Source organism: Aphelocoma coerulescens, chromosome 11 (genome assembly GCF_041296385.1).
Source record: "Aphelocoma coerulescens isolate FSJ_1873_10779 chromosome 11, UR_Acoe_1.0, whole genome shotgun sequence".
NCBI lineage: Eukaryota > Metazoa > Chordata > Aves > Passeriformes > Corvidae > Aphelocoma > Aphelocoma coerulescens.
In genome coordinates this window covers 3,019,114-3,090,942 of record NC_091025.1, presented here as the reverse complement: position 1 = coordinate 3,090,942, position 71,829 = coordinate 3,019,114, and the positions used below count along the sequence as shown (strand labels likewise).

Here is a 71,829-nt window from a genome sequence, read left to right as displayed (position 1 = left end):
GTGGGAGATGATGAGGAGAGAAGGGAGGAATGAGCAGCAGGAATAGCTGGGGAAATAAAGAAACAACAGAACCAAAAGACTGTTTTCTTCTTCTGGTGTAAAATATCTCAGTTTTCATCCTAAACTTGATTGCATCCCCACAGCTTTGCTGGGATGGGGTCTGGAACACAGTGTGGTGTCTCCAAGGGGGGTGAAGGCTCCAGCTCCAGAAAACAGCTCCAGGGGTCAAACATTAATCTCTGCAATGTCATCTCTGCAGAGAATCTCTGTAATATTTCTTTTGTGGCTTCTCACTGTTTCTACCTGTTTATCCCCGTGTCAGCTCTGTGGGATGGCTGCTCTGCATGAGGCAGTTTCCTCTCTGCTGGCAGGAGCCTGGCAGGGATTGAGGGCTCCAAAAGGAAGGATGAACTTTGCCTACAAGAGCTGTGGTCCTGCACCTTCAATTCCTGAGCACGGGGAGGTGAAACTCTGATTGCAGCTCCACATCTGGAGTCTGAAACAAATCTTGTATCCTGGGTCCTTACAAAAGATTTGATATTCTCTGGTATCTTAGGGAAAGGGTGAGAACGTGGCACCTGATGTTTGGCTTGGTGCCCACGTGGGTAATCGGATATTTTGCCCATCAAATATTTGCCTCGTGGTTTGTGCTGGACACTTGTCCCAGGACTTGCTCAAAAACCTGGTGGGCTCCTCCCCAGAGCTGGAGCATTTGAGTGGAGGATGCAAAGAAAAAAAAAAAGAAAGTTAAATTATTCTAGAGGTTAGTTTTGACCTGGAAACTGGCAGATTACAGAAAAAGGTCCTCAAAATGCCATCTTTTTGGCATGTGATGGTCAGAAGAGGCTGGAAATTTGGCAGCAGCAGCACCAAGCCATGCAATGGGACTAGGAGGGAAATCCAACTGACTGATCCAAAAGTCCAGGATGCCATTCCCCACCATGGCTGGGATGGGCTAGGAAGCAGTGATAGAAGACTCTGGGAATATGAAAGTTATTTTGCCATGAGCTTTTCTGGGATTTTGCCTCATCCTGGTCCTCCATCTATTTTTAGTCTCCTGAGCAAAGCTTATTTCTGCCTCAGGCATTGTAATGCACTTTCTGCAGCCTGAATGAGTTTATTACACATAGTGTTGTGAGCAGCACTGGCAAGAAGAAAAGAAAGAAGTGGAAAGTTTCCATAATAAATACTTTTTTGAAAAAGAAAACTTTTAGTAATTGTTCATATCCCTTCTCTTCATCACCAGCCTCAGGGATGAGCTTCCAGGCCATACATCCTGCAAAGCAGCAGGTAATGATGAATGTGTACATGGAAAGTTTAATCTTTGAGGTGTTGGATTAAAATTCTGCTTCTCAGGTCAGAAAAAAATGAAGCTTTCTTATGGTCTATTTATCCCACTAGAATTCCATGAATTTTAAATGTCATATTTAAACTCTTTTTTTTTTTTAACTTAGTAGGAGTAATCAATTATTTACTTTAAGCTAGAAGTATGCAGAAAATAAGCACATAGAAATGGAGGCGACATTGAGGAATGGAATGATTCATTGTGGGTTATATAACATCTTTTAATTTTTTTAGAACACTTTTTACTGTTTCCCATTTATAGCAGATATCTGTTATAGCTCTGACCAGTAGTTTCCTGTCCATCACCATTTCTCAGCCAAAATTCGGAGCTCCAATTGTGAGCATGATATTCCATTTACAGAGGGTCTGGAATGCTGTTGTGCAGAAGAGCTCCACTGCTGCTGAGACTGGGATGGTTTTTTTATTGATCAGATGAAAAGTAAAATGATGTGGCCTCAGACCACTCATTTAGTCTGTCCTTTCCCCCCCCAAATTATAAATTAACTCCCCTCTCCCTGAAGGTGGGGACAGCGATGGGTTTCAGGTCTGCTTGTGAATGCTTTTGAAATGAGGATGTAAATAAGGATGAAATATTTATGTAGGCAGAAAATATTCTTGGATTAAACTCTTGTGGAAGAGAGAGGTAGTTCATGGGACCTTTCTTTTTTTTTCCTTGCTGCCACCTCATGGAAACCTGGAGCATCAGCATTGGCGACTTGTTTTTGTTTTCCCTGCCGCAGCACTTTGACATGAGGCCTGTGGAGATCACCACATGCTCTCCCTGTGTTGATAAGAGGACAAGAATAGCACTTTGGTCCTTGGAGAATTAATTTGTTTCCTAAAATCTGCCCTGGTGGTGAAGCTCTCACTTTCCCTTCTGTCCCAGCCTGGGGAACGCCAGAGGTGACCAGGCCTGGAAAGCCACATGTCCCTGTCTGCAGGGGCACTTCCTGACCAGAAACGAGCACTGGGACATCTCTTTCTTTCCACTACCTCTGGAGAACAACAATTTTTTGGGAGTAAACTACGCCTACATGGAAAGTTCCCATTTCCTCCTCAAAATAACAAAAAAAAAAAAAAAAAAAAAAAAAAGTCCCCCAAAATAAGGGTCTTGTCTCCTCTGTTCCACGGCCAGGGCAGGTTCCCGCTTGCGCGATTCCATGGCCCTCGCCTTGGCTGTCTGCCCAAAACTCCCGTCTGTTTTCCAGACAGGAAATATGAATCAAAATAACATGACATAAAAACAGTAATTAGCTTTTGTGTGTGAGGCTGCTAAGGCCTTAATGAGGAACAGGCTTGTAATAAAACTCTTGGCTACTCTCTCCCAAACTCTCTCGCTCGCTCCCCTTTTCAGTTCATCATTAATTTTCTTGCAGGGAGAAGTGAGGAGAGAAGGAGACAGTATCTGTAAAATGATCCTCCCCACCCTTGTTAAATTATCAGGGAGTCTATAAATGTTTTGAAAGTTTTTTCTGTTTGTTTTGGGCTATTTCTGTCCCACCCACAATGCTCATCTTTCCCCGTCATCCTTTGCTGCCTTTCATGGCATCTTGAGAGCTCTGGCTTGAGCAATAGCTGAGGCTTCCATGAAAGTGGGGGATCCTACAGGTCACCTGGGGCTGGCATTCTCTTCCAAGGATATTTTCTGGATAGCTGCTCCATCGAGCAACCCAGGGCAGTTGTGGCCTCTCTGAGCATCTTTGTCCCTTTGAGCAGAGCGAAGGAAGTTGTGGAGCAGCAGGGTCACCACGAGGCCGAGGGAGATGGGCTGGTACCAAGGGTCACCTCATGCAGCAAACTTTGAGCAGAAAACTGTGATCTCACAAGGAAAATATTTAATTTCTGCAGGGAGAAGTTTCAGGTCACAGTAAACTCCTCTCAGACCTGGCATTATGTGGCCTCAGACTGATGTGTGAAGCCAGAGCTGTGCTGCACATGCTGGGAGAGCTCCAAGGTGAGCGGAAGTGTAAACTCCCGGAATTTTCTGCATCAAGTTTGCTCATGTGAGGAGCTGTGTCCCCTTCCAAGACAGATGCATTAGTGACAAGTGATATGATGTCATAGTTCTGCTGGAACTGAGGACCTCCAAATACCCCACTGATCCTATCCCAAAGCATAAACCCTACTTTGACACCACTTTTCCTGATAAAACCAAAAAAAAAATCTCTTTGTGTAGACCCTAATAATTTTCCTGTCCATGTCTCTGCATGTTTTTAGGCTCCCCATTGATTTTCATGAGTTGTAATTTTAAGTCTCTTTGTGCTCAGTGCATTCAGAGCTGGAGAGCAGTGGTGGAAGCCATGGATTGCTATGGGTTTTAGCAATGAACAGTAAAGTTTCTCTAGGATCAGTCATCACCCATGCCCATCACATCCTGCTGGTAGCAGATCTAATGGGTTTCATCAAGCGGGAGGAAGAGGAGAGGTTGTGTCCGTGTTCCAGAGCCTCTGCTCTCATTTCCCATGCCTTTATGGAAAAGACGTGGTAGGAGTGTTTGGAGAGACAATTCACAGTCAGTCTTCCATGGAACCAACCATGGACCCTCCTGGAAAGCTTTCTGATGGGATTTACCTCATGCCAGCACCCAGAAAGTGATGTTTACCAACTAATTAACATCTGTAGGAACACCTTGGCTGCTTATGGGTATTTTTCTGTTGCTTGCTGCTCTAGCTCACAGCTGGCAAAGCCCAGAATTGCTGCTGGAGTCAGGGAAAATAAATTCTGGGAGACCTCAGAACATGCAGCAATTTTTAACTCCAAGTGCTGCTGTCCATGATAACATCAGATTAGAGCTAGCAGGAAAAAAACTTTTCCCTGGCAATTTTTCAATGGAAAATGCCAGCCAGTTGAAATCCAGACTTCCGATCAGAGTATGTTGTTGTCAATGAAGTTTTGCTTCAGTTTTTTTTTTTAAAAGATTTGTTTTGACTAGTTTGAAGTATTGTGTTTGGACCTTGTCGAAGTGAAGTGGCTTGATTTTCTGTCCTAAGTGTCTTTTCATAACAAAAGTGATTTAATTTTATGCTTTGAATAATGTATGTTAAAAAGGAAGGTATTTTGTTCTGATTTGGTTTTATCAGAACAGGCCATTTTATTTCATTCCAAATCATTTTTTAAATGTGGTTGAAGAGAAGATGTGGCTTTCAAAAGTTTTTTCTCCTGATTTGGCACTAAACCAAATTTTGAAATGTCAGAATTTCAAGTGGCCTTCCAGTGAAGTACAACCCATTCCATGGCATAAAGCAAGAAGAAAACCCACATAAAACAATCAAATTGATGTAGACATTTATTACTTGTGAGAGTTGTAAAAGCATCACATGGCTTTCTCATAAAAAGTCATAAACCCTATTTACAGTCCCTGCATTATTATTCTAGTAACTAAAACCAGGGACTCTATGAAGTGCAGGAGTGTTCAGCGAATTCTCTCCCAGCTACGTTGGAAATGCAGAAAATGCTCCCTGTTTTCAGAGCAGGGGGATCGTGTTTTACATGTATTTATTTATTGTGTTTGCCTCTTACACTTAGAGCTTGGCCCCTACCCGAGAGGTCAAAGCTGTAATTACTTGCATTTCATGATAACAAATGCAGAAATTAAATCAGCGAAGTGCCCTCGTGTTTTGGGGAAAACTGGTGGTGTTTAGGTTACGTTTCAGCATTCAAGAGGCTTAAATGCTTTAGTAGGGAAAGCTTAACCCTGTCTACAGTGGAGTACCCAACATTTAGAGCCTCGGGGAGTGTGTGGTTACAGGTGAAATTCATTTGAAATTATCATAAAGACCATAAAAAAAAATTCCACGAGGTTTTGGATCAAGTACAGAAATACAGAGGGGTAAAAAGAGATATTCAGAAAGATTTGTTTGTTCTTCCATGTTCTGAGCTCAGTGAAATCAATGAAAAGGGCTCAGCAGCCAGGAGGGAGTTGGGTTGTCCCGTGAACCAGCACTGTTGCTATTGCAAACACATTGTCTTGGAGTGTTGTCATCCCTGGAATAAAGCACTGGAGCTTTAGAGCGAAGCCAAAGCTTCCCTCAGAATTTCTAATGTGAAGAACCTTTTTATTGCCTGTAAAAATGACACTCCCCTCCTTCTTCAGGGAAAGTCCAAGGCTGCTCCAAAGCAGGATCAGCCAGAGATGTTTGAGGAGAAGGGAAGGGAAGGGAAGGGAAGGGAAGGGAAGGGAAGGGAAGGGAAGGGAAGGGAAGGGAAGGGAAGGGAAGGGAAGGGAAGGGAAGGGAAGGGAAGGGAAGGGAAGGGAAGGGAAGGGAAGGGAAGGGAAGGGAAGGGAAGGGAAGGGAAGGGAAGGGAAGGGAAGGGAAGGGAAGGGAAGGGAAGGGAAGGGAAGGGAAGGGAAGGGAAGGGAAGGGAAGGGAAGGGAAGGGAAGGGAAGGGAAGGGAAGGGAAGGGAAGGGAAGGGAAGGGAAGGGAAGGGAAGGGAAGGGAAGGGAAGGGAAGGGAAGGGAAGGGAAGGGAAGGGAAGGGAAGGGAAGGGAAGGGAAGGGAAGGGAAGGGAAGGGAAGAAGTCCCTCTCCTTGCACTGGCTTTGAACCTACAAAACTTGGACTTTTGGAACATTATCCTCTTGTTACTTAACTGCTGGTGGTTTCTTATTTTCTCTCATTTATTGTCTTTTACAGTTCCAACAAGTTCATCTAAGAGTGTGAGTGAGCTTTGCTGACCAGCAGTGGAGGATCTCTGTGGAAGTCTCTCCCTCATGGGTTTCCCACTGGTGTCACTGCACTGGCTATATCCAGCTAGAGCAGCTTTTTATAACCTTGCCATGGTTATTTTCAACTTCTTGCTTCTATACAGGACCCATACATAAGCCCAGGGCTAAAAATACTTTAATCCAGCCAATTTTTCCCTAACAGATCTGGGAACTTGCATTTGTTGTCTGAGCTCAGCCAGAAACTGATTTCCAGAGTCTGAAACTCAGCTCAGGCCAGTGTCTCAAACAAAGGAAATGTTGGAGGATGGCCCTGGGCAATTTAGAGATCCATCACCACTCTCCCATGGATGTAGTGAAACTACACTACACTGGCTCCCCTAACCTGTGAGTACCTCCAAAAGCAGCCTTCAAAAAACTGATTAAATTGCTTTTCTGGCTGTTAGGAAGGGTTAAAATATCCAAGCCATGCAAAGAAAACACTTGTTTTAAAAAATTATTAAACAAATAGCAGAGTTTCCTTCTCAGAGAGGAGATGCCCCTTGGGCTGCCAGAGGATGTGTGCTGCTTTCCCATCCACTTGGGGAAATTCAAGGATATCTGTGCCATGTCCTCCTGGCCCCTGTGCCTGCCCACAGCATTCCCTGACTCGTGCACGAGCTCAGAAGACACATGGAATTAGTCTTTATGATTCAATTATTCTGCGGTAGAGCTTGGACGTGTGCAATATATTGAAAGCCTTTGGGAGACTATCAAAATTTAATAGGGAAAGTATGGCATTTTTAAAAAAATTTTACTTCCAACCCTTGCTGTCAAATGATTTGTTTGCTATTTTTATAAACACACTGCAGTGCCACTGAGGAGGTACAGGGACAGGAATGAACTGAGCTGGTTTATCCAGTTGCAAACCAGAAGGGTGGATTAACCCCTCCAGTGCCACTCATTGGGATTTCCAGATGTCCAAGGAAAACAGCCAGGTCTGACTGGCAGTGGAAAGCTGCTTTTCCCTGAGGGATAAGAGCAGTGGCTGCACTGCTTTTTATCTCAGATGCCCTGGTTGCTAAGTTTGGGGTTAACTGTCCATATAGATAATATTTTGGAGGTAATTTTTCTGCTGGTTTGGTTCTGCTCTCGCTCTGGGGTTCTTGGATATAATGCTGGATATGGAGGTGTTTCCCTGTTATGCCATTTCTGCCACTGGCACAGTCTTTCCTCCATATTCTTGACCTCCTCTTTGGCTTGCTTCTCTTGGAATTACTCATCCAAGTCTTAATTTCTCCTGGTTCTCCCAGGAATTTTAAGATCAGATATTTAACATCCTTCATCATATGTTTGCCAAGGCCTTGGAGCTTGTGCCTTCCTCTTCCTCCATGGGCTTCCTACCTAAAGGTCGTGGTCAGGCAGTCTCTTCTGGTTCTGGATCAATATCCCAATCTGCCCATTGAACAGTTGTTCCCCAAGCCCAATCTTCTGCTTTTAACCCAGCCCTTCTGAGGCCTTGCTCACCTGCCATGCAATAAAACTCACCTTCTTCTACCTCCTCTCCCTCAGGATCCCATTTCTACCTCTCTTTGCAGCTCCTGTCAGCACCTGCCACCTTGAAGTAGTCTTTAAGCAGCTCTGATTTCAGAGTTCTTGTGCTACCTATTTAGACATTCTGCACTAAATATCTGGCGGGGACAATGTGCAAGCCAGGATTTTATTTCACACTGAGATATCCAGAAATCCACCCCCTCACTGCCTTAGGAATTTTTCCTTTGAAAAAGCACAAGTCCTCCTTTCCTCTCTCTTGATGACTTCTCTTTTATGCTCGGGACAAGTGGTATTCCTCAACCAAACACTCAGCACTTCCTCCTTTTCCCTCTTATTCCATTCAGCTCTCAAGGAATTTGCTACACACTTCCTTTTGGAGGTCCAAAAGCTACACAACACTAATGTAGCGTTGAACTCGTCATGGGTTGGCAGCAGTGAAATGCCTCTCAGTATTCCTTGGGTTTCACTGGCTGCTTCAGCACCACCTGTTCTCCAACCCGCTCCACTTAGACACCACGATTTATTTTTGTACTAATGGCAAAATACACTGAAAAATAAATGGTGTGCTCTTCATCTACAGTTATTTCCTTGAAGAGATGGCCCTGGAAGAGAACTCTGAGTGGATCTTTACCTATGAATCACTGTAAAGAGCCTGCAGCTCCCACTGGTAGTCCCAGTGTGGGAAGAGGAGGAGGGGGGTGTGTTGTACAGAAACCTTGAGGTTTGCATCTGCCTTTGATTCAAGGAAAGGGCAAAAAGAAGCAATATCACTTTACAGAGATGGGAGACGGTTCCAACCCAGGTTACATTTTGTACAATAATGGTTTTGAAAGATGACTCATTCAAGCTTGTCAAATTAGCCATTACATTTGCATAGCTCCTATGGGAGCTTTTTCAGCGAGCACAGAAACACAAAAAACAACTCACACACACAGAAAGAAATGGAAATTCCTTTTATCCTTAGCGCTTCATCTCCCATCAGAGAGGCAAAGGCACAGGTAGTAAAACACATCTCCCAAACACCTTCTTCCTTGGAGCTCATTGAAGACTAGACAACATTTTGGCAAAGTTCATTTCATATCACATGTGTGTAATTAAATAGCAGTTTTCTGACGAAGAAGAAGAAGTTTGGTGAGGACACAGGTGCTGACCGCCCGATCACTCCAACATTTGTCCAATATGCCTGATGCATCCAAGCCATTGCATCCATTCTTGGCGCCGTGGCTCCGGGATCTGCAGTCAATCTCCACGCTCTGCTCCCCAGTGAGCCCCAGCTCTCTGCCAAGGCTGAGGTTGAAGTGTTCAGGGTTTTCTAAAGCCAGATGTCTCTGTAATCCTGGATTCCTGTTAACCTCCTCACTCGAGCGTCCTTGGAATGATGAGAAAGCTTTTCCTGAGAAAGATGACAAGCTGACGAGAATTGGGCCACATGGAAAGCAGACTTGAAGAGGAAGGGGAGGGTGTTTCACTGAGTTCTTTCAGTCAAATCAGAACATTAACATGCAGCTCCAAATCAGTCAGTCCTTTGTACAAATGCCCAAGTTTCTGTCTCAGAAAGATCCTTTTTGGCATCATTCCTGCACCCACTGTGGTGTGAAGATCCCAAGGAGTGCTCACTCACTCACTCTGCATTAAGTTTCCTGGGATGAGATTGGGCTGGATCTGATGCTCTCAGCCATCGGTGCAAAGACTCAGCGTGGCTTTGCTGAAACTCAGCTCCAAGGTAGATGTGATGATTGGCATGGAGGTTCTTCCTCTTGCTGTATTCATGTGCTGGCACATGAGACTTAGCTCTGAAATCCATGTTCCAAACCTGTTTTAATTATCTTCAGTTCCCCTCTCACAGCAACTTGAGTCTCAGAACAAGCAGCGGGCAGAAGAAGCAGATTTTTTTCATCATGTCTTGGCATCTGTCTCTCTTTCTCTCTTGTTCCTAATCTCAATTCTTGTAACTGGGTTGGGTTTGGTTATTTTTTTTCCCCTTCTTTCTTTCATTTCAACCATGACTTGAAAAGATTAAAGCCTGACGTCACTACTTAGCAAAAGGGACCTCTGCCAACAGCGTGTCCTGCAGGATGCAAATGGGGAGGAGAAGTGTGAGATTCAAGGGCTTTGAAACGACGGCATAAATGTGTGGGGATTGCACTGCATTCAGAATTTTTCCTGAAAATACCAGGGGCTGCATTCTCTCTCCCTCACTCCTGTTGGATAATACTTTTGTCCATGAGTAAACCTCAGAAGGACAGCTTGCAAAACAAGGCAGCAGGTGGAGGCTGCCAGGCAGTCAAATCTTGTAACTTTCTTATTTAATGAAAATCTTGCATTCATATTTGTGTGACATGTCACTCATTTTTATGGCTTTTTAGTGTGGCTGCTTTGCTTAACCTAACACAGAACGAGGTTTGACTGGTTTGTGGTAGGAAATCACAAAGAAAATGGACTCTGTAAGGGAAGAACCTGTTCTGGTGGAGCAGAGAGGGGACCAAGTGATGCAGGGCTGAAGGAGACTGAGGTGCCCCAACCAAGGCAGTGGTTGATCCATGTCACAGCCCTACCAAGGACTTGTGTGACCACCGCTTGAAAAAGCTTTTTGGAGGAGTTCTGGCAAGTTTAGTTTGTGCTGTCTGAGATCCCAGTGACCTTTCCAGCATCTCTTGTCTTTCTGCCAGGGCTTGCTCTCCCAGCAGCAAGTGCAACAGGCATTTTAGCACTGGAAGCTGTTGACTCCAGGGCAATGCCTCTGGGTTAGTCCTTGGTGCAGAGTGGTTGTGATTAACCCTCTCCAGCTGTATCTGTGAGGGTCAAGTGTGAGCTGTCATGAATCTCAGCTCCCTTTCTGACATCCCCTGGCTTGTAGTGCTGGTGTTTAGGGGCTCTCTGGCTCCTCCAGGCATTTCCAGTTCTCCTACAGATTTGGTGCCATCATGATGATGGCAGCAACAGTCCTGACTGAGCAGCCCCCGCCGCAAGAGCCAGGAGACAAAACTGATTTAATTTGCACAGAAACCTCTCTTGCTCATATCCACCTTTATCTGCTTAAGAAAAAGGGAGTTTTGTACTTCAGGTTTCCCTCTGACACCCACTGGTTTTGCCTTAGCAGTGGAGGGTCTCTCATCTGCCCCAGAAAATGTGGGGGGCAGTTCAGAAAAACCAATGAACAGTGGCAGTGTTTTGGGAAGACACTGCAACTGCCCAGTCATTTCCATGTTTCCACATTTCCCCCTCTATATTCACATATATTTAATTTACATTTTTCCCTCTACCGCAGATCTTCATTTTAGATACAGAGTTTTGAAGAAGATGATCTTTTAGAAGGAAAAAAATGCATGAGCATGTGCTCACCGCCTGTGAGAGGAGGAGGACTCTTCAGCAAGAGGGAGAAAAAACATTTTTTTTGTGATTTGCTATAAAATTAGTCAAAACCACTGATGACTCCCAGTGGTACAGGGGTTTATTACAAAGGCACAGTTTTATGCTCACCTGGCCCTGCTGCAGGTCTGTTTTTCATGTTTTATGCAGCTCTGCATCCACCACAGTCCTGACCAAGCATCTCCTTTGCCCACCAGAGGAGACATCAGCCTAATTCATGTAGTCACACTATTTAGACCTTGAGCAAGTTTTTGCAGCCATGGTTATGGGCAAAGTATAAATATTTTCCTTGTGAAGCACAAACACCCTGTACCCTTCTGCTTAGGCACCCTCTTGAGGAGCTCACATGAGAGCTGGTAATCAGCACCGGATTTTGAGGACTGTCTCTTTTCTATTTTTTTTTTTTAATTTCTTCTCCTTGTTGTTTTTTTCTTTTTCTTTTTTTTTTCCCTCAGGAAAACAAGCAGTGTCTGGTCCATACTCACAATTTTATTTTCATGCTTTCATTGACCAGTCAAGTCGTGTTAATTTCCCTGATTGGCACCATGAGTAAAGTTACAGCTCGTGTTTCATTTCCAGACTCCTGTTCAGAATTCCAGCCCCTTCCTGGAGCAGGTACAACCAGAGGAACTTGGTGGACTGTGTCTGCTTAATGAAGACCAGGCTGCTTGACTTACCTGACACGAATTCTTTTGGATTTTCCTTCCTTTCCCTCAAAAATTTGGGATTACAAATCACATGGGCGGAAGGGAAAAAAGTTAAATAATAAGAATAAAAGATTTTTTTTTTTTTCAGGAGAAGAGATTTTCTGTATTTCAAAGAAAGTAGGCATTGCAGCATCTGTGGGTTTCCTCAGACCCTGGAGATTGCAGTGACCTTTGAGATGGGTTGTGGGCCATCAGAAGTTAAATATGCTGCCTTTGGTTAGCTCAACATGACTTAAGACTCTGGAATGCTGAGGTCCATGTTCCTGATATATTTAGGTATAACCAACGGTTGTAACATAAAATTAAATCAACAGATTGCTGGCTGGCAAAATGAAGGCTGAGAACTGCTGCAGGCCACAGTGTAATGGAGTTACAGTCAGAACCTGGCTGCTCACTTGCCCACAATTACAAAATCTGCAATTTTTGGAACCGTTTTCTCCAAATCCTTCCTCACTTCCCAGTAGATCCGCACAGATTTGAAATAGCACAGCCCAAAGCCTGGCGGGGCACAGGGCTGAGACCAGAGTGTTCCAAAATCCATCCAGCCTGGCCTTGGACACTTCCAGGGATGGGGCAGCCACAGCTTCTCTGGACAGCCTGTGCCAGGGCCTCACATATTGGGATGTTGTCCCTAATATCCCATCTAACCCCGCTCTCTCTCAGTTTGAACCCATTCTCCCTTGTCCTGTCACTACACACCCTTTGAAAATCTCCACACCTCTTCCATAGGCTCCCTGGGTCTGAGGCTGATTTTGATTTCTGAGGGTCTTTCTGATGGTTTCTGAATCTAAGGTTGATTATTATTTCAAAAATCTGTTTCATGCTCATGCCCAACATCTGCTAGGGCTGAGCTCTACTAAGAATTCATTATTTTCCTTGGATTTGGGGAGGTGCTAAAGTTTCCCTGAGCAGTTGTGACTGCAGTACCTTCCCAAGGAGCACCGACTCTGGCCTTTGATCTTGGCAATAATGTTCTTCCCCACACTCCTGTTCAGAGGTGTGCACGTGAGTGATTTAGTGCTTCGTGTCAGCAAATCAGGATGTTGATCTTAACTATGTTTTCACTGTCCCAAGGCACGCTAGGAGCCTCAGACATAGGAGCCTCAGACAGGACTGCAGACACCCTTGTGTTAGGTAGAGTAAAAATACAGGCTTAAAAATTAGTCTTTGCCTTCCAGTTTTGTTATTCAGATGCACTTGTTGTTGTGTCACCTCCAAAATCCTCAGATGTCATCAAAAATCCCCAAGGACACAGCACGGAGCAGTTACAGCTGGGAATCTTCATCCCACTTCGCCAGGGGTTTTCATATAGAAACAAATAAGGAAAATTTTCTGTGGGATACACAGAAAAATCCTCCCGGAGCCATTCATTTCTCAGCGGGGAAAAAAGGAGAAAAAGACACCAAATCTGAGTTCACCTTTCTTTCTTCCATGCACAGAGGGATCTTTGATTGTGGCAAAACACCTTCACCACGCTCAGTTCTGGTGTTTGCCAGAACAAAACCAGACTTTGGTGCCTGGGCGGGAGAACGACAGGAACTGGGGCAGAATTCCTTGTCACAGGCAGAGCTGTGTGAGTCTGTTTGCTCTGGCAAAGTGCCCTTTTATTTCTATGAACTTGCAGCCGTTTTTCACTGCACGGGGCCATCCCCTGGAGAGTCTCCTTCAGAGGAAATGTGTCCAAAGTTTGATGGAAACTGTCATGTTCCCTCCCTCTCTGAATTCGTCTTGGGTACATGGGCCAGAAGAAAAATGCAGCCACCCACCAAAATGGTGAGAAGAAATTCACCCACCTAAAATAAAACTATTCAGCAATTTCTTTTTTCACACTCCACATCTCTCTGGGTTGCCCCACAAGCCCGGCAGCAGTAAAGCCACTTGCCAGCAAGCAGGGCTGGGGCCACCTAATCAACCATTTTTAGAGCCATTTGGGCTTCCAGTTTGACTGGAAAATAAGTTTTCAACAGATTAATTAAGTATTGCTACCACACAGAAGCCATAAATAAGTACTTGCTGCAGTGGCCATCTGCTGCTGAAGGTCACAGAAAAATAACTATTTCAGGAAAATGTTTAAATTCTTATTGGTAATACCTCTAACCAAAGCCAAGCCAGTAGGGAGATCATATGTTGGTTGGTGGGTGGCCTTAATGATTTTACCATTAAAGTGATTCCAAAAATACACATATCAGGCGCTCCAGCTAATTCTGCATCTTGATTTGACAAGCATGAACCCAAATATATCCAGCGACCAGGCGGTTATTAGTGGTGGAGCAGGAGGGTTAAAAACTGCTAAAACTGCCTTGGCACAAATGCCAGTGTGGTGCCTTTGGCTGAAATCACGGGGAAGCTCGATTTTTGTGCCATTCCCAGCATTCCCTCCTCTCAGAGGGAAAGCCAAGGGGACAGATCGTGCTGTAGGTCCCTCAGGAGTTACCTGGACTCCTTTCCCCTGTGGCAAATGATCGTCCCCCTCATTGCAGGGCTGATATTGTGATGGAGAGATGAACACTTTCCACTAGACCAGGTTGCTCTAAACCCCTTCCAACCCGGCTTGGATCTTTTAGTGTTCCCAAATTTCTCTTTCTCTTGCCACACTGTCTCCTCAGCCTGGCACTGGCCTGGTCCCTCAGGTATCAGGGAAAATTAGAAAACCTAATCAAAGACATTCATGTGAACCCCACAAACACAGTGGCTGAGAAAAGAGCCAGAACCCCATGAAATATGAAGAGTTTATTTCCATTACCCAGGCACACACTGAACCAGGGCTGCTGCGGCTGAGAAGAGATAAAAAATCTCTGCCATGTACACTTTATTCCTCTGAATGTGGAGGCTCATCCCAAACTAACCCATGAGATGGACTTGAAATGTGACGTTAATCTTGAAATACACTTCATTTTCAGCATTATTAAGCATGGCATGTGATGTTCATGATTCACAGGGTGACAAAAAGTTGCAACAAGTCAGAAACAAAAATATGGCGTCAAAAATTAGCCTGTGTCAGACTTTAGCAGAGCATGGTGGGCTTTCTCTCAGAGCAGAGAGGATTCTGAGATGGAGCAGCCTTTCAAAAGCTGCTTCTACAATCCTACCCTTATATTGTGAAGTTACACCTCCTTGTCCCACACTTTTACAGGCAGCTCAAAGGATGGGCAGAGCCCTGGCTGCCCTGGGCCAAGGCAGCTGTCCCTCTGTAGGGTCAGCAGAGCAGCAGGATGGGAACCCCGTGGGCTCCTGGTGACCTTAGGGGACACAGTGCCATCGGCAGAGATCAGGGCTTAAGCACAAATGCAGAAAGGATTGTTCTGCTCAGCCCCTGAGCTCCTCATTGCCACAGGATATCAGAGTAGACACAGCTTGGAAAAGAATTTAGAGAGATCCCCACGGGATGTATCCATCAGTGACCATGAATAGCAAGGACACACAGGCAGCCTCCAGACGAGGAAATCCCCGTGCTGGTACTCGCCATAAGCTGGGAGAATATTCAAGATGCTGCTCCTAGTTTGTCTTTTCTTGTGGCATTTCCCTCAGTGCCTGTTACCATCTGTCAGAGGAAGCAAACATGATCCTGTGTGGCCATTCCTGCCTCTTTGCACATGGCTAAATGCTTTGAGACCTAAATGTGCTGCCCTGCTTAGTGGGAAGAGGATTTAGAGCTAGAGGCATTTAGGAACTCACCCTCCCTTCCAAAGAAATTGTTTTCCTTCACCTTGAGGCAGCTGAAAATTCTTTGCCCTCCCCAATGGTGTGAGCAAAACAAAAGACCCTTTACTGTTGTGAGCACCTGCTATTTTTAGAGTGAATTAAGGGGGAAAAGGGATGTTGCATTGGCCTCAATCCCTGGAATCAAGAAATTATGTTAATGCTTGTAGCTGTGCTGTGCATCCCATGCCTCAGGAATCTGCTGCTCAAACAGCCTCTTCACCTCCAGTTTTGCTTCCATTTATGAGGTGACCTCAGGACTTTGGTTTCCGTTATAATTCCTGACATTTTGCCGTTGTAAAAGCCATGGGGATGTTGGAAATACTGACCTGATGTTTAGTGAGGGAGTTTGAGGGGATATATGAGTATGAATACATGTATGTATATATGTATATATATATATGTATATATTTTATTGAAGGGATATCATTCTGTTCCTCAGAGCAAGATACTTAAAGCACATCCATGTGCACAGAGACAATACTCTCGTTTTTCTCCTGAGATATATTTTGCTGTCATTTGTGTAACCTTTCTTTTCAGTTTGTTAATCAATTACACTTTGGGCTTCATCAGAGGGGTCTAAAGTGTAACAGCAGCCACTATTGTTGCAAGGGAAAGAACAAATTGATTGATGGTGGGTAATCAAAGTAATGTAGAGACTTGGCACAGGCAATATTTACTTTACATCTGTCACTGAAGACATTTTACTGCCAATCAGTGCCTTCAGAAGGCTGGCTGGAACAATAGAGGTCTTTCTACTTAATTCCTCCTATTGACTGGGGCTTACACTGACAAAGTTCACTTGCTATGTAATCCTCAAGGCATGCACTGGCTGCTGCAGCCAAGTTTTGAGATATATATCCCCCTGTGTCAATGAATTGGAAAAAAGCAGCTCTGCTCTTTGGAGCCAAAGCATTGAAGGTGGTCCCTGAAACGCGGCCCATGACAGTGTACAACTGACGTTGTTGGCTTTGGAGGTGTCAAAGTGATAGGAGCGCTTACAGGAACCCTCCCTGCAGCTGCTGGAGATGTGAAAGGCCTTTAATGGTTCACTGGTGACCACTGTTTGCAGGTCAAGTCTGGCCAGGAAGATCCTCTGCAATAACAAGTGAGGGGTGGTGGTGGGAAGCGGGAGGAGGGGGTCGTTTTTCTCCATTTCTCTCCCATTTTTTTCCTTTCCTTTTCCTGTTCTGTCAGTCCTGCTTGCTGCAGAGACTGGTGTTTACAAGATGAGTCAGAGCAGCCACAGACCAGGGCTGGAGTGGGGGAGCAAGGAATCTGGGAAAAACGCCTTGTGCCGATCTTTGGGCCCCACGGTGCCGTTGGATGCTTAGTGCCAGGAGCAGAGAGGTGACAGCCACAGCCGTGTCACCTCAGGGGCTGCCTGGGGACACAAAGCTGCTTTCACCCTTCCTGGGTAAGGTGAGGAGCTGGTGAGAAGAGGAAATGTCCCTGTCAGCTGGAAGTCATTGGTACCTACAGCGCATTCTGCTTCCAGGCACAAACTCTCCTGACCCTGACCCAGACCCGTCACCCCAGGGGAATGGCTTTAAACGGAGGGAGGGTGGATTTAGATGGTAGATGGGATACTGGGAAGCAATCCTTCCCTGTGAGGGTGGGCAGGCCCTGGCACAGGGTGCCCAGAGAAGCTGTGGCTGCCCCTGGATCCCCAGAAGTGTCCAAGGCCAGGCTGGATGGGGCTTGGAGCAACCTGGGATAGTGGAAGGTGTCCCTGCCCATGGCAGGGGGTGGGACTGGAAAACACCTTTTCCCCTGTTTTTATTCACAGCCCTCCTGGACATCCATCCAGAGGGATTTAGTGCACATCTTGTCTGTAGCTGGTGCTGACTCAGTTCCCAGTTTCCCAATTTCCCAGTGCTCTTGTCTCTTCATTCCTGTGGCCATTCATCTTCTGGGTTAAACACCAATGGAGAGCCTTTGGCTCACAGGCTTTACAGCTCCTTCTCTTGCACAGCAAAAGCAGATCCCTGCCTTCCTTAAGGCACACTCAGAACTGTTATAACCCACTTCTGCTGAGGACTCACCAGCCAGATTGCAATGTTTTAGTGACTCTTCAATTCAATCAAAGAAGCCACATAATTTTCATACATTAAAGACCAAAAGAGGTCTAGACCTTGTTGTCCTACAGGTTGTTCCTATTGTCAGTTTTCTGCCTCACAAATTTTTCCTCTGTGCACTGTTTTGACTCCCAAATATCCTCAAGAGAGTTGGAAGAGAAGCACCAGTGGGGTTTCCTGGGTTTCAAGACCCTCTGCTCCAAAGAGATTTTATCCTTCTTTTTTCAAAAAAAATTTTAAGGGTGGTAGTGAGGCAAAGGAAAAATAAATCCTGGATCTCTTCCAAAATGCTAGCTAACTTCCAAGACATGTCTGTCAGTAGGCTTGCTCTGGAATTTCCTCTGCAGTTACTGGAGGGTTCAATTTTTCCATAAAACCTGGTATTATGTAAGGGGCACTGACAAATGTTTCCAGTTGGACCCTGGGATTGCCGACGCGTTTGACAAGAGATAACAACCCAGGCTCCCAAATCACTGCAGTCACCCTGGAGCCAGAGCACACTTGCAGCTCTTCTACTTCTCCATGGATCAAAAAGAACCAGAAATAAGGGCCTGAGATTTAACCAGATTACAGTGGAGATAAAAAGAATTCAATTGGATTTAAGTGTGTAAATGACAACAGAGTGACAGGACGGGGTTATCACAGCACCTGGAGCCTTGGAGCACATTGGCAGAACGATCAGGATTGTTCTGAAATGTCCCCAGATATTGCATGTCTGTGTTGAGTGAGGATTTCAGTGTCAGCACATTTTTCACAGAGGGCTGGGAATGGCAGAGGGTGTTTCAAGGTCGAGGCTGGGAGATGTTGGCGGAGCTGTGCGTGGGAAAGCCTGACATTGCGAGATGTCTGGCCATGGCCACTGCAGTCCCACTGACCTCCCCAGGAACCAAATCCAGCTTGTAATTAAGCAGGGGAAAGTAAAAGGAAGCTGGCATCTGTTCTGCAGCTCAGAAAAAGCCCAATGTGTAATCAAATACGAGTATTTATAGGCACACATGCCGCTCCTTCCAAGAAACCCCCACATCTACCGGCATCAATACGGTTGGAAAAAAGAGAATTACATGAGGGGACTACAAACAGTGGGATAGCTGTCCATGATTCTACACTCACTTTCTAGAATAGCAACAGACTTAGCTGAAAGGACTGAGCTGAAGACCGCTTTTGGCATATTTGTTAAAGACAGGGACACAAATATTCGTTACTGCATTACTTTCCAGCAGTTGATGCCTTTAATGTAGCTCAAGATGGGTTTTTTAACATGCAGTGACACTTTGGTGTGTCGTAGATGTGTGTCATTTCCAGAATGTGTTTGTCATCTGCCACTTCCACAGCTTGTCACCAACCCTCCTGACCCTTTGAACCACTCTTGGACAGTCTCCTGTCTCCCCTTAACCCTGGGACCATCGTAGAATCACAGAATAGTTTGGGTTGGAAGAGACTTTTATAGGTCCTTGAGTCCAACCCTCTGCAATGAGCAGGAACATCTTCCACTACATGAGGCTGCCCAAAGCCCCATCCAGCTTCGGAATTTTCAAGGGATGGAGCATCCATCCCTTCTCAGGGCAACCTACACCAATGTTTCACCGCCCTCATTGTAAAAACTTCATCATCACCCTCAGGGATGCTCCATCAGCTGGCAGCTGCTGGGGCTGCCAGCTAAAAGTGATCAAAATGTGCTTTAATCTGCAAATCCATCTGAGCTCCCTGCAATACTCTCCAATAATTCCAGTGTCAGCCCAGGATGAGAAACACGGCGAGGAAATGGGGTAGAGAGGGAGTATTTTGCCATGGAGCTACGCTGGGCACCTTTCCATGATTCAGTGGAGATCAGGACTCCACCGCTTCCCGCGAGTCTGAGGGGAGGAAAGGGTGGAGGGAGCTGCCTTGCTGATAGGTAAAAGGTAAAAGTTCGCAAGTCCACACTCACAGATGCCAAATATTTCATGAACTTAGAGGGATACGGTTTCAGATCACACTGCTGGAATGCAGCCCTGGCTACAAAGACCCGGAGCAGAAAGCATGAGGGGGTGACAGAAGTGGGGTTTCACTCGAGCACGTTGCACCCACAGGAGATGGTGGAAAAGATGAGAAAAAGGGCATTACTGGAGAGGGGTGGTGATATCCTGGCAGATCCTCGCAATGGAGGGGAAGGGGAGTGCAGGGAAATGTTGCTGGCTGCGTTTGCAACAGCTCACACTCGAGTCCTGGTAGTTTTATTGATCCCTCAGGGAGCAGACTTGAGCCTTTCCTGTCTGAATCTACCTGGAATCCATGCCCAAATACCTGGTCTTGTAGAGATTGCTCACCCAGCTGATTCTAGTTAAAAATTCAATGGCCATTTCTTCCCTCTGAATAAATAATTGTAATTTGTGTGGTCATAAACGATTTTTTTTTCCCTAAGAAAGCTCTCCTTGATATCCAGCCACTGGATGTCAAACAGAGGCTTGTTTCCTTTCCTGCTAATAAGTCCCGTCTCTTTTTTTCCTAAACCAGGCTTTTTGGGACATTACATCACCATGCACAAAGTTATGTCAAGGCTGGATGGAGATAATTCACATCCTGTCAGGTCCGACTTAAGAGACCGGGCGACCTTCCAGCAGGGTAAAATATGAAAGGGAAAGTAAAATGGATCTATTCTCCTGTAAATGAGGGCTAGGAGTACCTGACAGATGGATTTGGGAGGTGATTGAGGAAGAAGGTTACGTGTTTAACTTCTGTCCACTTTTTGCTCCCTTTCACCTCTACTGATTGTGCCTTAAAAGCTTTGTGTCATGGCCAATTGTCATCTAAATACCCACAGTGAGGTACAACTCATGTTTTTACTCCTTGGACAGTGAATGTGTTTGGGTACTGTTTTGCCACTTCATTGCAAAGTGGGAAGACAAGGTAAAAAACGGACCTAAAAATGATCAGAGGCAAAAGTAGTGACCCTAAATGACAAAATGGAAATGTTCAGTCAGAATTTTAAAATCATAGAATGGTTTGGGTTGGAAGGGAGATTAAACATCATCTAGTTCTACCCCCTGCCTTGGGCAGGGACACCTTCCACTGTCCCAGGGTGCTCCAAGCCCCATCCAGCCTGGCCTGGGACACTGCCAGGGATCCAGGGGCAGCCACAGCTGCTCTGGGCACCCTGTGCCAGGGCCTGCCCACCCTCACCGATAGGAATTTCTTCCCAATATCCCATCTAAATCTACCTTTGTTCAATTTTAAGTCATTTCCCTGTTTTCTATCACTCCATGCCCTTGTCAAAAGTTCCTTTCCTTCCCTTTTTCAGAAGAATTATTCAGCATTTCCTTAGAGTTTTGCAGCCACTGTGTCACCCTCACCATTTGGAAACTTTTACAATTTTTAATTTGAGCCTTTCTTGCTGCAATGCAATCCCACTTTTTCTCGTCCCATTCGCCCCAGGATCCAGAGAAGACACCACTTCATTCTCTCTGAAGCAGTTTTTAGGTTTTCAGACTTTAAACACTGGTAGTATGGAAAAACTGAAACCTAATTATAGTTCCATTTTAATTACTGAACACCTCCTATGAATTTAACTAGATTCAGGGTGAAGCCAAAGCCTGAAACTTGCTCTTACTTCACAGTTACCAGAAACAGGCAACCAGGAACTGGAATTTCAGATTCTGTTGCCCATGTTTGTCCCTCAGGGCTCTGCTCTGCGATTAAAATAAGGAAGAAGTGAAAAGTCACACTTTATAAAGGTGACCATAACTTTGCATCAGGCCAGTTTGAAATACAAGGTGTGATTACTTGAAATAAACCCCTTTTCTGGAGATATGTCCCTGCTGTTAAATGAGAGGGATCTCTGCTCTGATCTGCCCTGAGGTCTCAACTGTGGCAGTGTAAAATCAGTGAAAACTTCAGCATTTGAGCACATTTACTCTGGATTTACTGTAAGTAAGGGAGAAGCAGCACTGCACATGAATCTCAGCTCAAAATAAATTCCCTGAGTGCTTTAATACTTCACATTTGGCCCCAAATTACTACTGTCTGACAAAATTTGAGGCATGTGAAACAGGAGCAGCTTGAAAATTAAAAATCTTGCAAGTTTTTTCTATTTCATGTTAGTACAAACTCTTCGGAGTCCTCCACATCCTTTTGGTTTCTAATTTTTAATGAACCCGTCATAAACCCACAGCAAATTTAGCTCAAGGAATTCCAATAAAGCCTTTAGGAAAAAAAAAAAAACCTCTAACATATGATATCTGAAATGACAAGTGTGTTATTACAATCAAATGCAGACTGACTAATGTTTATTTGGGGTTAGGGAAAAATGGATTTTAATTCATGACAGCTGATTTTTATACTTTTTTTTTTAAGAATAAGAGTTACTTACCTGTCTGAACCAAATTATGTTGTTTGAATTTGAACATTTAAGGATGAAAATGCCACTGAGAAAGGTTACCCTCCCGTTTTAACATAAAAACAGTTAAACAAAGAGCCGTGTATTTAAAAGTGAAAACAAGACTCTGTCATTATTGCTTGTGGAGAAATGTGCAAAATTAAGTAAAGGCGACGGAAACGTGGTTTTTGCATGTGCAGCACATAGGGGTTTTTCATTGTGGAACTTTTCACTACCTCATTTCAGGCACTTTATTGCTCCTCCAATTTCATTTTCTGTGTAATTTGACAAAATTACAAGTTCCTTCCCGCCCAAGGATGGCTTTGCTTTCAAACTGTAAATGCGTAATTTCAAGCTCCAGCTTCATAATGCACCTTTAAAACAAATTGAAGCCACATTGCCACAGCCAAGGAGTCGGGTTGGAAATGAATAAAGGTTTCTTGCAGAAGGGTTTGTGTCTGTTCTTGTACCAAAAAACAAGTGGGCTCCACGTCTGATGGCTTTGCTGTTGACCACCACAGGCTCACTCTCCGTTATCCATTAATATGCCCATTAAAATAAGCCTTTTTATTATGATTAAGCTTTCACACCTTTATCCTGACACAGAAAGCACAAATTTTTCACAAATGGCACAGAAAATATCTGTCTCCCTTTTTCTGTCTGTTCAGGGATGCTCAGCTGAGCCATTGGAAAATATTCCTAGAAACACTATTGACAGAAAATGCTGCTTTCCTCACTAAAATAAATGAACTGGGAATACTAACAGATGGGGGGGGAAAGCCTTTCCAAGAAATATCCATGTGGAAGGATGCAGGACTATCATCTCCTTGCAGTGGTGATGATCAATATTTGTTTCCAAACCTTCTGTCAGAGGTGGGTCCCAGCCTTGTGCTCCAAACAGGAATTTGGGGAACCACGAGTAATTTGTGATCGCAATTAATGTTACAGGTGCTGTTTCCATCATTAATATTGTTCCTATCTTTTAAATACAATCACAGAATGACAGAATATTCTGGGATGGAAGGGACCCACGAGGATCATCAAATCCAAGTCCCGGCCCTGTGCAGCACAATCCCCAAGAGCCACACCCTGTGCCCAAGAGCGTTGTCCAAACACTTCTCTCCCGCAAAAAATGGGGGGAAAAAATGGTTTTAATCAGTCAAAATGCAGTCCTTGCTGGTTTTCTCTGCTTGGGAATGTGCTCAGGTCTGCTCTCGGTGGTTGGGCTGAATCCCTGACCTCTGGATGCACACGGGGTGGTCTGACAGCCACCACAGTGCTCGGAGACCTTCTCCTGACACTTTCTCCTCTATTTCAGCACCTCTCTTTTGGGTCTCAAAGGATGTGATAGAGTGGGAAGCAGGACCTGGGAGTTCATGGAAGGATTTTTCCCTCATCCCCAGAGGCTTCTTTCCATTAAATAACCTGTAGGCTCAAAAACTGCCGGTGGATTTACATACCATTAAATATCCCTGGGTGTGGGTAATTGAAAAATGTGAGGAGTGAAGCATAAATCTTTAAAAACCCTCTACAGAACCTGCTTTGGAGATTATTACTTAAGTCAAGGATATTAAAACTATGCCGATGTTATTGGCTAATCCACCAGCATCCGGCCAGTGGGATTTCCTACAATTCACCAACAGATAAAAAATAAGGTGATCCCAACTGGCCTCCAGCTCCCTCGTGTCAAATGGAAGCCTGTTGTAATTACAGGAGACAGTGAAAAGAAAGATTTGATTTAATTTAGCAAAAGACCAGCACAGCATTGGTATCCTGGGGGAATTGTTTGGTTTTAGGCATTTGTAAAAAATTGGAATTAGTGGTAATGGCACTTATTTATACCTTTCTTCCCTCCCACAGAATAACTGTAAAAGCTTCAAACCTGGATTTTACGCTCTCAGAAATGGATCTACAACAGGTTCATAGGTCAGTCTGCAAGATTTGAGGTGATGTTTTGAACTTTGAACAAGTTACAAATACTTCCTCAAACAGCAAATGCAATAAATATCTCAGCAGAAGAAATTTCTTTGACTTCTTTCCCTGGATGAAATCCAGGCAAGAAAGTGGGGCCAGAGCCGTTACATGATGAGGAGGAATTTAAAAAGTCAGCTTCAGGAACCTCAGCAGAAAGCTCATTTCAGGCTTCGTGTGAGTTTTTGATGAACATTTATGGTGTCTTGAACCATTTTAGTCATCCCTGTTAAATAGGGGTTGCATCTGTTAAGTCTGTCAGCAAGGAGCCGCCGTAAATGTGAAAACCAGAAAAGCCTCTGCTGAAGGTTTGAAACCAGTCCTCCTTATTTATCATTTTGGGTGGAATTGAGAGCTTGTTTTCCTTCTGTCTGGAAATGTCACCTACAAGATCTTCTAAATCCTCCATCCTTTTCAATTTGGGTTTGCCTTTGATTGGAAATTTGTCTCCAAACTCAGCAGGGTGGGCTGGGATCACCAACTTCCATGACAGATAGTCCTTTTAGAGTAAAGAGATTTTTATGTTATATTTATGAATAGCAAAAGTGAATGATGAAGGGGGAGTGACACATTTTCCTTGGCGTACTTTGTCACCCAGAGCTGTTCGAGCTCGAGGCAGTCGAATTCGTTTAGGCCTGCAAAAAGTGAGTGATGTGCCCTTTTCTCCGAGGTAAAGAGATATTTGTAGTGGCATGAAGCGAGCTGGGAACATTTCTTGTAAGATTGCCCAAAGGAAATAGCACCGTGCACAACTGGCTTTTTGTAGGGAAGACTATATTAAAAGAAAAAAAAAAAAAAAGAACATAGTCTAAAACTATATTTATTAAAAAAAGGGGGAAAAAAGATGACATATTTCAAGTCTTGCTGAAACGCCTGAAAAGTTTCCCTGTGACACCAAAGGATCTAAGTCATGTCTCCAAAGAGTAGCTCATCATTTCTCAGACAACAGAAGGAATTTGTGGCTGACCTCCTGAGGGAAATGGTCAACTTTCTCCATCTTTCCTCTCCATGCCAATGTTTGCCTTTAATTTATGTTGGTCAGTTGAAAATGGAAAGTTCAGTACCAAAGCTGAACTGGGGGGGGGAGGAAAAACACAGCATGAGAAAGGACTTGTTTTGTGGGCTGTGTTTTCCGAAGCACTCTGGTTTTACCCAGGCAGTTTCCGTGTGTTTTCCAGCCTGTTTCTCACCCCGCTGCTGCACAATCCCAGTGCCCTCCCCAGATGGAGAAATGAAAGGCTGCAGTAATTGAGGTCAGTTGTCGTTCCTGCTGACTGTTTGCAAAGGGTTTTTTACAAGCTGTCAGGCCACCTCCATCTGGTAAAGAAGCTCCACGTCTCTTCCAACCACGGCAGCGTGTTTTCTTTCAAAATATCGTAGAGGAAACGCTTTGCTTTAGGAAAGATATAGGGAATTTTCAACGAAAGCTGGGAGCCTGGACTCCATGACGGGCACTGGTATCTCAGGCTCATACAGATTTGTAGATTTGGTAGATTTAGTCATAGCTCTCCTGTCGATTTGCAGAGTTTTGTTTAAAAAGTACCCCAAAGTAGCACAAGACATGTGAGTGCCTCGGCAATTAAGGTGAAGAAAATGAGGTGCACCAAGAAGGCAGCACCCAAAATGGCACAGGAGAAATTAATGCTCCAGGTCATGAGAAGCAGAGCAGTTAAAAAGCTGCATTTTGGGTTTCTTGACCCAGCTTTGGTGAGATGAGTGCAGCATGACCCTGGTTGGACAGCTTCTTACCCCAAAGGAAGATCTGAGGGATAGCAGAGAATTCCAGAGGCACTTCCATGATGCTTCCAGAAAAGCACTGAGGTTTTACTACTCCAGGAAGACACAGCTGCTTCTACTTTTACCATATTTAACACCAGAGTAGATGGACACTGATTTTGGAAGGGCTGAACATGCCCAGCCTCACAGAAATCGACAAGAAACCCTTCTGCTATGACCTCTTTAAAAGTTCCCTTAAAAAATAACAATCCTGGTTTCCAAAAAAAGCAACGATAAGCTGATTAAGCTGCAGTCTAAAGGGCACAGTTGATCAATATTTTGTCATCACTGGAAGATTTCGTGTCACTGGAAGGAGCATCACAGTGATGCTGTTTGCCAGACAACAGGAGGTACAGATTTTGTCAAAGACAATTCAGAAGAAAGGTTTGAGGTTTGTGCACTAGACTTTGGAACAATTCTCCATCCTGCAGATATTTATCACTTTTGCAATTCCTTTTCTATCTGTAGTCTGCCGTTTGTTTGTTTGTTTTTCTGGTAAGGACCCTTAATCAACAACTCGTGTGAGGTTTTTATCATTTCCAAAAGGCTGTTCTTGCAAAACACAGTTTCTAAAACTGGAGAAATGCTATCTAGATTTTTCTTCCAGAATATGGTATTTACAGGCATGGCAAATGTAAATCCCATTTAAATTGAGTTTAAAGTAATATTTATGCCAAGATAATCCCTTGAATGATATTTTACCCTTTTGGGAGAGTCCACACTGTAATGAAAAACTGAATTTCAGCAGATCACACAATTTATTGTCCTAATGAACAGTGCCAAATTGTGTAAATGTGAATAGCAAAGGGGTTGGGCTGTCTGTTTGTCTTCTACTGATTTGTTTTTTCCCCTTCCTCTGGACCACAGGCCCATTATGCTGTCTCATGCTTTTCCACACCCAGGACATTGGAAAGAAGTTGTTTACTAGTTCATCTCCTGGCAGAATCTCTCGGACACAAGCTCATTTCCAGGGCTTCCACCCAAGATTGCCACCACCTGACACCCCACTGGACTTTCTCCCTGATCTGGAAACACCTGGACTTCCCTGCAGCGCACATCTGGATGAGGCACAGATGCCAGAGGGTCACCCTCAGCAAGGGAAAATCAGAGATGTTGGGAAGATCTCAGAGCACCAAGCAAATACATAACCCTACAATCACCATGACTCCGACCATGGGGGGCTCCTTCATGGCTGAAGGGTTTCAGCTCTTTCCCATATAATCAACCCTTGGCACAAGCTCCGGGTATATCAAACTGAACTCACCTTTAGCCCCTCAGGTTTCCCAGGCTTTTCCTAGGAAAGAGTCTCCAGCTGATGAGGGGAAGAAGAAGATGCTCATATTTCTCAGCAAGACCAGTGAGAGGACGATCCACACCCTGCACTGGCTCCTCCATCCCTCTCAAACTCCAAAGCTCAGCTGAAGCAGAGCAGACTCTGAGTCCTTCAGACCATGGAGCTCAGTTAGTGATGACGAAAACTCTCAGATTTTTGGGCCAGATCCGGAATTACGTATTTTATTCAGAGATTGCTGTGAATAAACCAACTTCTCCCAGCTGGGGGTGGGCAGAGGGTGCTCCTGTAGCTCAGGGTGTCTGTGCATTGTCTGTGACAGCCCTGGCAGTAGCAAGCTGGGTCCTGTATATGAAATATGGTATTTTCACACATCCAGGGAATGCCACAATAAAACAAGGAACTGGTGCAGTTTACGACTGGGCCTCATGCTGAGTCCAATTAAACCTACTGTTTCCAATCAGGTTTAATGTGAGGATAAAGTGAATGCTCCCTGAGATTTGGAGGAGGATAATTTGTCAGTAATAATAAGTGTAGACAAACAGGATGTTCCACAGTGCAGGGGCGTGATTAAAACCAAATGTGTTTCCAGGGATCCTCTCGAAACTCCTGGCAGCCAACACAGCCAGCATTGCCTGCAACTTACAGCAGTGCTTTTGAAAGGGCTTGCAGCCTTTGCAATTCTTCCTAAATCCCATGGAAAAAAATTGGGGCCAGGCCATTGGGTCACCCAAGAGCCATCTCTGTGTGTTGCTGTTGGTTTTTGAGGGTTTTTTTCAGAGTGTGTTTCAGCTTTATAACCTGTCAATGCAAGGACATCCTAACAGGAAAGGGAAAAAGTCTTGGATTTTCAGCCTGGCCCTATCCTACTTCCTGAAAAGAGCTTGTCTAGCTGGACTTAACATTGGCACAAATGCATTTCCTGATCAAAATGGGGTTTCCTACAGAAGGTGAATTCTTTCTTGATGAGCTTTACCATAGATACAAAATTTGCCGTCATCAGACCACGGTTCAAAAAATCACTTCAGCTTTGGAGGAGTTTATTGAAAAGAAACAAGGAAGGTTTTAAACTATGCCAGACCTCAGGTTTTAAATCAGACTTGAGATCGTTCTAATAACCTTTTTTTCTTATTTCCCAAAAAAGGATTTTCTCACTTCTTGGCCAGATGGGAGCCTGGGTACCTCGGTGCTCGTTAGTCAAGTTACAGTCCCTGGGAAAACAGTGGTTACCTGGTGCTGGAGAGCTGCTTTTGTTCATTAGAGACAACCAGCCTGAGGTCAATGTGCAGAGCACTTAACATACTAACAAACCACTAATTAACCCGACACAGAAGCAGGAGCCGTTCCCAAAATGTGTCTCCAATTCTCCACCTCTCCCTGCTTCCAGCAGCACAATGGATTGTGTGTGGAGCGCGGGTCGTGGCACGGACCTGCCCCAGGAAGGGGGTCCCACTGCTGCAAGTGGCAGAAGTCTGGATTAGGATGGGAAAAATCACTGAAATAAATGCAAACCTGGATGTTATGTCCTGTTAATTTTCCCTGTTGCCCAGGAGGGCAATCGCCTCCTCAAGCACCTTTTTTGGGGCTGTAGCTCTCTGTACATTTAAATTTATGTTTGCCTTAAGGATGGGTCAGGATTACTGGAAATTTTGTCTGGATCCTCTCTCTCTATCTGCCCTGCAGGCACTTGTTTTTTCATCAACAGATTATGGGAATCACTGCAATCCTCAAAAATGGGGATTCCCTAGGAGGTCTCAGTGCTTGTTTGGTGACACAGGCAGTGCCTTATTTCCTAGAACATCCCCAGAAACCTGCATTAATTACTTCCTTACATGTCATTCCTTAATGAATTCTTGTCAGGTCTGATGAGCTCCTTCCAGTGCCCCCAGGACCAAATATATATTTTTATATTTTAAATTATATTTTATATATATATATAAGCACAGATAATAAACCCCATTCTAGACCATAAACAGGGAGACAACCCCCTCACTTGAATCCCAAAGACCCTTATGGGTGAGCTCCCATCAAAAATGGAGCACACATAGAAAAAGGTGGAAGTGTGACAGTGCCAAAATAGAGTTGTGATGTGTTTTGGGGGCATGTCCCCAGTGAAGTGGCCTTGCAGGAGAAAGGCTGGACAGGAACTGAGGGGCCTATTTCAGTCTCAAAATGGATGGAAAAGTTCCTCCTTCCTTTCAGCCCGGAAAAAAAACAATGCAGGTCAATTCACAGGATTCTGTTTTGAAGAGGCCTGGAAGAAATCCAACTTTAGGAAGAAGATTTTTTGGGGTACCTGGAGATTTGCATGTCTCCAGCACAGAAAAATAGAATTCCCAAAAGACTAGGAATTGAGATGGGAAAATGGCACCAATAAAGAAAAGAAAACACATCCTGGATGGGAGCACGGATAGAAAAAGACCCCAAAATAGGGATGATGTCTGACACAGTCATGCCTCACTTTTTCCTGACAGGAGTGACAGTGGTAAAGATGTTCTTTCAAATGGCAGCAGCTTCTCCAAAAACCCCTCGATGTCTCTGAGCAAAGCTGCCCTGGACAAATAAACGGTTTGATTTAATTTAGAGCCACAGCTTGTTCCCAGGGAAGGGTAATTGGATCCATGGCAAAGAGCTGGGAAGGGGGCCTGAGATGAAACAAAGGAGGCAGCTCTGCTGCTTGGGATGCTTCTTTTCTCCAGTGGAAATTTCTTAAGGAACAAAACCCCTTCTCCAAGCAGCAGGGTAATTTCAGTGACCTAATTTCCTGCCACTGTTCCTTCTCCTCTGATAGTGGGGAAGAACGTTGGTTTTCTCCTCCTACAACTAAACAAACAAAGCATAAAATGAGTGGGAATGTTTCGTGCCAAAAGCCTGCAGAAGGAGAGCTGCTCTGGACTGGAGACCTTTGCAAACAGAAGGTGACAGGGTTATAACAGGATTGTTTCTGCTACTGCTGTCCTGCAACTTCTAAGCTTGGTGCATCCAACTATTCTGAGAACTTCCCTCAAGTGGTGAGGAGGAAGCTGCCTCTGAAGGGGAACAGAGCTGGGAAGGCTCTGGAGCCGCAGGAAAGGCTGAGGGAGCTGGGAAAGGGGCTCAGCCTGGAGCAAAGGAGGCTCCGGGGGGACCTTGTGGCTCTGCACAAGTCCCTGACAGGAGGGGGCAGCCGAGGGGGTCGGGCTCTGCTGCCAGGGAACAGGGACAGGAGGAGAGGGAACGGTGGAGGGATCTAAAGGTTGTGTGGATGTGAGAGGTGGGGACATGGTCAGTGGCTGCCATGGCAGTGCTGGGGGAATGGTTGGACTCAATGACCTTAGAGGTCTTTTCCAGCCCAAATGACTTTGATTCCATGCTTTGCCTCCTCCCTTCCTGACTCCAAAGGCAAAGAGCTGGTGAGGTGGAGAGTTGAGTTTTCGGCTCTTGGCCGTCGTTCCATGCTGCTTCTTGGTGGGACACCTCCCACAGGTGTCCACTAAAAGTGACATTTGGTGCCTGGTGTGGGCTGGGAGGTGGAATCAAGGCCCTGTGCTGCCTGGCTGTGGCACCAGGAGGTTGTGGCAGCCTCACGGGTGGTACCATGGACAGTGTGCCCATCGTGTGGGGCTGTATGACAAGCAAAAATCTGACACTGAAAGACAAAAAATGGGGAAAAATCTAAAAATATCCCATCCCAACACATGGCCACAGGCTGATCTTGGGACTTGCAAAGAGCCTGGAAGATCATATCAGTGTCTGAGTCTGATTTGAATCTTCTTGGGTCTTCCTGACCTGGAGTAATTAAACAGTGACCTTTTCTTGGCTGTCACCACTTTGGACCAGCTGTGGAGCAGAGCTACTTGGATAAATCCATAAGATAAGGAATTTACAGCTTTTTTTCTGTTTTGGGATCGGTAAAGAGGCAATAACATTTGCTTGTAGTGCTGTTTAATTTTTTTTTTTAATCTGGACATAAGTTATCACTATTTTCCTCTTTCCTTCTCCCCACTTCTCATCATTAAACACTCAGCTCTGGACTGTTCTTCCCCACACCTCTCATATTTGTCATTTACACTATTGAAAAGGAAGAAAAATCCACAGCTATTCTGGATAAAAAAGCAGTTGTTTGAAATTCTACGGCGTAATATAAACATTCCCCTCAATGTTGGATTTCCTTTTTCTAAGCAAGTGCTGTCACTATCATTGCTTTAAATCTGGCCAGAGCTTTTGTAACTTTATATACTTGTTTTGTAACTGTGACTGGCTTAAAATTCAGAATGAGGATGGTAGGAAGCAAATTGGAAATGTTTTTCCATCTTTTTTTCACTCATTGTTTAAATTTCATACCCTTGAATAATGGAGTTGGTCCTGTTCACAAGACAATTTTCTATCTTCCCCTCAAAACGAGTGCTCAGCCTGGGAATTATTTCAGGAAGATTACTTTTAATAGGATCCATGCAGCTATAAAATATAATCAAAACATATTAACTCTTCTTTAGTCCTTCGCTTTAGGCTGGAATTCTCTCTGCCCTTTCATGCCTGGAAAATGAAAAAGATGTTCAGCTCTCTTCCCAAGAGGGAGAAAGGTGTTTGCTCCAGAAGGTTTCTGGTTTATATTGTGGTTTTTAAATTTCTTTTCAATAAATGCGGGAAGGTGTCACAGAGCTGCTCAGCAACGCTCTTGGCAAAGATGGAAGTTGCATAGAAAACTCTTTTCCCGATTTTTTTTCCAAAGGAAAATGCTCTCGGAGTCCACTAGAGGGTACAGCTCGGAGCCTGCGGCCGAGAGCGCAGGGATCAGGCAGGTGGAGCAGAGCCTTCCCTGCTGGATGCTGCTCCAAGCCCATCCCCAGGTCCCAAACTACCTGCGGGTGGAGAAAAGGAAGAGATCGGTTGGGAAATTTATCCTAATGATCGGCATAAAAGGTTTAAAATTGCTCTTTCGTTCAGTTAATTGGGAGATGGGCGTTTATGGGAACCAGAATAGCTGCTCCTTCTTTTTGCTCTTCTCCCTTCTCATTCCTCAGAAAGCTCCCTAGGCTTTTAAAATTCAGCTTTGTTTTAGTTTTGAGCATTTTTCTTACAACTGAAGGGATGAAAAAAGAGGGCATAAAATCACCTGGAGCCTTTGGAATTCCAGCTGCACTCAAGAAGTCAGCCAGAAATACCAAGCGGCAGCAAAATTGATGCCTTACCTCAATTTTTTATTTTTGCACTTTTTTTTTTGGAAAGCACAAAATGATCTGAAATGGACCTTTCTGTGGGAGGCTGAGGGCTAACACGAGCTGATGTGATCACACGGCAGGGGGTCCTCAGGGTCGTTGTGGATCCCAAATGAGTGACAGCAATAAAGCACTTATTGGCCCATTCGTTCATTTTCTGGCACCTTTGCCAAGACCAAATGCAGGAGAGGAGTGGCTTTTATGGGAGCACAGAAGGGAGCTGTCAGAGGCCCCCAGGGAATGACATTTTGGGGCAAGAAAACCCTACTGTAGTTCAATTTTACGGATCAATCACCCAATTTACAGCACTGAGAGTGTTAAATAAACACGGGGACATAACAGATGTGGCCCCATGGGGGGCACAGCAACCACCTGCAAATGTGGGCACAGGGGGAGCAGCCCCACACTGTGCCCACCTCCTGTGCACCTCATTTCCCAGAGCTCTCAGGGGACACCTCGGAAGGTTTGACCTAAAAAATTTCGTGTGCAGAACTCGGTGCCCCCAAATCTCACTGCCACGTGTGGTAGGAGGATGCCCTGGTGCTGCAATTCTGCCTGACACGGCTTTGCTGAGGAAGCTGAGGAGATTCCTGCCCCCAAATGAGCGATACTGCAGCAGGGCAGACTGCAAACACTGGATAGCAACTGGCCAAAACTGCAATGGAATATTGTTGTTTTATCAAGAGATTTCATCTCTTCTCGCTTAACTCAGTGGCAGATTTTTCCCCTGCTTTCTGGGGCTCTGGATTTTGGTTTCATCATGGGGATAGGCAGATAGGGAGATGATATCCACAGCTTTATCCTCAGAGCTGAAAGCTACCGAGAAAAACCTACTTGTAACGAGGCTCCATTGCACTGGGATTAAGTTAAGGCGTGTAAGATTTCTGCTGCTGCCTAAGCCCTGAATCCTGTGTGTGCCGTGTCATGGAAAGTTATGACTTGGCTTTCACATGAATAATTCACTCTGCTACTTCCATGCATTCTGCTGCCAGCAGAATTGTCCTGTTTTATGGGCAGATCAAAGAGTGCAGCCTTCTATAAATGCACAGTTTCAAGGGAGAGAAAAGGTTCGGATTACTTCAGTCCCCATTTGAAAATGCAGCTTGGAACGCTGATTATTTTCCTTCCTTCCGCACCAAATCATACCAAAGCTCCCATTTTTCTCCAGCCCCCCCCCTCCCCACTCTGAAGGCCAGGCCCCAGACGGGGCTGGGAGCTTTGCTTATGTTGAATAAAAACAAAACACAGAGAGCTGTTCGGAAAGGATCAATAACAAGTGATCCTTCACCAGGCTGCTCAGCCTCTCCTTGGAAAGCAGTGCTAAAATTTCCATCGGCTGCAGTAAGAACCAGAGATTTACCTGCAAGTCAGAGTGGCTTTGCTCTAAACACACCGGGCTGGCATGTCAATAAAGCTGTGTTTTAATGCTGCACTTTGCCACTGAAGTTGCACCTTGAATAATCCCTTTTCACCCACCGCCCCAGTTTCCTCAGCGATAAAAATGAAAACAGTGTTGCTAGTTCTTGTATTAACCTTCAAAATTGGGAAAGAATTAGGTGACACAGCAGAATCTTTCTAGTTACGTCCCGGATTAGTCTTTTTTTCTGCTGCTGTTACTTTAATTAAAATCTGATATTTGTAGTCTCTACTCCCCTCCAGTCCGCACTGCACGATCATCCTTAAGTTGATAAAACTCTGCTGAGGACAAAGACTGAGAATCCAGGATCAGGACCTAAATCTTGTCCATTCTACTTCATCCATGCAATTATCCAGCCTAACACCATGGATTAGACCAGCAGTGTGCACCAGTGCTGGTTCTGAGGGATTCTCCCAGCTCCTTCCTTGATCTGAACATCTCCAGGGCTTGATCCCGGTGACACTTGGATCCAAGGGGGACTTGCTGCTGATTTACTTTGAATTTAGCTGGACCACACATCCCTGACCCAGCGTGCTCCAGCCTCAGTGACAGTTGGCAGGGTTGGCTCCTATTTTCCTTTTTTATTTTTTAATATATATAAGCCTGCTTTTGTGAGCAGCCTGTGTACATGATCAAAAGGCGAACTTCACTAAGAAGAAATGACGGAAAAGACACCCAGGTGTATTAAAAATGTGTATTAAGGCCTCAGTCACTCCACTCTGATGATCTTTTATTTGTTTTGTGGCCAAACAGCAAGATTTTAAGGATTTTAATCCATAGAATTACAACCCACCAAACAAAAACAAGGACAGGGTTACTCCTGGCACACCAAGTCAGGGTTAAATCCTCCTGTTCCAAATGGGAGTAAATAAATATTTCCCTCTGGGAGTTGACACCCCCAGCCTCTCCATATGCTGAGGAGGTAAGTGGGGGGTCAATGGCTGTGTAGATAAGCCCTTATCTAAAGGATACAACCCTTCACTTTACAGTCTGCACACTTATTTACCAACTGCTGATGCTACTGGCTTGGTGGCACTCGCACCTCAGTGACGGTGACAGCAGCCCCGCTCGTCTGTGCAGGTAGCCCGAGAGCACGGCCGTGCCCCAGAAAGCCCCGAACGCGACTGTTTGGTTAAAAAAAAGCGGTTTACAAGGACCTGCTAGGAAAAAAAATGTGTTTTGCTCACGCCAGACGCTGCTTTAAGCAAGCAAAGCTTGCCCCGGGCGTTAAAAGCACCGTGCGGCTTCAGCTGAATTTCAGCCGCGCTTGGGAGTTTGTTTGGATTTCTGGGGCAAAGAGATCACAAAGGTGATTTTTTTTTCTTTTTTATTCTTTTACAGAGAGGAAAAGAAGGAAAAAGCCTCTGCAGCCATCTCGCTGCTGCTGCCGGAGGAGAGATGCTGCCTGCACAGGGTGGGCAGCGGCGCCGGGACCTCCTCCCAGGTGATGCTGAAGGCACAGAAAAATCTCCTCATGCGGGCGCACAATGGCCACATTGTAAACGCGTCCCTTCCCATCATGTAGGACGTCGGGATCGTTGGTTTTGGCTGGAAATGAAATATATCTCACACGCAAAGCGCTCTGCTAGCGGGCAGAAAACGCGCGCTGCCGCTGTAATGTTTCTCATTATATTTCCCCTTTGTTCCTAAAAAATGACCGAGTTGTTGCATAATGCGGGAATCAAGGAAGAGGGAAAATACAGCATGAGGATGGAAACGAAGGCAGCCTGTCAGTTTTAAGCGCAAATGAATGCTCGGTTTCTTTCATAAAGGAATCCCGCTACAGGACTAATCTGAAAAAAAAAAAATCCCATTCTGACAAAAATAGTTTGTTTCCTCCCCATTTCAAACAGCCTTGAAAAATCTCCAGCAACTCGTCAGAGGATTTATTTAGGCTTTCTCGATTCTTGAGTTTTCCCCCGAATTTTGCGTGCGCGCGTTTTATTAGGTTAATAAAACTTGATTTCCAAGCTTTTGGACGCCTCGGGGGTACAATGAGCTCGGATGTCAAATGCATCAAGCAGCTAATGAAGGGATTTCAGAGGTCTCCAAAGTGTCCATAGCAGCAATTTGTAGCGTCTCATAAAGGTGAAGCCCGTTCTGGCTGCAGCGGGTTTTGTCTGACACTTTTCCGGGTGCTCCAACTCCCGATTGCTGCTTTATTCCGATTTTATGTCGTTTTCAAACGCCCCGGTGTCGCTGTCACAGGGATTGTGGGCAAAGCGAGTTAGACCATCACCCTCAAGCCAGCTCATGCCAGTGGTACTGGGAAAGGGCAAATGGGGGGGGAAATCCCAAATCTACCGTGCATTACAGGGATTTACCAAAAGGGATCCAGAGGGGAAAACGATATGGGGGAAAATCCTTATCCAAGGAAACATTTTACTGTGTAAAGGTCTTGTTGGGAGTGGGGTGGCAGAAGCTGAGCTGCTTTTTGTTCCTTTTTTTTTTCCTTTTTCTTTTTTTCCCCTATTTTTTCTTATTTTCTTTTCCTTTTTTATTGGTTTCTCCTCTCCTCTCCTCTCCTCTCCTCTCCTCTCCTCTCCTCTCCTCTCCTCTCCTCTCCTCTCCTCTCCTCTCCTCTCCTCTCCTCTCCTCTCCTCTCCTCTCCTCTCCTCTCCTCTCCTCTCCTCTCCTCTCCTCTCCTCTCCTCTCCTCTCCTCTCCTCTCCTCTCCTCTCCTCTCCTCTCCTCTCCTCTCCGTTTCCCTTGTCTTTTCTATTCAAAATATTTTCCCTTCCTTTTTTTTTTTTTGTTTTTAAATTTCCATTTTCTTTTCCCCCCCTATTTATTTTTTTTAATATTATTTTTGGTTGCTGGGGGGTTTTATTTACAATGGTTCTCATTTCAACTCCTTTTCTCCAGCTCCATACCCTCTCCGGGGCTGAGCTGGGAGTGCAGGCTGGTGATGGTGAGGGATGGAGGGAGGAGCTGTGGCTCCGAAGGCTCGTCTGGGCTCTCACCCGGCCGGGCCACTCAGCTCTGCCTCCACTTCTTTCCCCCTGATTTGCCCTTCATTTCCCCTCCCCAGCCTGGTGCTATTTTGGCAAAAGAACAAAAACAAGCATCTCCCCTCCTCCCCATCCCAATCCCAATCCCGGGGCTCCGCTTCCCCCGGGATAGGTGTGTTTACGGAATTCCTGGACCTTGCCATTGCCAGTTTTCCTCCTCCTTTCACAAACACCGAGCTCGTTTTCCAGAGTTTCCCTAAGAAGCGACGCGCGCTCCCACTCGCCGACAGCGCAGGTTCTCCCTGTCCCGGGATACGGGAGCTCGGGAAAGGGGCTCCTGCCAACAGGCCGGGGGCTGCTGGCGAACCACGGCGGCAGCTCGCTCTGTCACTTGTTCCCAGCTCCCCTCTGCCGCCAAATTAAAAATATCATCATGATAGTAATAATAACAAGTAATTAAAATGAGGGGGATTTTTGAAGTCGCTGATTCTGCTGGGAGGACACCCAGAGCCTCTGTAGCACCCAGGCACGGGAGAGATGGTGATGGAGAGGGACCGTGGGGACCCCCAGAGCCCTGGGCAGAGAGGAATGGTGATGGAGAGGGAGTAAGGGAGCATCCAAGGCATCGGTGACTCCCAGGGAGGGGAGAGATGATGATGGAGAAGGACCGGGGGGAGTCTCAGAGCGCCGAGCAGGGCAGGGCTGGTGATGCAGAGGGACCGGGCTGAAGGCTGTTGTCACCCCCAAAACAAAAGGGCTCCTATGGAGCCCACAGATCAGCAGCAGCAAGAGCCCTCGCAAGGCAGAGCTCTCGCTATGAGGTTGGAACAGCAGTGTTAATCTTCTATCCAGTGTTTACAGAGCCAGCTCATCCGTGGGGCGGGTGGAAGGCGGCCAGCTCGCCAGAGAACGCTCTTTATTAAAAAATACGGACTCGTGTTGGTTTTAGCAGCGACCCCGCAGCGCGTCCCGCATTTTTGGGGGAGGGCGGCTCCCCGCGCCCGCGGGTCCACCGCTCCCAGCCCCGCACCCGCGGGAGATGGGAGGTCCCCGGCCGCCTTCCGCAGCACCTGGGAGAGCCCCCGCCTGGGAAAAAAAATCCCTTGCAGGAGTTGGGGGGGTGATTTTTACCCGAACGGGAGCCTAAAGTAGCTCCGCAGTCCTCCCTGGCCGGCAGTGCGGGGCTGCGCTGCCCGCGGAGCGCAGGGCAGGACAGGGCAGCTCCGCTGCGCCCCGCGGAACTTCTAGGGATCCACCTATTTGGTTTGTTTTACCTAAGGAAGACGCGGAGCGGGATGTGAGCGTTTCGATCCGTGCCAGCAGGCAGAGACCGTCATTCCGAGATGAGGGAGGAACGGGTGAATTGTAGAAAAATTAGGAAAATTCGGGGCGATAGCTGTGAAAAAATATATATTTAAAAAAACCTCCTCTCAAACCTCTCCTTGCTATCCTCGTCTTTGTACAAACTGCACTTGTAGGAGAAAGATCAACACGGAACTCGCTCCTTTCTCCATCCTACTCATCCCAGCCCGTGGGAAGGGAAGATAATTCCTGGGAAATAGGTGTGCATCCTGCCCGGACGCACAGGGAGCTCCTTTTGCGGACAGATGCCGGTACTTCTGCCGGGGCTGGGGGGACCCAGGAGCCCGGCCCGCTCCCCCCGTTCCTGCCCGGGAGAGGCTGGGGGTGCGCGGCCGCGTACCCGGCCGCAGAGGATGGGTGTCCGTGGGGGAAAAAATACAGGAATGTGAGGGAATTGCGGGTCGGAGCCCTGGGCGCTGCCTGCGCGGCTCTGCCCTGCCTGCCTCGCTACCCCCCCCCCCACCCCCCCCCCCCCCCCGCCAAAGCGAATTTGTTGCATTTCCTCAATTGATTGTTTAGTCAGAGTTTTTGCCAACTTCCTGATGGTTCATTTTCTGATTCTGAAAAAAAAAAAAAAAAAAAAAAAATAGAACCGCATTTCCTTTTTGACTTAAGAGGGAGAGAGAGAGAGGAGAAGCGGAGGCTGGGGGCTGGTGGACGCATCGAGCTGTATGTACTGGACTTTTTCTCTTCCCTCTCCCCGTCCCGAAACCCCCCTCCTCTTCCTCTTCCTCTTCCTCTTCCTCCCCTGCTAGCCCGGGGTTTGCACCATCCCCTTCCCCGCTCCCAGCTGCCGCCTGGCAGAGCTCCCTCGGCTCCAGGGACGCAGCCTGGGTATGGAAGCGGCTCTGCAGAGCTGCTGCTGGGCTGCCTCGGGCTGCAGCTCTTGGGTTTGCTTCCTTCGCCTTAAATTGCTTTATGTTTTTTTCTTTGTTTCTTTTTCCTGTGTTTTATTTCCCATTCCGTACCCTACCCTTGCAGTTCTTGTGGCTACGACAAGGGATCCAACAGCAGAAAGAAAAGTAAACACGGAAATCTGTTCCACTCGCCTTTATTTGCTTCGGTTTTCTGTTGTGGGGTTTGTCTGAGTTTGGTTTACTATTATTTCGATTTTTTTTTTTTTGAGAGCAGCAAAGCTCCCTTTGCGTTTTCTTCCCAACTCTACCGTCTTTAATCCTGCTGCTTTAAGCATAAAAACTGCACAAGAACCGTGCAGTTAAAATCCTATCAATCCTAAATCTGTATCTTTCTAACAGTTAATTTTTATCCCTAATCTTGCCATACCAGAATATGCTTCAAATTGGTGGTGATGGGGTGCAAAGCTTGGCATAGGCAGAGCAAAGTTTATAGAAAATTATTGTCTTTCAACCTCCTCCAAGCCCCTGTTCTGAACTATTTTTGTGGGGGCCGATATTTATCATTCAAATCAGCACAGATTCAGCCCTGGCTGCAGCAGGTCTGGAGCTGCAGAAGCGCAGGGCCCTACCCCAAACCTCCCAAAATCAGCGGGAGTTTTGGATCCAGCCCTACAGAAATAAATTTGAGGGAAATCCTAGATACGGGGTAAAGGAAAATATATTCGGGTCGGAGAGAATGGGGCTTTGTTCAGCTGCAAGGGGGACAGGGGTGAGCAAAATCCCAACTGTTTGCTGATAGTCCAGGGGGTTTTAACCAGGGAATCTCCAACCATCTTCAATGGGAAATCTCAAACCATCTTCAGATTAGGGCCTGGTTTGGGAGTCAGTCCTAAAAGTTGGTCCTAAAAGTGGTTCAGCCCTATATTCATGTGCGTGCATAGGTAACCGTGCACGTCTGCAGTGCTGCCCAATGGGTGTGGAAGCATTCCCGGGAAGGTGCACGCACGGAGAAGTGTTTGCAGCGCCGCAGAAGTCGGATAGAACACGGCAAGGGCAGTTTAAGACAAGGACAAATTTATTCAGTCTCGGCCCCCGGTCTCGGTATCCCCACGTGTGAGCCGCGCCCTGGGGAAGATGCAAACCTGCCCCGACCACACCTCAGGGAGGGGGATTTGTGCATCCCGGGGTATTTTCACATCCCTCTGCACCCTGGCCACGTCTCCGCGTTTTCCGCCTCACAGGAACGCGGCATTTCTGTGGAGATCACAAATCCGAGCGGTGCACCCCATAGGAACCCCAAACTCCCACTTTAGGGACCACGCGCCCGTGAGACAGGGATGGGTGGGGACCACGCCGCTCCTGCGGAGCTCTGACATCCAGCAAGGCAACCCAGATATTTGTGCAGCCTTTGCTGCGGGGTTTTGTTACTCCGCCATCGCAAACGTCGCTCCGTGGAGCTTTTGGGAAGCTGTGAGCGCCCGGCCGAGCTCGCTGTCGGGGCAGAGCCGGGCTGCTGCGAGGTGCGAGCTCTCCATTAGGTGGCATTGGAAGTTTGGAGGTGGGACAGGGAGAGCGCGGCTCTGCCTCGCCATTGGGAGCGTATTTATCTTTTCAGCACTTGTTAGATACTCGCAGCACAATTTGCTTTATCAACAGGCGGTTTAATCATTTTATCGGCTCGGTGTCTGTATCAGGGATGAAAAGCGACCCTCCCCTGTGATGCCATGATGGCTTTTTACCTTTTTCTTTATACCCCTGTTACATCTTTTTACAACTTCTGTATTCTCAGTGCTCTTTGCCTTCATTCTTGGACTTGTTTGTTCAGCCAGGAGACGAAACATTTTAGAAGCTTCGTAGCCAGGGATCAGTGTGCCCCAGAGCCCAAGGTCCTCTCCAGAACACATTCTGTAAACTGAGATAGAACCATCCAGGGGAAGGGTCCTTGGGAAGGGGGGCTCACTTGAGCCTCTCATTGAGGAATCTTTGATAGATCTGCTAATTAGTAAAACCTATAATGTTATACCCGATCTTTTGGGGGTGGGCATTGTGGGGTGCATTTTGATGCATTCGACCTGGACGTGGTGCACCTAAGGATCCTTAAAATAAATGCCAAGGTAAAATCCCTTTTCCCCTTCTAACCGTGTTTGACTCTTGATTTTAAGACCAGGAAAAGGCATCACCTGTCCCCCGCGCAGAGCATTGTCACTTTTTTAACCAATTAAAGGCGTTATCAAAATAATTGGGTGCTGTACAACACTTAAAAACCATAACAATCCAACGTACAATGTAGAGCAGATTATACACAGCCCTTTCCTGTTTTCTAGGGGTTCAAACACCTGAGAACTCAGCCGTGTCTTGCTGCACTCCTTGGCAAAGGGATTTTACACACAACTTGTGGGGGTGTTGTCTGCTGAGCGAAGAAAACGCGAAAATAAGAAAAAAAAAATTTGTAATGTGTATAGCACGAAGTAGGTTTTTTGGTTTTTTTTTTTTTCCTGACTGATTATGGATGCAGTTTTAAATAGTAAAAATAATTTAAAATTGTAAAAAAATAAAACTCGATATTAATCACTTAAGAAAAATATTTTTTCTGCTCACAATATCTTTGTGGGAGTTCTGCTTTTACATCTCCTTCCAGCAGTTTTTGTTAAATTAGAAAAAAAAAAATCCTTCAACTGTTAATTTTTTTTTTTCAAAGATAGAGATCGTTTTAATCATAGGATAATGAACCTAATTCAATTTACACTGGTGAAATCTCATTAATTAAATTAGAGCCAGCCCCTTATTTGCAATGAGCAGAATCAATCTCAAACTGTTTACTATTGTTTGTTTTGGGTTTTTTTTTCCCCCGACTTGTTGCTGTCATTTAATTTAAAGGGCAGACTCCACATTTATCCTCATTTGGGGAAAACGTTCTAAAGAATTAAATCTGGATTTTCATTTCAAGGCACTGTGTTTGAATGGCTTTAAAACCTCCTGATTCACAAAGGTTTAATAATAATAACTGTATTATTTGTCAGAATTATGACTGATAAGCTGTATCAGAAATGTTACCTGAAGATATATTCATAATTAAATATATACACAAATTAATGGCAAAATACATGTTAAAACATTTCTTTTGTTTTCTCTAGTAAAAATAAGTTATTTTAGGCTACAAAATTTTCTCAAAGTACAATTTTCCCCAATTTTTGCCTTCCTTACTGTGTCTTTCTTTTCCTGCATTAATTTTCAGAGCAAATGTTCAAAGCCTGATGCATTGAACTTCTTTTAATGACCCTTTCTCCTCTCCCATGGGAGGGAATATTCTGCTTGTTTTGACAACTGATGTTTTCAAATCTTTTTTCAATTTTTTTTAATGTAGTGGGCACATAATTTTATTTCAGTGTGTGACTCAGTGACAATTAATAAAAATTTTTCATTGTAATAGATGAATTTTCTAGACTCCAGCAACAACAAAATGACTGTTTATGACCCAGATTTATTTTAAAATGTAGGTTTTAAGTACTGTCCCTTTAACATCCACAGGAGTTCAAAAGGGTGAATTAATACCAACACTTATGTTGGTATATCTGAAAAAAAGAGTGGGTTTAACTCTTGGGAGCCCATTGAGAACATCCCAGTCCAGTTCTGCAGCAATTAAGAACATCGAGACTAAAATTTTGGTTGTTTAAAGGTCATTTTTGCCCCTTGCAGAGATGGGACACACACAACCATAAATTTTCACGGCTCATTCCATCCATTTTTGATGGAAAGTTGGAGAAATCCAAACCATTTTGCCACCCTTGCCTCCTTTTGCAGCTGAGAGCAGAGGGGCTGAGGCCACGGAGGAGAGCGACCCTGAGCTAAACCCAACCCAAGCCCGCCAGGGCGAGGTGGGATTCCCAAAAAAGAGCATTTCAAACCTGACACTGCTTCATTCTGCCACGCTGAGCCCGTTGTTCTCTCCTGCACAAAGGCACGGCCACCTTACATTCCCATTCCCAGCTTTCCCCAACTTTTTATTCCGCTCTTTTTCCTATTTCTCGAGGTGTGTTTACTCGAGGGCTTTGTTTGGTTTTTTTCCTGAGGCAGCCCCTGTCATCCAGCACCAATCTCCAGCACACCGGGGTTTTCCCCCCGTGCTCCGTGCAGTAATGATGATATCACCGTCCTGAGCTGCAACAAAGCAGGGCTTCATTTGGGGGGCAGAGGGATATGATAATCAGGGCGAAATCAGAGACCAGATCTTAAACTGGGAGAAATTGGTGAATTTCCATGAAAAATCAATGAGGAGCTGGAATGATTTTTTTTTTTTTTCCTCCTCCCCCGGGTGGAAGAAAACTGATATCAAAGTCAACAAGCTCCGAGCTTACCCCAGTCTGTGGGGATTTCGACATCCATTACCTGCTTTTGACCTTTAGCAGGGCAGCAGAAAAAGCAGCGCTCAAACACTGGGGAACGGCGCAGCACCCACCCAGAGTTTCTCTTTCACACACGAAAACCAGAGGGGAGAAATTTAAATTAATTTTTTTTCTAGCTTGCAACTGGAATCACCCCCTCTTAAAAACCACGGACACAAATGAGCAACGTGGTCGTAGGAATTAAAGCGTTTTCCTGGCTTTTTTTTTTAAGCCCCCCGGCTTTGCTCGCGGCTGAAACTCCTGGAAAGCTCAGGAGAAAAAAACAAACAAATAAACAAAAAAGGGATGTGTAAGCCCCGGGGGTCAGGTTACCCTGCTTGCCTATTCATCACCGTCTCCTCTAGGAATGTTTAACCACATTTTAGGGTTCTCGAAGGCTGTGAATTGTTGGGTTCGACTCCTCTTCGTGACGGCATCAAAAATGCGCAGCATTTCGGGGAGTGAAAGATCGTGGGATGAGGCTTGGGACACTCGAATTGTGGTCTTGGGCAGCGGTGCAAGTCTAAATAAATACCGAAAAACTGCAGGAAAGGTTCTGCACGGGCTTCTAGTTAAAGTCAAACCGTAATAATAACAAGGGAGTAAAAACTAGGAACGGCCAAACTCTGCTTTAAGCAGCCCTAATGATAATTACATTGTGGTAATGAGTATGCAGGCCAGTTTTAAATAACATAAAGACAGTGGCTCTGTGTTCCTGCCTTCACAGCGTGTCAGTGGGAATAGATCCCTTGTACGATCCTACAGAAATTCCTATGGCTCTGATCTGATGCTTTATTTAAGTGCATCAGCGCTGTAGGGAGGCTCTTGCCCATCACTCCTGGCCCCTTTGAGGCATTTTCTTGCCTTATTCATGGACTTGTTAAAAAGAGATAGAAACCACAGGCTGGCTGTGATGCCAGCGTAACCTTGCATCCACCTTCCAGCCCTGGGAGCCTTTCAATCCGGTGTCCTCAAAGGTAAAATCCTGTCACAGGCAAATTTCTGCGCTCAGATACGGGGGGTGAAGCATTACCTGATGAATGAAAGCAAGGAAAGTATTTTTTGCCCAGGATTAAAAAAAATTAATTGGTTTAAAAAGAACACATTCTATTTATTCAGTTTTGAGTTTGGCTGAGGTTTGTTATAAAAATAGTGCCGTAATTTTTTAAGAAACATTTTCTGTTTGGATAGATTAACTGTACACGCAGGCACTTTAGCTTTTGATTCCTTTCAGTAATAGAGTAATATTCATTGCTGGCATCCAAAACTCCTCTTAATAAAAACAGTTTGGGAAATCTTCCATGCCAGACAGATAAAACCTCTTTGCAATGTAGGGGGGATGAGGGGGGGGGGGGTGATAAACAACTGTCAGAAAATTGGATTTTCTCTGCCCCACTCCAGGTCCCAGCACTGCAAAAGCATTGTCATCACTGGCAGAAGAGCATCTTCCCCAGTGCTCTGCTGCAAATTCCTGGGTTAAAAAAGGCATTTGGGAATGATACTACTCCTAGTTGATTTCAGTAGCCAGCGTTTTGTGTATTTAGGACAAAAATAATATGGGAGTCACATCACTGTGGGGCCATCCCTCTCTCCCTGCATTCTCCATCTGGGGCAGCATTCTGGTACCAAGCAGGATCCTGGCGCATCCTCCCCAGCCCACCTTGTTCCTTGGATTCCCTCAAGCTCTCAGAGAACTTTTTTGCTTCCCTTTAAGTGTGGGAAAAGCCTGAGTGAAGTAGCAGGGCTGGGGAGCCAGCACAAGGGATCCTCTCCCCTTCCCCTCGGCGCTCTCCTTCGAAACAGCTCCTTGTGCCCATTGCCTTCAATCTCTCTGCCACAGGTTTTTGCAATAATTCTTCTGCTGGCCTGAGAAGCTGAGAAGTTGCTTTCTGTCATCTTATGTCTGTTAAATCAGGGCAAGATTCACCTGAGTTAAATTTTCACAGTTCTCTGAAAATCCCCACTGCCCTGAGCTGAGGCCGCGGCCCCAAACCCCCGCGCGGCTGCTGTCAGCTCAGCGTCAGCAGAAGCAAAAACTAAAACAAAGGAGAAAAATAGGAGAATACTGGAAGAAACAAATATTTCACCCCATTTTCTGTGCTGTGGGTGAAGGCCAGTTTGATCTGGCTGGGTCCAAGTCTTTGCTATCCCTCTCATCAATCCAGCCCGCAGGATTCATCCCAAGCCCAGCACATTTGTACATACTGGGCTGTTACTGGCCCAGGTTTTGCCTGTATTTGTTTCTGCCTTGCAATGCTCCTTTGTAAATCCTGAAGCATTTCTGTGCTGTTCATTTCAGCCCTTTTAAAAGCTGCATTTTGGTTGTTTTCTTTTTCATTTGCAGTGTTTTTACTTCAGCGCGTCCACGGATGCGCTGCCAACACAACTGTGAACGCACCCAAAACTGAAGGCTCAATTTAGCAGCTCACTGCTCTTTTGACATTTTAATTCCATCTCCTTTTTTTCTTTTTTTTTTTTTTCTTAAGAGAATTAGTGGTAACTTTATCTCTCATCAAATTCCAGGATTTTGTCTAATTCAATTATACCTATGGAGGCTCTTTTCTTCCTTCTTTGGCTTTACCGAAGTGACAGAGATGATTGTAGATCTGTTTCTGAGAAAATCCAAATTGCTCTGGAATTATCTGCATTTTTGTTTCTTTGTGTATGTCCAATAAAATTTCTTATAATTTTCCAAGATTAGAAAGCCCTGATCTATTATTTTTTTACATATTATTATTAAGCTACAGAATGATGTCCCATCGTCAGAGATTGGTAATTTGTTCCTGCAGCAGTGGTGATGATAATACAAAAAAATGTTAGGAAGCAGCACCTCTGTGCTTTAGCCTTCCTTACCATGTTCCCTGTCAGCTTGCATCCCCTTCTCCTCATCTGTGGGATAGAAATAACCTTGGGACTGGGAGAAAAGTGTGTTTCTCATAAGAGCACAGGACAGGAAAGCCTTTTCTTTAAATCAAAAGCAGTTGGCTGCTGCAAGAGCCCGGAGGCAGAAACTCTGCTGCTGCTGTTGATGTCTGTCAGCCTCTCCACCTGCCCACAGGCGGAATTCTCTGGGGTTAATATCCACCCCAAAGTCCTTACCTCTAATACTGCTCTAATCTGAGGCCTGCTGCAAAGCTCTGTGCTTTCCGTGTGGGAACAGCCTGCGCTTTCCTGGAGGCAGGAGAGAGCGGCCTGTGGCTGTGGAACAGGTCATGGGATATTCCCCAGCAAGCCCCCGACCTCCTGAGCTGCTTCTGCTGGGAAACTGGGCTGGGCTTTGCCCAGGCACACTCTCCTGCAACTACCTTGGGATTTTTTAGGGGACATGTCCAGCCTGGTTCTGCCACCATCCTCTCCTTCATCAGGCACATCACAACGTCAGCAGCAATTCCTGGATGATCAGACCGTTCTGACTTTGCCCTCTTGGCAGGGAACGTCGCCACTTTTCCTTCTGAAACGTCCTTTTTTGGCTCACTACGGAACTGAGATTCTCTTCCCCTGCACGACTCTTTCTTTCCTGGGTAGATGGGAAATCTGTGTGTGCCCCAAGGCAATAACAGGGATCATCCCCCCTTCTTTGCAACCCAGTAACCCTCGCGTGCTGAAATACAGAATTTGGGTTGGCAGCGACCTTAAAGCTCATTCAGTCCCAGCCCCCAACAAGTCCAACGCCTCAAGTGGTCCCACAGCATTGCTGGTGGTGCTGCATTTGAGGTGATGCAGCCCTGTGAAAACCGATGCTGCTGGTTTTACACGGCTTTGCTCCAAAGTTATCAAAGCCAGGGATGGGTGTCAGCGCCCGGGGCTGGACGCGTTGGGAACGCCGGGAATTCCGGCACTCGCCGGCCTCGTGCGCTCTGCAGGTGGATTGGTATGTGGAAAGGTCACACCTACCAACTTCTTAGGCCTCTGGTGTGAAAGATAAAGCCATCTGGTCACCATTTGACAGCTTAAACTGTAATTACACCATTTGGCCTAGGAATTGCTGGCAGCCACTGTTTGAAGCTGCCGTGATTCAGCTATCCCAGCGCCGAGATAGGCATCGAGCCATTCCACGGAAGCCGGGTTACTGGAATTCATCTCGCCTCATCTCCTTGGCCCGCTTTTTAACCTTCCCAAATTTATCTCCGCAGATCCCTGGTCCCGATTGTGAACTTGGCAGCGGCTGTTTGGCGTAAATAAGCCCGGCGGCCGCTAACCAGGAACACCTGCCGGCGCCGCTACCCGGAACGGGAGGAGAAGATGGGCATCTCCAGCGGAATTCCACCGCGGCAATATGGAAGTGTTTAAAGGAAGACCTGTCCCGCTCAGGGTAGCAGAGATCTGAACCTTTAAATTGCAGCCATTCCCGGCCTGACGATAAGTAAATAAACAATTCACAGCTGCGAGGGCTAAACACAGAACACATCTATCTCTCGCGGGCCTGATTGCCGAACAAGTAATTAAGTGGGAAATGTGAGCCCTCGATGTCACGGGGAGACGATAAAGGTCTCCAGTTGTAAATTAACTGAACTCCTCGATATTAACCCTTCAGGAGCCCTTGGGTGGCACTGGGTGCCTCAGCATGGCTCCAGTGCAATTTGCATGCAATTATTCCTGACATTTGCCCCTGGGAATATGGAGCTGTTATTTTAACAAATTAAAAAAACAAGGGAGGGAGTTGCTTTGTCTCTTGTCCCTGAGCTAGTGCAGGGCACCCTCTAAGTCCCAGTTTCTGGCTCTGCCACGCTCATCCATCACATTCCCGCTGTCACTGTCCCTCCTGGCGATAGCAGAGGTGTCACAAACCCAAAATACATTCAAGCCTTTGCTCAGGCTCTGAGATAAAGTGAGCTGCTCCCCGGGCTGGGCAGATATCCATCAGTGCCTCCGAACTGTATTCATTCAGGATTCGCCTTGAGAACAAGGATGTAATGAATGACCATAAGCTGAAGTAGCACCACTTGTTAAGTAATTCATTAAAAGGGTTGTGGGGTTTTGTTTTGTTTGGTTGTGGCTGTGTTTGGGGGGTTTTTCCTTTCTTTTTTGTTATGAATGAAAACTTTACTTTGCACGGTATTTGATAATTTATTTGAAGGGCTCAGCTCCTGCAATCCTATGACTATAATCAGTGCGTTTTCAGATGCACAACTAATTATTTTAGCACACAATGAAAACTTTGTCAACGTCCAACAAGTGTCCAGTTTTTAACCTAAGGGACTGCAAACTACAAGATAAATAAAAATAATTCAAAGTTGAATTTTAAAAAATTAATCATTTTTAAGCCATCCAATAATTTTTGGCTGCTAGATACCAACTTGGCAACTTCTGGGATTGAATGAGTTTTGCTCCTTAGGTGATTCACAGGCCTAAATGACCTGTTTGATGCTGGAGCTGGACTGGATTTGATTTGAATCCTGGACTATGAAACCATTAAGGGATGGATCTGTGGATCTGGATCACACTCTGGATCACTCCACAGTCAATTTTTATGTGGACCAAATGAATTCTTGGACTCTCTGGGGAAGGGAGAAAAGTAGGGAGGGATTAACAGCAGGAGATGATACCACAGCTTCTTTCCCACTGAAGCACGAGGTTTGTTTGGGACTGGCCTTGTTATTATGAATTTCTTCAGATTTAGCTCCCAGACTTTCACTCTTTTCCTGTTCTGAAGCAGCTGCTTATATTTTACAGCTTTACTTGAAGCCATGGCAGGAGCTGTGCTCGGAATGGTGCCGTGGGAGTCTGTATCCCAGGTCAGGAGACCAGACACCAAATCCCTGGTGCATCTTGGCAGCTGGGAATGTTCCAGCAAACCAGGACAGCCCTGCCAAAGCAGCTCCTGGGAGCACATCACCAGTGGTGTAAATGGTGGATGGGATCAGAGGATAACCAACCAGGGATCTCCTCATTGACCAGAAGAGCCTTATCTTTCCCCTGTCCCAGAGAATCCATAAAAAACTGCTCCATTTCACACAGCTCTTTTGTTCAGAGCTGAGGCCACACAGAACATGGCTCATCCATTTTAGATCCTATTTGCAGCGAGAGGCCCTGGGAACTGGGCAGGGAGACAGCAAACTTTCAAACCCCAAGCTGTGAAGGAGCAAGAACACTCCTAAAATGTCCCTTCTAAAAGGGAGCCTCCCTTTTGGGTCTCAAATGCTATCTTTGTTACCACCCTTGGTAACCTCAGTAGCAAAGAGCTGAATGTTATTAGAAAAGAGCTGAGCTGAGCATGGGTGGGAAGACAAGAAAACAAAAGGAAATGGAAGTCCTGGAAATTGATTTTCCATTCAAATCTATTATTTTTGCTTCTAATTTTTAATAAGTCTTTTTATGAAGTTTATTGCACTGCTATCTATTTTCTTTTAGGGTGTGTTATCTTTTGTGACTTAGTTTAGACTAAAATAAACCTCAGTTGCTAATTAAGGATAGAAATGGAAATCCAAAGATTTGCTTCTCATCAATGCCAAGCAGTAAATCCTTTAATGCTCTGGGATTTTTTCTCTATAGCTCTAAATTTCCCACTGGTATTTAGTAATCTGCTGATTGCATTTACTTTAATTCTTTGGTCTTCAGAGTGTTCATGTTGAGGCACTCACTTACAGTAGCTCTGCATGTTAAGGGCAATGAGTTAAAAGCTGTGAGGGTTTTTTTATTAAATTCCAGCTCTGTTTTTCCTATTGAGTTCCCAACTACTGGGTTATATCACATTAATAGGAGTTGTACTCTGGCTGGATAAATGGCAGCGTGTTGCAGTGTCCTGGGGGAGCCATGACATCATTTTTAATTTGCTTATCTGGACTCGGAAAAATAGGAGGGTGTTTGGTGAGAAAGTGAATTTATTTTTACCACTAACTCACCTCTTCTTGCTGTGACGTTATGGGAACTGTGTCCCTGTGCAGGTTACACCCACTGGCTTCTCCCTGGAGGTCTCAGATGTCCCCATTCCACCACCTCTGAAGGAAAGGAGGGATTTAGTGACCCATAAGCCCATTTTTCCAATTCCCTAGGAACTGTGGAGGAGAGGGACACCCCTTCCTTTAATGCACATCCCTCAAGGTTTGCCTGCAGGCTGAGAGAAGCCAAGGAAACCTTCCAGGCGGTTTTGTGGTTGGGTTTCACAACCAGCTTGACACTGGGATCAACAAGAACAGGGGCTGGGGAAATTATTTGGAGCAACTTCGATACCTTTGGCTGCGTTTGGATTGCATTAGATCAAACAGGGCTTGATTTTTAATCTTTTTTTCATTTCCTCATTCCAGCTCAGACTGGAAAAGGTGTTTTATTCCCACAGGAGCTGGAAAAAGGCTTCCTAACAGAGCTGGTCTAACCTTTGCTGTGGGTGTCCCTTTTCTCATGGAATTAGGACAGGAGACGGGAGTTTCAGAATGGGAGAGAGCTTTTAGTCATATCATTCTCAGTAAATAGTTTACATACAGAGAATGTTGGATAAGTAGTTACTATATCAGTAAATGCTTCTTTAATTTGACCCGAATTTTTAGCATTTTCTGAAACCATGGCTGTGTCTTCTCCAGAAAGATCATCTTGACATTAAGCCTTTAATAACTTTGTAGAACTCAGACCACTGAGATATTTTGTTTTCGCTTTTTTTGCAACGAGAACCTTCAAAATGGAAATGCAACAGCATTTTTTATCATTAACTTACTTATTGCACTTATTCCAGAGAATCACTCATGAACTATAATTTATTGTTGCACTTTCCCCCTCCTAACACAAGCACACATTTAACCAATCCCACTGATGTTCTTTAAAGCTTCAAGTCTCAAAATTTGGATGGTTAAACTCTATCAATTTGGGTAAACTAGGTTTGAAGAAGGGAGCTAAAGCCGTATTTTCTGAGTGATTTGGGAAAATGGAATCACTTCATCAGTCTCAGTAGCCTTCAGTCAAACCAGTGCCATAAGCTCCTGGACACCTGGAACAGCTGACTTGGCATTCCAAGCGAGTGAGGACCAAAGGCTCCAGGCTCCCTGCAGTGGGAATGACCTAACAGCACGAGGAAGACCTGATTACATCACGGAGATAACCTGTTCCCTTAAAAATAGCAAGGTCAGGGAGGCAATAAAGCTGTCAGCATGGCAATCACTGCTTGTGTTCCACAGGCTCCCCAGGCTGGGGACCAGGAGGGTGGGGACCTCACAACAAGGATGGCCACGTTTGGGTAAACAAACCCATGGCAATACCCCAGTGCTATTGTCTGCTCAACAGCTCTATTTGTGCCAGTGATATTTCCAGGTTAGCTCCTCCTAGGCCCATAAAAATCTTCTTTTTATTATTTTTGTTGTTCTTTTAAAATTTATTTTCCCTGGATGCAATGATAGATGGAGTGCCCATAAAACCTCACGGCTCCATGTAGGACATCCCCAAGCACCGAGCCAGGTGTGGAGCAACTGGTCATGGAACAGGCTTCCACCCAGGCCTGGGCTTGGCTCGAGTCTCTTGTCCAGTCACTGGGATGCGTCGCTCTTTGTTCACATCCAGCTGTGGGAATATTTCACACCAGAGTCCAGGCCAAGAATGGAAAACCATCCAATCTCTTCAGCTAAGCAGCCTTGGGAGGTGCAGGTGGGATCACATGGTGCGGGTGGGATCACAGCCCAATATTTTCATTGTGCTGGGATGATCCGTTTTCAGCAAAGGAAGGTGTTGTGAAGGGTTCACATCCTGTTGGTGCCTCAGATACGTTTCAGCTATTGCTGTTTTCCTTTGGATAACGTGTCCCTTGGCTCAGTCTCCAGTTTAGCCAGCCTTGGACAATAGGTCAGAGTGATGCAACAGATTTAGGGGCAACTTTTGGACACAAGTGTCAAACTGTGCAGTTTTGATAAGGATTGAATACGTGCAAAGCAGCATCTAGGAATAAAACATTTCTTATTATACCAAAAAATGAAGCATAGACTTGTGCCACTGATAATATGTAGCAAGGCTTTGTCTGTTAAACACCAAGTCTCCAGCAAATTTTGGTGAAATTTTTCATTTGGAAGATACTTTTTCAATTTAAAGCACCAAGAAAATGTCAGGGGTTGAGATCAGAGATGCGAAAGACCTGAAGAGGCGTTGGCCTCACGTTAGTGAAACGTGGTTGCAGTGAGAGCAGCTGCCACTGCCTTGCACAGCTTTTCCCTTCCTTTGGTGGTGGCTCAGTGTTGCAATCAGAACAGCTCCAGGCAGTTACAGCCTGAAATTCCTGACAATTGCATCCACTTTGTCCCATCCTGTCCAAGAAATCTGTTTGGAAATGAAGCTTCAAATCCAAATTTCCATTGGTGTTGGAAAGGGTTCAAGATGGGATGAGATTATGAGCGATTGCATGGGATAAAATTGGGGTTGACCAGAAAATTAAGTTGCAGCTAAGACAAAACTTTCAGGAGTTTCAAAGTATATTTGCCACTTTGCATAATATTTTGTTATGTTTTCACATTTACTGATTTTGATGGGGCTCAAAACCAGAAATACTGTGAGATGAGGCTATTTCCATGGACTATTTTTGTTCTGTACTGGAGAGGGGAAAACCTGTTCTTGTAGGATTTTCATCCCAGAAAGAAATAAGCAAAAAATCATTTGTGAGTGTTTTTCTAAATGGAATAATTCATCTGAAGCTTGCCTATCACCAGGTCCTAATTACCTGCTGATGTTAATTCCATTGATTGTCCATAGGTGAGTCAGAGTTCTAAGGCAAGGAAGGAATTTAATTGGAATGACTTTTCAGTTTTTGGGTCTATTTACAGACTGTGGTATGTCCATTTGAGCAAAAGCCAGAATGTGAAACTGAAACTCCAGTGTTTTCTTCTTGCTATAATTGGAATCTTTTAAGACAAGATTCCAATGTTTGAAGGTGTTCACTGCAAGGTTTTGGTTCTTTCCCATCAAGATTTCAATGCTAATATATAAAATATTAAACTAAATGTTGGCCACCTTCTTCTTTCATTGAACTCAACGGGAATTTAATCATTTGATTTCCATCAGGACAATGTTTAGCACTTTTGGCTGCCCAAAAGACACCGTGGTCCAATCACCTGCTCTGGATCTGCAGGCTGAGCTTCACAGGTGTTACCAGCCCTCCCTGAGCCATCACTTGACTGGAAACAGGAATTTCTCTCTGGGTTGAACAAATTATGGTGACCTGAACACGACTGATATTTGGTGCTTCTTGGGAGCAGCCCTGTCGGGGAGGAAGTTGTAGGCTGTTAATTTTTGGGATGATAACAAAATCTTTTAATGAAAGGGACGGGTTTGGCCTCCAAGGGCTTTGCCTCAGGGAGCGGGTGTGAAGTGGAGCAGCCCCTCAGCCCTGGGTTTGCCATGCTGGCTGGAAGGGCGTGAGAAGAATGGTGTTTGTGCCTGTGCCAAGCCCTTCCCTGCTGCTCTTTGAGAAACCAAGTTGCAAAAATCTCTTTCCTGCAGAGTGTCACAAGGACTGTCTTGAATTTGGTTTCAGGAAATGATTCAATTTTTTTTTTTTTTTAATCTATCTTGCTCCGCATTATTAAAAACTAAAGATATGATTTACATGGATCTGTTGCATGGGGCAGGAGACCTACATCACCTACAGGGATGGTGATGGGGTGGCAATTTCTCTGTGCTGGAGCAACCAGTCAGCCTTAGTTTAAATCCCTTTCTTCATCCAGTGCAACAATAATATCTTTTGGACAAGGGATTTTGGAAAAGTTGAAATGTTTGCTTTACAAAACAGACATAAAATTTCTCCTTCAAGGTGCTAAATTTGTGCTGAGCTGGTCCAAAACACGACTGCATCTGGCTGTGTCTCGTGTCTGCTACTAAAAAAATGTCCTAAATTCCAGACAACCTCTGGGGCTTTGAAATAAAACTCATTAATCCTGCATTTGAATTTAATATTTGAAATTTTATCCTAATCTTTTTTTTCTTCCACATGAATTAACTTTAGAAAACTTGGAAAGGAACACAAGGGTGGATTTTTTCCTTTTTTTTTTTTTTTTGAGAGAGAGAGAGAGAGAGAGGGAGAGGGAGAACATTCTTAACAAAGGGTATAAAATTAAACTAAATTTGACCTCTGCCTTTAGCAGATTTTCCACCTGGTCTGTGCAGGAAATCAACTTCTATATAGCAGCTCTTTCATAAGGAATAACATACATGAGTCTGTAAGTGACAGTTTTTCTTGGGTGGACAACAATGTTAGTTACTTTTTATGATTAATTGATAAATGTTTTGATATGGTGCCTGGGCTCAGAGTCAAAAATCACTCCAGTTAGATGATCCAACACTTGGGAAGCTGAGCCAATTACAGCTCAGGCACAGTGAAAACAATTCTAAAATATTTGAGCCTAAAAATGTGCATAGTTGTTAAGGAATCTTACACGTGGGTGTACGGTGGTATCCTGAATTACAACTACTTGGTGGGCCAATTTCTTCAGGAATGCAGGGAAGTGCAGGGATTCGAGACTCTTGCATCTATATTTCAAAAGACTTGGGAAAACAGAAGAACCACATGGGCTCTTGTGGCTGGGCACGTGCTGAGGAAAACCAGAGCATGGGCCAAAATGTACTTTTAGTCCCTTGGGTTACACAAATCCCTTTGCTTTTTTGGGAAGGTTTTAGGTTTCAAGTCTCCTTCCCTTGACTCTTCACCTCCTCTGAGCTTGCTCCTTTCTTTTTTTAGGCTCCAGAACTTACTTTCTACACCAGGCTTCCAACTTTCGTCCTCAGATTTGTACCCTGACTCTACTCCTGATGGATTTGTAAATTATCCATGAGGAATGGGACTTCATCTCTGTGATCAGGTTGCCCCTACCAGCAGGGTGGGCTGGACTCAGAGGTTTTAGGTACACCCAGCACCAAAAGCCTACACTAGACACAGCTCTTGGAGGTCCTCCAGAAGAATAACCTCGTTTGCCATTAGAGTTTAGTTTCTCAGATGATTGGGAGAAAGAAAAAATGCTCTACATTTGTCTTCCTACCGGTAAGTGAATACAGTGGCATTTTTTCAGTAGGATTTTGGGGTCATCAACTCAAAGACCATTTGGAAAACTCCCTGTTGCAGGTTGCTGATGGCTTTGTGTGTGACAGAGTAGCTCCCAACAAAGTCAGTGGAAACAGAATATCGGTTTTCTTCTCTGGTTCCCCAGCCTTCAGTTCCTAAAACAATACATGGAAATTTAGAGGAATTCATGCCTGGAATTCAGTGCCAACAGAGATCTGGAAGCAGGGGCAAATCCTGAACTTCAAAAATCTCAGGGGTTTTTGGCTGCTCACCATTTTCCATGCAAGGATGTAATCCTAGCCCCGAGCATCTCATTGTCTTCAATGGATTTCTATTCCAAGGCCAAGCTTCACTTTAAAAAAATTAATGGATACAGCTACTGCTGGAGGCTGTTTGACATCACTAAGGCCATCAGCCCCTGAAAGGCTTGGAGATGTTTGAATAGAATTAGATCTAGATATTACTCCATCTTTTTAGAGCCCTTGACTCTTGATGTATCATTGTGTCTGCAGAAGGAAGAGAGGAGAGCTGAAGAACATATTTTCAAATGGAAGAGCATCTTTCCTATCCTTCTTTTCCAGATCCGGTCTGCTATGTGCTTAAAAGTGCAATTTCCCCAGTAATCCTCCCATTTCAGGTACCATTTGAGTGGCATGATACCCCCTTCCTGACCCTCCCTCCATCCCTGACACCCTGTTTTGATCCTGGCTGCTGGATCTAAACACACTCCTGCTTTCACTTCATTTAACACTGGAGGATTTCATCGCTGTTGATCCAAAAGGAAAGTTTCTAACAGCACACTCTAAGCTTTACTGCTCGTGACTTCTTAATCATGCAGATTTTATTTCATGTTAAGCTAGCAACTGAACTCTTCTAATAAACAGAGTAAAATCTAATTAGGCTACTGGAGGGGAATAGAAGAATTTATACTCCTCCAGACACACAGACATTAGGAATTCTTCCTCAAACATACACTCAGGCTTCCTGGCAGCCGTCTCCCTCAAAGAGTGGCTAATGATCCTACTAATTTGCACTTAGCTGATACTGCGAGGAGTTCCTCACAGATGGAAAATATACTTCTTCCATGAGATCATACAGGGCAGCACAGCCTCGTGGACTGTGCACAGAGAGAAAGAAATCCCAGCTCCTAATCCCACGGCTCCCACTCCTCGCTGTGTGGTCTCTCTCTCAGTTTCTCCGTGTGCAATCTCGCTGCTCATTCATGGGATTGTGGTAATTACTCACTCCTTTGCCTGTGTTTCCAAAGCAGAAGGCACAATTAGAGCACTGAAACACGGTGATCAGAGACTGAACAGCACCTCCGGAACATCTGTAGAGAAGATTGACAGCCCAGATGAATTTGGCTGATTTTTTTGGTCTTCATTGGGCTCGTAGTTATGTCAAGTAGTGCTGGTGACAGGGAGATCAGAAATCAACCCCGACGGAAGGGGACACATCTTCCCACAAGAGGCCACAGAGCCAGGCTGCACCCAACCCCTCAGGGACATCTCCATGCACGCCATCATCCCTGGCCTGCACACCCATGGTCCCTCCAAAGGGGTGATCCTCCCCAGGGAAGCAGTGGAGTCACCATCCCTGGGAGTATTCAAAGAACACATGCCCGTGGCACTTGGGGATACGGTGTAGTGGCATGGTGGCAATAGGTCAAAGGTTGGACTGGTGGTCTGGGAGGTCTTTTCCAACCTTGATTAGCCTGTGATTCTATGATACCTCCTCAAGTTTTTACCCCTTACAATCAAAAGCAGCTCAGCCAGGCAGTGGGGTCAAGCTTGGCCTCTCTGCTGATTTGGACTGGGATAGATGTGTTGTGCAAGGGGCAGGGAGTTCTCCAGCAACTTTCCTTGCTGTTCCCTGCAAAGGACAGCCCAAATGTCCCACAGCAGCCCCAGCTGTCCACTGACATTAGGAAACATGGGATATATGCCCAGAATTAGCTGGGGAAGTGTGAATATCATGGAAGCAACAGGTAAACCCAAGGCACTCAACCCTCACCAGGAATTGGTGCTCAAGCCTTTTCCTCAAGCCTGGGTGTTTTCCAGCAGTATTTTTCAGCTGGAGAGCTGCCATGTCCTTTTCCAAGACTGTTTAGCCCTTCCGGTCAGGATTGTTCCTATAAAATCATCAGTCATTTCTTTGGTTTGAATGAAGGGCAGGGAGAGAATATAGGAGTAAAAGTTAAAATAAAACCAGAATAAAAGTCGGGGGTTGTTCATAAGCAAATAGAATCATAAAATTATAGGATCATAGAGTGGTTTGAGTTGGAAGACACATTAAAGCTCATCCAATTCCAACCCCCTGCCATGGGCAGGGACATCTTCCACTATCCCAGGTTGCTCTAAGCCCCATCCATCCCGGCCTTGGAGACTTCCAGGGCTGAGGCATCCAAAACTTCTCTGCATAATAAAATAGGACGTGACCCAGCCCCTGGTGATCTCAGGAGAAAACTTTCCATTGATGACATTAGGGCAGAGTGCAAACAGCTCTGGCCCCTGGAGGTGTAAATGCTTCAGGGAGGATTCAGGTCCTGCTGAGCTCAGGTTTGTTCAGGAAAGGGTGTAGCCCCAGGGGTGGGAGAAGACCTGCCTGCTCATATTTCAGATTTTTAAAAATCAAAACACGAAAAGTTCCAGAAAACAAGGACCCTGCAGCGGGCTGAAGCTGATGTATCTTTTTCTAATACATGGAGCTTTTGTGAAATGAAATTCCTGGCCTGAAACCTGGAGGCATCACTTACTTTTACTTTATTCAGGCAAACCTCCAGCTGATGTGAGAGAGCACTGGGTCATATTAGGATTTGGCCCACAAGGGCGGAGCAGAGCCAAGCTCAGAATGTCACATAAACATATTAACTGGAGACTTGGCTTTCTCTGAGATCCCAGGGATGGAATAGGGCCGTGATCTGGTCTTCTGTGAGGCATATGAGGAGGTTAAACTCATCCTGCCTAGAGCATTAAGGGAACAGGATCCAAACATCTGCACAACCATCTGTATCATCTCTTCCTCCTCTTGGAGATGTCTGGAATCTCGTCTGTTTTGTGTGATGAGCTAAAATCTGCTTAACCTGTTCTGTGTGGGTGAAAACAATTCAGAAATCAACCTCTGGGTTGTTCACGCTGAAGTGGAAAGCGTGTTCTTGGTGCTGCTGAGGTATGAAGAGGGCATATTGTTCATTTAAACCACACTCCATGGTTTTTGCAGCAGTCAAGTATTTTTGAAAGTTTACAGCTGTAGGAGAAATTCCCTGGAGTTTATCCTTCAGTTTTCTGCCAGTCAGAGAGCTGAAGGCACTCCGGTTTGGGCTCCAAAAGTGACATTTTAGTGTTACACGTCTGAAATGTGGAGCAGTTTTGAGAGAGCATCCTGACAGGTTTGGAACTCCGAAGAAATGATTTTCTGGTGCCAAGCTACACAGTCTGGGAAACGCTGCACGCCACGCTCGCTCCCTGTCCCTCTGCCAGAACCCAAAATATAGACTCAAAAAAGAACAAGAAATGTGGCTCGGGACTCTGGTTTGAGGATGCATTTCAAGCAGGAGCTCTCTCTAATATTTAATGTATTAACTGCCCTCTCAGCCATAAGAATTCAGTATAAGAGGAGGTCCATGTTTGAGTAGATCACGTAGCAACACCATGGAGGAAGGGAGAAATGCTGCAGGGAAGAAAATGTCTCAGGTTGAGCAAAAAAACATCTCCAGTGTGGAGGAAATGGTAAAACTTGGGCCAATCCACTGTAAGCCCATTAATTTATAAATTTAAAAGTTGTTTCAGAGTGGTTTGTGAAAGGGAAAGCACGGGCATCTGAGAAGGTGTGGATGCTAAAGCCTTGATGTGGGAGCCATTCTTCAGGGAACAAGAATGCAAGGCCATGCCTGTCTCCACAAAATGGTCAGAAAAAGGAGATTGAAAGACTTTTAGAATCATTGCTTCAAAATAAACCCAAAAGAATGGCTATTAGATGAAAAAAAAGTTTGGTTTCTCAGTGTTATTTTATTTAAGTAGAGCAGAGAAGAGCTGAGAGAGGAACAGGCCACATTTTTGGTCTTAATTAATGGTTTTAAAATGTTCTTTAAGGGGATGATAAGAATAGAGCATCTTTTAATTAAGGCTTGGGATGAGACAATTCATAATAACTTATTTTAGCTGGTTAGAGCAGGAGCTGCACTGCCACAGGCAGGTTTTTCCACGGGAATATCCCTGGAATGTGATTGCTTCAACCCCAGTTAGGGTTGGAAACAGCTCCTTGAAGGGGAACAGCTCAGATGAGGTTCTCATATCTCTCCTGAAGTGCCCTGCCAGGACACCAGGGGAGAGGATCTCTGAGCTCAGCCCCTTCAGATGTCCTTGAATGTGGGAAGCTTCATATTTTCGAACGTTCTGTCACGGATTCGATGACTTTGGCCCAGCACCTTCTGTTTATTGTTAATGAAAGTCAATAGAAATGTGGAAAAGTACAAAATGTCAACCTCTGACCTTATGAAATCCATGGCAGGAGAGAGCAAAGAAAGAAAACCACCCTTTGGTACTCGCTTTGTCCCTCCTGCCGTGTTGGGATCCAGAAGTAAAAGGCTTTTTCTCAGGACTGGGGCTTAGTAAGGCAGGAATTTTGTCTCTCCTTGTTTTCCTTGCAGTTAGTTAAATCCTTAGGCTCCTGTTAACACTGAACTCCAAGTTGATTTTTGTGTTAAAATGCTGAAACCTAATTTTCGTGTAACAATTTTCTGTTGGAGGCCAACATCAAATTAGTGTGTTTTCCACCGGCAGCCCCCAGTAATTTGGGAGGCAGGAGGCTCACACATACTTAAGTTATTCAATTCATTTTGTTTTACTCTGTACAAGAAACCCAGTCAGAAAAGGCTGATTTATGATATTCCTCAGGTTTCCTGTTACTTTAAACCACCAACATCCTATGGCCAAGCCCTTCACAGGCAGCCAGCACATCTGGCCCAGAGTGCTTCTGTCACCTATGGCCAAAATGCCATATTTATAATCAAGTCATCATAGAAAAGAAAGAATTGATTATGATGAAAAAGGAAAAAAAATGGAAATCTAAAAAGGCAAAGTTATCAGTGGACATTTGTAAAAATGTTCGGGTGGGTTTTTTCCAAACATACATCCCAGACAAAGAGGAGCCTGTGGCACACTGAACAGGATTATTAGATATGTGCAATCATCTCGTCTGGCCTAATTAGAAATTACTGAAAGCTTTGATTTTCCCATTTCACTCATTTTTAATGTCGATTTTGTTTTCCATTTGTATAGACAACCCACTCCTGGCTGAAGCCAAAGCTCCATGGTCCATGTGAAATCCCACCTGCAAGTCTGCAACTGCCTGTGCAGAAGTGAGTCTGCTCCTCACAAAATGTATTTTAGCTGCTCTCCTTAGGGATTTCAGACTTATGCAGTCCCTGGGTCTGGGTTGTATCTGTGTATCCATCTGTCAAATGGGATTAATGAGCCAAAGTCTCCCTAAATATTAACTTCCTACATGTTTCATAAAATAGTCAGAGGCAGAAATTTGGCTTAATGTCCTCCTTAAAGGGAAAGCTGGATTGCCTGTCCATGCTGTAAAAATCATACACAAATCCACAGGGCATCAAATGAGGCTCACAGCACAAATCCTTAATTTTTCTCATAAAACTACAGGTTTCAAACATGCTGTATAATAAAGGGACTGAAAGACCTGCAATATTCGGGCTGGCCCAGGCTGTGAAGTCAGGCAGTGGTTTGGGCTTACAGGACATGTAAACTGGCATCAGCAGGGATTTGTGTGTACACCAAAAGGGCACAGGTAAAGCTGTATTTTCTTCTCTGGAAGATGCATTTTCAGAGATTCATTTTTAATAAGAGAGTCGTAAAAGAAACCTATAAATGATAACGAACAGAGGCTCAGCTGTGTCAAACCCTGGGATGCTGCTAAGGAAATGGGAAGAGCTGCAGAGGTTCAACATCTTTGAAAATCTGAATATTCACTGAATATTTTGAGTCAGCTTCCTCTGCCAAAGGAAAATGAAATTTTCCAAATCTGTGCCAAACTCTGACGTTCATGAACAGTTCCTCAAGTAGGTTTGAATGATGTAACCAATAATCATGAATCCCTCCTCCACTTTCTAAATTACATCTGGTTGAGATGAATTTTTATGTGGATAACACGACCAAAATCTGGAAGACCCTGTTTGTGCTAAACTTTATTATGCAGTTACATTATGACATATAAAATTCAAGAAAAAGGAATTCTGACCTGTGAGATGGTGATGCCCTGGCACAGGTTGCCCAGAGAAGCTGTGGCTGTCCCTGGATCCCTGGCAGTGTCCAAGGCCAGGCTGGATGGGGCTTGGAGCACCCTGGGATAGTGGAAGGTGTCCCTGCCCATGGCAGGAGGTGGGACAAGATGATCTTTTAGATCCCTTCCAACCCAAACCACTCTAGGATTCTAAACGCAGAAAATTATTTAAGCATTTGTTTAACTTCAAGAAAATGGTTTAAAGGTGTCTTTGAGCTCCAGATTTGTTCCTGAGAGCTGTTAAAACTTTGGGGGCAACATCCACCTGGTTTGGTCCTCACTCAAGGAGCTGATGTTTGCACGACCGTCAGAGGACTGAGCAGCTCTCGGTGATCCCAACGCCTCCCGCTGCTTCTTTTGGCAGGAGCTCTGTGAGTCTCTCCCAGCAGAATTAGATCACAGCCAGTCCCACCTCAGCTGCATATTTGCTGGCTGAACAAAGGGGAGGAAATCGGCCTCGTGGTCATGTCTGCTGGCAGAGCTGAGCACTCGCAGTGCTCTGAGGTTGGTTCCAAGGGTGTGCAGCACTCAACCTGGCCCTGCATCCCAGCTTTTACCCCCCTGTCCAAAATGACATCCCAGCAAATATTTTTGGTGCTGCCCTCATTACTCCAAATCAGCAGGACAAATTCATTCACATCTTAAGTAGCAATACCAGAAATAATATTTGTATGAGAAAAAAAAAAACTTTGTTCCAAGCAAGGAGCCAGCTGTTTATTTGTGTACGATTTTGTTTGTGTACAATTCTGAGTCAGGCACCTATAATTTGGCATTAAAAGCCTATTTTAACAAACAAGATTTGTTTTATATCAAAGTTCCCAGTCAGGTGGGGTTTTCTGAGCTATTTAAATAGCTTTGAGAAATGCAGTCTCTGATATTTCACTGCACTAGAATAGATTTTCCCTACTTTAGACAAAGTTTTATTGCTCTTTTATTACATGGAAGTACTCAAAATTTTGTTTTTGAAAGGTAAAGACTAAGTGAAAACAGAGGATCAAAATGAATTTGGAAGATGGGTGACTTCATGAAACAAGGATTTAGGTGATGGTTCCACAAGCAGCAGTATTTGGGCTGTGTGCTGATAATTCATTTACAAGCCTATTTTTGAGCTGAATTCCCTTCCTGGTAACTTCCAGTGTCCCAGTTCTCCCCCTGCGGGGTCATTTCACCTCTCTCTTTAGGCAAATACATGTTTAGGAGCAATAACAGATTCAAATATTTCTGTAATGCACAGCTGGAAAAAATCCAAATAAAGTTATTCCTTAGGTTATTTAGGTTTCCATTTAACTCAGCAAAATGACAAAGAGGAGGTGGAATGAACCACTGCAGGACTCATATTATTCACCTTTATCTTAGGTTGTATGACCCCATAAATAGCTGGACAAATAAATAAAAAGAAAAATCTCAAATTAATTGTTGCAGTCTTGGGTACCTTTTTCCCTAAAGCCCAAACACACTTTTCTATCTATGAATTTCTGGGTGAGAATAAAATTAAATCCAAATTAATGATGCCAATCATGGAGGAAGGAGGCTTTGTGTTCTCTGTATGTGCCCAGCCAGGCACTTATAGATAAATAAATATAGAATGAGCATTTGAGTACAAATGTGGATGTTGCATACTTATATTTGAAGTCACCTTTATTTTTGTTGGTGGAAGATTCATTTTTAATGGAGAAGAGACCAGACAATGCCACCATGTTGTCCTGGCTCCAGAGCTCAAGGGAAAACTGGGAGAGAACCTCAAACCTACAGCCAGATGTGAAAAATAGGAATGTCAGTGACCACTTGGAGATATCAGGGTAAGAGGAACTTGACTGAGGGGTCTAAAGACACTCTTATCACCCAGGAGGGACTGATAGAGGAGGAATAATGGTGTTCAAATACTTCCTGGCAATGACCTTCCTGCAGCCATTCCTTTTCCTTCACAAGGGCTTTGTTTGCCCAACAATAAGAGGGATTGTAATTTATTTAATTGTGGCTTTACTTCTTCCTTTTATCAAAGGATTTAAGGAAAATCACAGCTGGTGGCAGTTCTTGGATTGTCCATAAAAAATGGCCCAAGAAAACAATAATTCTGTAAGATTTCTGCAAGAGAATCTGATTTTTATGCCATTGATTTCCTGCCATTACAGCAATTAATCTGGCCCTTATTTTGTGAATCTTAATTTAGTAATCTGGCCCTTTGTGTTTGTGAAATACTTTCAGAAATCAAGACTGGACACTGATGTTTATTAGAATATTAATTTTCTTTGTTAGAGGATTCTCTTGCTTGGCCTTCATATGACAGATCTCTGTAAAAATGTGCGTGAAATTCAGGAACACGCAAGAAGTTTCATAAAATGTTGCATGGAATTGAAGATTTCTGACTGAAATCTGGGCTTCATCCAGGGCCATCAATGTCAGCATCAGCTTCACCTTTACAGGAGGTTGTAGTGGGGTGGAATTTGGTTTCTGCTCCCAAGTAACCAATGGACACAGCCTCAAGTTGTGCCAAGGGAGGTTTAGGTTGGATATTAGGGAAAATTTCTTCACTGAAAGGCTTATTAAGCATTGGAAAAGGCTGCCCAGGGCAGTGGTAGAGTCACCATTCCTGGAGGGATTTATGACATGTGGATGTGTCACCTGGGGACATGGGTTAGTGCTGGGATAATGGATGAACTCAATGATCTTAGAGGTCTTACCCAATCTAAACAATTCCATAATTCTAATTCTCAATTTTCCCTGCTTTTCTTATTTTACTATAGTTTTTTTCTGGTATGATTTTATTCCTTTCATTTTTTTACTTTCAATAATCCCAAAAAAAAAAAAAAAAAAAAAAAAAAAGAGGGAAGAAAAGCAGAAAAGAAAAATCTTCTTTGGAAGTATTTGAAATATTCCCCACTGGAAAATTAATATCCTTTAGTAGATGGATAGTCATGAAAACATGCTCCTGCTTAGCACAACAAAACCAGTCTGGACCCATGGGAATGGCTTCAGATGGCAGCGTGGGCAGGAGTTTTGCAGGGGATTAAAGCACCAGGTTGGAACCTCTAGGGATGAGGGTTCCAATTTGGGCTCAGGTTGGGAAGGAAAATAACAAACCTGGGAAAATCAGTGTGGTGGTCTCATTAGCACTCGTTACAGAAATCAGCCACACGATTTGGGGCAGTTGGCAGCTTTTTGCTGGATAAATCCAGGGCTGGAATAACAAGGTTTACTGCAGGTTAGGCTTGAGGAGCACTGGAAGGGGGAAAGGTTTGCACAAAGCCTGGCTGTACCCAGGCCAGTGTTAACACTCCCTTTACTTCCATTTGCTCTGAATTCGCTCTCATATTTGGATCAAAATCATTTTAGAGTTTTTTCTCAAAAAAAAAAAAAAAAAAGGGAGGGAGTAAAAATAGAGACAGACAGGTTTTGAATTGTAAGACATGTAACAGAGCCCATTCCCAACAAGTTTTATTGCTGTTCAAAGAACTCCCTGAGGTCTATCTTTGAATTAGCTGAATTAGGAAAGACGTAAAACTAATCAGAGTGTTGCCATCCCAATACTCCTTTGTCTGAAATACAGGAGATTTATCTCCTGCTCAAATCATTATAATAACTTTTTTATAAAGGACTAGTAAATCAAGTCGTTTGCATTTCTTGAAAGAATATTATTTTCCCAATTAAACAACCTCAGCAAATTGCATTTATAAAACATTCCCTGGGTTTCCTAAGCATTTTGCAATGCAGTTTGCTACACACCACATCTGAGCAGAGCAGGGGGAATGGATGGGTGTAGGTATCCCCCCTCTCCTTCCCAGGGGAGTCTCAAAGGAGCCAAATATTCAGCTGATGTAAATCAGTGTTGTTCCAGATCCTTTTGGACATGATATCGTGCATTAAATCAACAGCCAGGCCTCCACAGCCCACCCCATCCCTGGGCCTGGCTGGGGCTGGAACTAAAGCCTGGGCTGCTCAGGAGTTCGTACCCAGCAGCCTCAAAGGATTAATTAGGGCTGATATTTATTTCTTTTGATACGAAACCCAGATGTGTGCAGCTAAGCCAAAAAGCAGAGGGAGAGCCATCCTGCTTTTTTTTTCCAGCAGACAGAGGAAAAGCAGCTTTGCCCACCCAGAATTAAGGAACAGGAGCAAATATAATTATTAGCACGGAACAATTTGGGGTTTCATAATCTGCTAAACCACTTTGCTTGCCTGATTGTGAGTTAACTCAGATAACCTCCCCTTTTTTTGTTGTTATCAAATATTGTAAAGATATATCCATGAGGGGTCATTTATTTGTCTGAAAGCTGGGAAGCAAAATATGGAGGGAATACTCTCACATTCCACAGGCACAGAAATAAATCAGCTTGGATTTCAGTCTAAGCACATGTTGTTCAGTAAGTTACAAGAATACCTGTCCATTCATTAAGGAGTTTTCCTTCAAATTAATTAAGACTGGGAAGCAGACAGTGGAAACACTTTAAATCACGAGCAAGTGCAGTACCACCCTTGGTTCCCACAATGGAAAGGGCATCTCCATCAGGAAAATGTAACTCAGGTTTCAAAAAATGTTACACTCTGAGCATTTTTGAGTGCCATGGGCACCACTTTGGCAATATTATTTCACTCAGAATGTTGCCAGAATCGAACCAGGATCAGCTGATTTCACATGAACCATGGAGCACTTTCATTTCTGTGCAGCATTTCTTTGCCAGCCTTTTCGTTCAGTGGGAAAAATGATCCAGTCCCATAGAAATCATTTTGATTTCTTCATTATAGCAAGAAAAGCAGCAAAAAGGAGTGTTTCCAACCTTTAAACACAACCTAATTTTGGTGTATTTAAGTTATTCATTCCCAACCTGTAATTGCCCTTCTTTTCCAGCGATAAGATATAAGCAGTAAATCTATAGGGGGTAGGGGATCACCCAAAAAATATTAGTGAAAAGAAACGTGGAAAGATCAGACTTTTATATCATTTCTTCCCTTATTCCATTGGGAACAAAACTCTGAGCACTTTCAAAATCACAATTCAATATTTTTGCCTAATTTCTATTTGCTCTTTTTTTTTGTACCTGAGAATTAATTCCCAGCAATGAAACTCCCACTGATTTCACTGAGTTTTGGATGAAATTCCTGGGCAACATTTGAGCCAGTGATGTAATGACACAAAACTGGAGAGCCCATTCCTTTTCCCTGATGCAGCCAGCACATTATACTGGAGAAAAGCAACATTTTTCCCATCTGAATAATTCCTGTAGAAATTTAAGGAGCTTAATTTTTCTCTCTTTGTCACTGATTGCATCGGCCTATTTTACAGTATCTTCAAAAATTTAGTTTGCAAGGAAAAAAAATGGCTTGGAAAACAGCAGAATCATTTTTTTCTTGCTTTTTAAGATTTTTTTTTATGTTTCTGATATTTGTTTTCAGGGGAGATGTCGAAAGCAGGATTTTTCATCTTTTCCCAGAGCATTTCCCTGTTTCTTTGCAGCTCTTTAAGCTCTGGTTTTTGTTTTGCTTGGGGGTTTCTCAGCCCATCTATGGGGCTTCTCCACAGCTCCAAAAGTCAGCTGGACAAACAAGGACGCTCTTTTTAGCTCCTCCAGTTGATCCACACGTCGGGATTGAGGGGAAAAAGGGGGGAAAAAAGGCAAACCCGATGTTTTTGGAGTCAGGAACTGCTACTGGAGGTGTCCTAGTCCTGCTCCCCATCCAGGTTCTGGAGAACATCAGCCAGGCTGAGCTGAGCCCTGGGCTCCAATCCCTCTCTGCTCCCCCCAGGTCTCTGCTCCGCTTAATCCTGTCAGAAAAGTCTCCAGCAAACATTTGTAATTGCAGGGAGAAAGAACACTGCTGTCTTTCTTTTTCCCTGACTTGACATCTATCAAATTTAGTTTAAGTGTTCCCCTGGGTCAAGCGAGTTGCTGAGCTATAAACTAAAAATAATTAAAATAAAATATTAAAAAAACCTCAAGCCTGCTTGCCAGGAGGGTATGGTTGGGAGTTAGCAACTCTCAATCATGGATTTCAGAGGGCTGGAGCAGCTGAAACAAGGCAGGCAGCAGAAAACTGAAATCCTTTGATATTTTGATGCTACAGGCTTGATTCCTGCGCTTCAGGACAAAGCTGGTTTCTGTAACAGGCATTCAGAATTGAAATTATTTTTGTATTTCATACTGCAGTTAATATAAATTTTATAGCCAAAAGGAAAGGCAGAGAAAGGTGGAAGAAATTGTCCTGCTTAATATCCCAGATAATTAAAACCTCTCCCTGACAATCCCTCCAAGTCCCCTTCCCATACTATAAAAGATGACTCTGCCAATTTATTGACCCCAGCTGATGGATCAGCCGTCCCCAAAATTGGAAATTCTGGTCACAATGACTTCAAGTTTGGCTGCAACCCGCCCAGACAGACAGCATGTTCCCAGACTGGTCACATTCATAAATGTCATAAAAAACATACTTGTTCTCTGACATGCACAAAATAAAATCCTCCAACAAGACATCTCTAACCAGAAAGGCATGAAGGAAAAATCTCTGAGCACGTGACAGGGAATGAAGGCTGCTCCGAGTGGTGCTTTGACATTGGTGGAAGTAAAACCGAAATAAAACTTCTCCAGGCAGAACTGGGATATTGGCTTTATTATTTTTATTATTCTTATAGCTGGGAGAAACCACGGTGGGGAAGAGTGAAAACAAAAAGCAGTCAAAACACGGTTCGAAATTTTTGTGTGAGTTGTTGCAGTGTGAGTTGAAAGAGAGAAAAACGAAGTCAAGGATCACGTTCAGGGGATCTGAGGAGAATCAATCATGGAGAGGTGCATAATAAAAACCAAATCTTTGCATGGAGGCAAAGAATTAACCTGGGTTGTCTAAACGAGTCCATTTCCACTTCATGATTTGCATCTCATTATGCGTCTTCTGCGCTTTGGAGTTATTTTTACACCTAATAAAAAAAACCCATAAATTCATCTTATCTTTTTTATGTTATCATTGTTAGACACTCCTGGAAAACTAAATTTTTTAGAAAGAAGACGTGGAATTTTCAATGCTTTTATATTTCTTTCAAAACTTGGTAAGTTCTTGCTTCCATAAACACTGTTAAATATAACAGGATTCTCTATTTGCTGATGGCAAAGCCAAAAATTAGAAAGGATTGCCGGCACTTAACCTTCCAAAAGAGAAAATTGATCATTTCAAGCACTAAAAAACAGGAATAATTTTTTTTTTTTTTTGAAGTGGCACTGCAACTTGCTCTAAATCAAAACCAGACACAGCATCATTATTCTGTTCTTGTCAGAAATGCTGAATAACACCCTCCTCAACTTCAAACCAAGGCCGCCACCTCCAGCAGGATTGCACTCCTTGGATACAAATTCCTTCCCTGTTCCGTGGGGCAAACTCCCTCGCAGAGGGGATGCCCTGGAGTGGAGGGAGCTATGCCCATGGATGGTTTGGTCCATGGTTAGCCCAGGATTTGGGAATGAAATGTGCTCCAGAGCACAGACTGGAGGTGGTTGGGAATTTTCCAAGGCGCTTTTCTGGCGGGGTGTCACAGAATGGCAATTTGTTGAAACTGAAACCATTCACAAGGGAAGGTCTGTCTGAACAAAGCTCCCAGCTCAGAGGGAAAAGCAAAGGCAGAAAAGTGAGTAAGAACACACAAAAAAAAAATTTTAAGAAAGGGAAACAAAGAGTGGTTAGAGAAACTGCCCCTTTCCAACAATCCTGGAGGAAAAGTTCAGGGGTCTGGCGTGACGTGACTCTTGCTTTTCTCACTGCAAATGGCAATTTATGCAGAAGGTTTTTAGAACGAAATTACAAAGCCCAAGTGGAATAGAACAACAGAAAGGACATTTACTCTGTCTGATCTCCAGGAAAGAACCATTCCTGGGCTCTTCTAAATTATGATTTTTGACCCATTTCCGAAGCCACGTTTAGTTCTTGTTGCCAAGAAGTGCTAAAACACTACATAAAATTGGGTTGATTGAAAATACCTGATCCAGCCACTAGGACAAGATTAAACAACCAGTACCTGCAGGAAATTTTCTGTCAAACCCATTCTTTACTGGAAAATTGCTCCCTTTGTAAGCCACTTTCTCATAAAATCTACCTGATTTTTGGGTTCACTTCTCAAAAAGCTGAACGTGACAAACCCAAATTATTTCACGGCTTTCAGGCACAAGGAGAAAGAAGAAGCAATTCTCTACCAGAACTTATGAGAGCTGCCTCAAGGATGGATTTCCTGAGCGAGTTACCTTAGAATAAGGTAAAATGACTTAAAATAGTGCTGGAGGGGGTTTACAGTGAGCAGATGATGCTCTTTCACCTTTTTTATGGGCATAACAGAAAGTTCATGGTTCCATCACGCCACGCTCGCTCTGTGGCCAGGAATTATGACCTGGCTGTCCTTTGTCACTCATTTCAGTGAGACGTTTTCTGTCCTCTGGGACTCTGCCTTCCAGTTCTGGGAGGAGAAGGAAAATAAAAGCAGGCTGAAGTGAACGTGCTCATGGTAAAATCCGATTTGATGCAAGTGCAATCCTCCTGATAGCCAGGATAATCCCTCTTTCTTGTATCAGGTCTGGTTTTTGATCTGGTGGAGGCTGAACTTTGGTCCTGATATAAGTCAGGCAGTGAAGACCCAGGAGTTCAAGGGTTGGTCCTGCAAGGTGGGAACATGGACATCTTTGGTGGACGTGCAGAAGTGGGATTGCACAGATCATGGAGGCTGCTGGACACCTAGAAAAAAAAATCTAATAACCTGACAACTGCAAATTTTGACTTCATAACAAGCTGTAAGTAGTCACTGCCAGGTCTGGGATGAGTTTAACCCCTGGATCAGTCAAATGGGCTTGAAGCAGTTTTTGATTCCAGAGGGAGCACCTGACCCTTGGTGGATGCTGTCACTAATGTGGTGTTTGAGCATCTGAATGTTGTCACCCACACTGTGGCTTTCTCCTTCTTTTTGGAGGGAAAATCCAGGAATTACTACCCCTCTGCATCCATGTGCAGAAAGAGAGGCAGATTTTAGGGTGTCTTTCCTGGAGAATTGCTCTATTTCCTTTCACCCCAGTATTCCTTTCCCCCTGTTCTTCCCTTATCCTTAGCCAGGAGAAGGAGAAAACAGACAGAAAGAAAAGAAAAGAGAGAAATATGCTGCCTGGATTGGAAAAGTCATCTTTTCCCAGGAGCAGCGTAATAACGTTAATGGAAGGGAGAACGGGAAAGAGGAAATGTTTCGCTAACGTGGAGAATTTCTGGCCTGGGTTCTTTCTGAGGCCTGTTTGTCAGGGGGAAAAGGAAATTGGTGGCTGGATGAAATATGAGCTGATGCAGCTGCAATGCCTTTAAATACAAGCTTTTTTAGGCACACTGGTGCTTCAGTTTGGGGATATAAGCAGATGCTGAATGCCTTTCCCTACTTCACATGGGGCCTTTGCGTGCTGTGGTTTTAAGGCCAGTGTTCAGGTGATAAAAAAAAAAAAAAAAAGGAGGGGGGAATGAAATGTCATTTTTGGAGAGGCAAAAAATACTTCAGGCTCTTTGGCGTAAGTCATAAAGGGCTTTTTGTGCACTGGCAGTCAGTGCAGTGTCAAGAGAAATCACTTGCACAAGGTGGAGTAACACTATCTGAAATTAAATTCTGGCCTCCAATTACAAGTAACACTTTAAGGTTAAAAAAAATAAAAATAAAAGCTTTTTCTTCTCAAGAAATTGAGGAGAACTAAGAGACACCCCCTCCTCTTCTCAAAAAAGCATCCCCCTGGTGTTCTTGCCATCCATAACATGGCAGCCCCAAGCAGGCGGTAATTAGCAGAGTTCATCAGCCAGCCCTAACGAGCACACTTTGTACCGTGGGGTGAAACCTGGCTGGAGGTTCAGGGCTGCTCTGATCTGAAAGGATTGGAACTGAAAAGGTTTGAACTCTCGTGCTCCAGCTCTCCAGGCTCTTTGAGCCTGATTCCTATTTACACTAAGTTTCCTCAGCATAAAGGGGCCTTCAAGTGGGCATGCAGTGAAGGAATATTTCAAGGCAAGGAGCATGCAGAGCGGGCTCTGGCTCCCCTCCTTGCACCTTCCTTGGAACAAGCCCCTCACTGTTTTCCTGCAAGGGGGAAATGCCAGATGTAGCTCCAGTCCGAGGTGGAGGAGAAAGGCTTCAGCTCTCAGCCCTATTGAAGCTCTTTTGCAGTGCACTACCAGAGCTCTAGGACCTAAATAATTACTTAAGAGGGTTTTTTTTCGGAATTTGCTTTTTATTCCTGCTCCTGAAGGCCCCATTTCTTACTCTTTCTCCATTCAAAAGTTTTCTCGAGCTGATCGTCCAAGGTGGAAGCTGTGCTGAAATGCTCTGGAGATGTCATTGAAATATAAATAGCAAATAAATGTTTAAAAATAGTTTGTCGCCTTGAATGGTTGCTTTAGAATTTAAGGATTATTCCTAACTTAGGAGACCTCCTTGGCTCAGTCCTGGTGGGACATTTAACTTATTTTTAAATGCCAGTCCATGTTCCTCACTCTTAAGGAAATTAAGGCACATTAACACACTGCAAAATCGCCCAAAGACAGTCACAGGGTTTTCTGCGACAGTATTTATGAACTAAGACTCTCATCCAGTCCCCCAAAGTCCCTGGAGAAAATGTCTCTTACCATTT

At 44.6% G+C, this 71,829-nt stretch overlaps 1 long non-coding RNA gene across 1 annotated transcript; it reads left to right on the top strand.

Annotated features, from left to right (window-relative positions):
- The first annotated feature begins 38,335 nt into the window (after window positions 1-38,335).
- On the top strand, window positions 38,336-61,000 carry LOC138117056 (uncharacterized). The gene is made up of 3 exons (XR_011154477.1): window positions 38,336-38,378; window positions 47,082-47,260; window positions 60,190-61,000. It is a non-coding gene; the product is annotated as an uncharacterized lncRNA (long non-coding RNA).
- Window positions 61,001-71,829: the final 10,829 nt, after the last annotated feature.